Raw genomic sequence first — 72,089 nt, forward strand, 5'->3', positions numbered from 1 at the left:
GTGCCAGACATTGTCTAAACTAGAATGTTATAGACAGCAGTCTTTCTGGAAACACTAATACACACACACACACATGCACACACACAAACACACACACACACACACACACACACACACACACACACACACACACACACACACACACACACACACACATATGCGAGTGCACACAGACACACACACACACACACACACACACACACACACACAAACACACACATGTACACGCACACATGCGAGTGCACACACACACACACACACACACACACACACACACACACACACACACACACACACACACACACACACACACACACACACACACACACACACACACACAAACAGAATGCCTTTCTATCATTATTTACTTCGATTCTGTACATTTTATTCCAGTTCTTTTCAGCATACTGTTCATTTTATCTTATTACCATGATTTCCGGACTATACTCTCAATCTCATCATTGGACGTCTGCAGTGGTGCAGCGGTAACATTGTTGCCTCACAGCAAGAGGTTCTCCCATTCGATTCTCGGCTGGAGTGCAGGGAGTGCCTTCTGTGTGGAGTCTGCATGTCCTCCCAGCAGTTGGGTGGGCGTTCGAAAGACATGCGTAAATGGGAGTGCCTTCGTTGAAGGTTGAACGTCGAGCTGGCACCTCGGCGTTCGTCAAAATCTACTGCCAGTCATTAGTGGACAGGAGTTCCGCTGTGGCGACCTCTAACCGGGAAAAGCCGAAAGACAACAACAACTCTCAATCTCATCATTGATACATATTTCCATGTTGACCTATTATAATTATCATTTCCAATGTTATAAATTCACATTCAGCCTTTAACATTCTGCACCAAACCATCCATGAACCTCAAATTCCATCTTTTTCTTCCTGTCCATTACACATTGTTTCCTAGTCTCCTGACTCTTGATTTAATAACTATACTACACATTGTACATTAACTCCATCATTCTCCTTGATGCTGTCTATACTAATTGTTCCAGATATCTACTTCTAGAATCTTTCTTTCTCTTCTCTTATATTTTAATTCCAGAGGCATGTCTCGATGATCACTTTATTTTCTTGTAGTATGTCCAGGATGACCATGTCATTTGAAATTCTTCGATGTTATAAAACTGATTGCAGAGCCCACTATACTTATAACATATGTGCAACGGAAATTGCCTGTTTTCATCTCATGTCTATTTTGGATCACTATCAGTATTTAATATATGGTTATACAAAACTCTCCCAGCAACCAACATAGGATTTTTTCAAAATGTCTCCATAATTTTTAAAAGTACTTTTACCATGATCTATGCCTTATAAATCCATACTCTTCCTCAAGTCTTCTCCAAAAGATTCAACACATTCTTTATAATATACATGGCCACTAACAAAAAAATCTCTCATTTGTCATTCATATCAACATTAGAATATCATCCTTTAGGGCAATTTGCTCCTCTTTCAACCTTTGTTTACTTTCTACAGCATCTACAGTCCTTCTAAAGTCTCGCTTGACTTCTCTCTCTCTCTTTCATTCATTTGAAAACATATAGTACCATATTCTTTCACATATTTCCTGAAATCTTAATCTCCCTTATTGTTTGCTAGCTAATAAATTGTTTAAAGTATCATTCTTAATCTCTCACCATCCTTTTCCTGATTTTGTTGCAAGTCTTTTCTTTTTCATCCTCATCCCATTCATTTCCTTAAGTGTCAAACATACCTAATTTCTTAGATAGCTTCTTCAAGCTATTACACAGTACTTTTGACCATCAAATATTTATCTTTGTAATATACATATTTCCCTGTCAATCCATATGGATTCTTTATTGGTAATTTCACTGCCTGTAATTACTCAAAGCAATGCTTTTAAAAATCATTTCAGCATTATAGATGTTTCATATGTCATCACTGGCACCATCCTCATCAAAATAACCTATTGGAAAAGGTGAACTGGCATTGTATTATAGCTTTGCCAAAAGAGTGATACTGACATTTTTTTAAAGTCATTCTTTCATTTAGAAATGGCTATTTTTTTAATTAAAGGATTATTTTTTAGTGGTGTTGGCAAGGTGTTCTTGCTTTTGTGCTTCTGTTGTTTGTCTGCCGAATTTAACTTGGCAGGTTAGTTGATACCATTTGATACAGATCTGGTATCATGGGAAGACCTGGCTGCTTTATGCATTCACTAAATGTTTAGAGAAGATCTTCAAATCAGTTCAAACAGTTCTCCGGGAAGGGATCTGTTTGCATAAGTGATATAATGGCTTCCATTGGTATCTTTTGGCTCAAACACAGGATTCAAAATTGTTATAGTTATCTGTAAAGTTACAGAAGATGGTCTTCCATTTGTACATGGACAGGGATTTAGTGTAGGTGACACAACTGATTGTGTTTCACCTCCAGTGTTGTGTACATGTTTAATATATATATATATATATATATATATATATATATATATATATATATATATATATATATATATATATATATATCTATATATATATATATTGTACATGCACTTCAGTTGCATATACTGCATTTGCGCACAGAGCAGAGTAGATATGGTAGTGTGGATGATACTTGGAGGTCATGAAGGGGACAGGAAACATGGATATGTATCATGAAGTCTTTTGAGTTGCCAGAGTTGACTTCATGTAGTAGACTTGTTTTAAAGATAGCTCATATATTAAATTGCACTGCAACCAGGTATGTAGCATTTAACAATCAAATGCCCACCTGACTCAGTTGCATATGTTAAGACTCCCATATGCCTGTATGTATGTAATTAAGTACAGTTTTTTAGTTAGCCCAATTTTACAACAAAATACTTAATGTATATTCATGTCTGTCATATAGATAGTTGATTGTAGACAGGGCTGCCTTCTGACCATCACAGCCACCTGTTAACAAATAAATACATAAGGACTACTCTGGTAGTGAAATGTTGTAAGAAAAGAGATTGAGGCAAGCTGATTACATAAAAAGTATCCTAAAGCTGACAAATTTCTAAATAACAGTCATAAAATGATAAGCTTTACTGGCATGGGGAGTATAAAGTGATCTTATATGGAGGTGAAAAAGATCCAAATTAGGGCACTTGACTGTTCACCCAAATCATTCATCTAGAAGGGACACATATCTCTAATCAGTATATCAAAGGACATGGTTGAGTCAAGACTTTGTAGCAGATTCCTCTAATAAGTTTAAAAGGTGTCCATTGTACTTATGCACATGAGCTGTCATGTTTCTACTTAAATGGAAATGGCATTCAAAGAAAAAAACATATATTATTTTGCTTTAAAAGATCTAAAGATCTTATAAGTTTTACTGAGTAAAATGTGCAATCTCAACTTATCTGCTGTAGTCAATCATAGTCCAGGCAGAGACAAGCCATAACTTTGGCTTGATATTGGAGGACTAGAATACTAGATGTGAACTTTATCTATTTATTAATTTTGTTTTATTTTATTTTATTTATTGCTTTTGTTTATGAAGATAGTCTGACTGGGCACAAGCCCTTTTTCAGCAGACTTCTGTGGGAAAAACTCCAAAAGAAATCAATTTTATAGTCCACAATGTGAAAAATAGCATAATAAATGTAAAAACAAATCAATACACTAAAGAAGCAAAAGCAATAACGATACATAGTAAAATAGTGGAGTTGAATTCAATAGTAAATTACAGCATCGGCAAGATGCAGCAAGACCTGAATTTACATTTGTACAGCTATGAGAGATAAACAACAGAAAATAAACATTATTTGCTACTGAGGAGAAGAAGAGTAGAATAAGATTTTAGGAGGTTTTATATATATATATATATATATATATATATATATATATATATATTTTTTTTTTTTTTGGAGGAAGCTTTTGTGGATATTTTCTCTTTGAGTTAGTGGTAAGTTGCTCCATATTTTGTAACATAGGTGGAGAACAGGGAGTCTACTGTTCTTTCATTAGATTTTTCTAGTTGTAATAAGAGTTTGTTGTTTGAGCAGACAGGCCTATTTGGGATTGAACATCTACCAAGCTGGAGTGAGATGAAAGTAACTGGGTATATGGATGAGGTTGTGGGTGGTAATTAGTTGAGAATGTGTTATATGGTGTGGCAGTTCAAGTCAGTGCAGTTAAAATGTAGCAATGGTGGGTTTTTTTGGGGAGGTTTACTGCAGATGTTGCTATTTTGTTGTAGCTCATTTGTAGTTTGTTTGGTTGGATAGGTTTATGAACTTGGGTGCTGAGTAGACAAGAGTATGCAGGAGGATGTATTTTGGATATGATAATCAAATTTCAAATTGTCATTTATACTGACTCCTGATAACTGAGTATGTTGGATAAGTTCTATGTTAGTTTTGTCAGAGGAGGAAGGGATAGACAAAAATGATTTTTGATAGTTGATTCTCTGAAGGTGAAGAGGAGAATCTTAGATTTTTTAGGGTTGAGGAATTCTTATGCATTAAGCAGCAAGGTTTCAGTTGATGTAAAGGATTTCTGAGTTATTGTCTGTAGTTCTTTAACATTTTGGGGTAGTAGATAAGAATGGAGTTGTTGACTTATTGAATGATGGTGGCCATTTTGGTTAATGCGGTGAAAGAGTTTATGAATATATTAAGTATGACTGGACCAAGAACAGATCTTTGGAGAATACCAGCTGATACAGGTAAGAAGGAGGAATAAGTGTTCTGCCATTTGACAGCTTCGTGTATGTGGGAGAGTTAGTTGTGTAACCAGGACAGTGATAGACTGTGGAGGTTTTAGAGTTTTTGTAATAGTTGTGTGAAACTGTGTCAAAAGCCATTGAGAAGACAAGGAAGACTTTTGGTACATGGTTACCTGCATTTCTGTTCATGCTGACAGTGTTAAAAAAATTTGGAATAGTAGTGGTGGTGCTGTGATGTGGGCAAAATCCATGTTAGGATGGGGTGAAAAGCAATTTTGAGATAGATATGATACTAGCTGGAATTTTATGCATTACTCTAGAATTTTGGATAGTGGAGATAGAATAGAGATACAATGATAGTTACTAAACTCAGTTGTGCTATTACCTTTGTGGAATGGAAAATTGTAGCTCTTTTTGAAAGAAGAGGGACACAAGATTCTGACAAAGTGGTTTGTAAGAATCAAAACAGAGCAGCACCAGTCATCATTAACTAGTTTAAATGTATTCAGCAGCCAGATTGTCAGGAGATAGAGAGGTATTATTTAGTTTAAGTGAGTATTTTTTATATTAGTGGTATAGATGGGTTGCACAGAGAGCATGAGTATGGCATAGCCTGAAGGTGAGGTGGGGTGGTCATTGGCTGATTGTGAACTTGTTACTGGGTAAGAATTGGATAGATTGTATGAAGTGTAAGTTAAAGAGACAGGCAATGATTTCAGATTTTTCAGAAAGGGGTAGTGAAGGAGGTGGTTTGGAGTTATAGTCAGGGTTCAGAAGTTGAGGTATATAGGACCAGAAGGATTTAGGGTTACTAAAATTTTAAGATTGATTGCTGGTAAAGTGTGATTTTTTTTTTGTCAGATAGACTGTGGTATTTGCCATGGTGCCTGAGGTGTTTGCATTTTTGATAATTTGATGTGGTTTTACCAGTGGTCCATGTTTTCCATACTTTATCCCTTTGTTTCATAATGTACCAAAATTGGTACTTCTAGACAACTGGGGAGAAGCATTAGTTTTAACACATTTTGTTCTGAGTGTAGCTAAGCTTAAGACATTAAGGAAGATGGATTAAACAGTGACAAATCTTACTTAAGTGACAGTGATTTTATGAAGGCAGTTGCTTTTTTTTGGTTGGAGATTAGTGAATCAGTATCAATGTTAGTGAGGTTATGAACCTGTTTCAGGAGGTGGTGCTTTAAAGTGTTTGCTTGTTGTCTGAAGATCTAGATGCTTAGTTGGTCACTTATTGAACAAGCTAAGTACCAAAGGCAGAGATTTTCTTTGAGGAACTGGTTCAAATCTGGTCAGTAATGGTGCCTTTGCCTGGGTTTTTCTTGACCTGTGTGGGGGAGATAATTAATTGAATTGCATAACACTAAATAGATTTAAGGATTTAGCTGAGGTTTCTGAAGAAATGGAGAGCCATTCAATATTTTAGTCACCCAAGATCATTTTTCTTATTTAATATTAGTAGAGATCCAACAGAAGAATTCTTCTGCTGTACTGATACTACCAGCTGATGCAATATAAATGCCAGTAATGCAAAGGGATTTGTTTTAGTTAAGTCTGAGGAAGGAGAGGAGGATTTCAGCATCAGTAATTTGTGTGTGTGTGTGTGTGTGTGTGTGTGTGTGTGTGTGTGTGTGTGTGTGTGTGTGTGTGTGTGTGTGTGTGTGTGTGTGTGTGTGTGTGTGTGTGTGTGTGTGTGTGTGTGTGTGTGTGTGCGTGTGCATGGGAGGGGGATCCTGAGGATATCACTGTAGTTGTGGGATGTTTTTATAAATAATAGCCACTCCTTTGACCTGGTGATAGTATTTATATCTTTAACCACAGATTTTAGCCTGTGTTCTGTCAGAACAGCAATGTCTGAGGAGCACCAGGTAAGTAAATTATGTGCTTCAGATATTTTATTTTGTACCCTTCTGATATTTAGGTGGATAATATGGATGGATGGATGGATGGATGGATGGGGATTTTGATGGTGCCTGAATATGTGACTATGTAGATAGGGAAGGGGTGCTGGAGATGGGATGTTTTGTTTTATTAGCCTTGATATTGTTGATATCTCCACACTGTCTTAAGTTAGATGACTTGTGAATCTAGAGGAGATACCACATTAGATTTTGTTTACATTTTATTGTCAGTTCCTGTGTTATGACGTTTATTTGGACTATATTATGCTTGTGGAGGAGAAATGAGGAGGTGAGCTTCAGGGAAACTGCAAATTGTAAGAAATAATGGTTACGACTAGGAATCACCACTTCTACTCCAGATAAATCTTATAAAATGCGCAAAAACTAGGACCTTGTTATGTCATCTAAATATTTCAGTTTGTTGAATCACTCACTGCCATTTATGCTACAACTTTCTAAAATTATCTGTTAAGTCTAGATTTATTTTAAATAAGGTGCCTTCAATTTCCAAATCTTATCCAGGTAACCCATAGTAATCAACACTGGAGTGTATAGACCACCAAAGTCAAATACAGATGACCTAGAGGAATTCATACATTTCTTGCATGAAACACAGGAGGGAAAAATAGTATTAGCTGGGGACTTAAATTTACCAGAAACAGACTAGAATAATATTGATTCTACAATGTTAATAAGGAAATTATTCACAGCATACATTCAGGAACAACAGTTGCTTCAGATTGTAAAAAAAAACTACCAGGGGACGGAACATACTAGATATTGTTTGTGTTCCCAAAGAAATTGATGTAACTTCAAGTCAAGTTTCACTACCAACAATGTGCAAAGGTTAATTTGTTCCTAGATAATTCTGCCAAACTGAAATCTAAGCCATTGCACAGAAGGTTAATTACAGATTATATAGAAGTAAAACAGTTACTATGTAAAACTAATTGGAGTGAGATGTTCAGTGGAAAAACTGAAGATGGAATGTAGAATATTTTGAAAGCAAAATTGTGTGAGTGCAAAAAATCAAAAAAATATTTAACATCAGTATCTAGGCATACAGCATCAGGCAGATATATTTCCATAAGAACAAGATATCTGATTAAGGTAAGAGACAAAAAATATAAGAAATGGAAGAGAGGTCGAACTACAACTTTGAAAATTGAAATAAACATGCTGGACAAACAGATTAAGCATAGTGTGAGGCAAGGCCAAGAAAAATTAGAAGACAAATTATATAAATATATTGAGCATAATAGGAAACCTTTTTATAGATACATAAGTTGTGGAAGGAGTAAAGACTCACAAACTGATAAACTGTGTGCAGATTCTAAAATTTCTTCTCAGACACAACAGATTATAGATATATTTACAAATTCTTATGCAAAACAGTAATGTCCACAAAAGGGGTGGAAAGTTGCCCAAGCAACATCCAGGTAACCCCAGATACTGGAATCAAATTAGATTATATTGAAAAAGGACTATGCAAACTGGATCCAAACAAAGCACAGGGAGGAGATGGAATTAGTAACAATGACCTGAGAACATTTCAGCAAGAACTTACAGTACCATTATATCTATTATTCACTAGGTCATATAAATATGAAGAGATTCCTCAAGACTGGAGACATGTGCTTATTAAACCTGTTTTTAAGGGAAAGTGGAGTAGGACAAACCCAGAGTCATATAGACCCTTAAGACTACTTCATGTTGTGGAAAAATAATGGAGAAGGTAATACTGGATAAGTTATTGTCAGAACTGGATAGGTTGGGACTTTAAACCATATATCAGCATGCATATGTTTAAAACAGATCTATTACCACCTGTAACATGATGTTCTATAACAATATAATAGCTATGAATGAAAAATTGTGCTGTGATGTAATTTATATATATTAAACTGGACAAGCAAAATCCTTGGTTACAGTCAGGGTGTCCCACAGGGCTCTGTCCTAGGCCCTTACTTGTTCAGATTGCATACTTCAGACCTAACTTTTTCATCTGAAGTGTTCTACAGTCTATATGCAGATGACCTGAAATTGGATAAGCTAATTTCATGTGTTACAGATAAGGAATGTCTGCAAAATAACTTGACTAAATTAACCATTTGGGCACAGGAGAATAAGATGCTGATAAATACATCAAAAACTAAGCTTATGCAGTTTGGTTGGCATAAATTGAGAGGCAAATATTTAATACAGCACACAGTGATTGAAACTGTAGACTCATTTAAGGACCTGGGTATATGGGTAAATTCAGCTATGAGTCATTGTTTGTTAGTTACATTAGACCCAAACTTAAGTATGGAATAACAATATGGAAACCCTATAAGAAAACAAGCATGAGTAAACTGGAAAGAATACAATGGAAATATACCAATGGATGTGAAAATTTAAGTTATTATGAAATATTAAAATATCTGAACTTGTACAGTGTCTCTTACAGATATCCAAGAGGAGATCTTGTTCAGGTATATAGGACATTTAGTGACAACTACCTCTGGGAATGTCTGGGGTTAGCAAAAAGTACTAGAGAATCGTCAGACAACCTATGTAGAAGATTCTATAGAAAAGAGAAGTGTACTAATTGCTTCTCTGACAGAGTAGCTGATGCATGGAACAGTCTACCAAATTACATTGAATCAAATACTAGTTTAGATATTTTTAAGAACAGCCTGGATACTTATTATGGGAACAAGTGTTTTGTTATATTGGCAAGCTAGAAGGTCATTAATGCCCAAGCATGAAATATTTGTACGTATGTATGTATGTATGTATGTATGTATGTATGTATGTATGTATGTATGTATGTATATATGTGCTATTGAAGGCATTCCCTTGTCATCCTCCCTTATTGTTGCAAATACCTTTTTCCTAATCCAGGCAGCAAAGTCGAAGACCAAAATATATGCATGTACTTCTACCAACAAATAGTTTGTTAAACTTGAGATAACTTAAGATAATATTTAAAACACCAATTAAGATTATTACACAAAGAAATCTTAAAAGATGCCATATTAAAATAAATATTAAAATAAAACTAGAAAACTGTTCAGACTCAGCCTCTCTACAGGCTATGTACCCATAGAGTGGTGCACAGCAACAGTTATCCTGCTCCACAAAGGTGGAGCCACAACAGACCCCAGGAACTATTGCCCTATAAGCCTGACTAACCTGGTCTGCAAGGCTATGGAGCACATTGTCATGGAATTCATTAACAGAGACATTGAGAACCTTCAAACATTGGACCCTACCCAGTTTGGCCTTGTTAAGGGCAGATCATGCGTCCTAATCCTAGTTGACTTCTTTGAGACAGTTACCAAGGCTTTAGATGAGGGAAAGGTGGTCCACACAGCCAACCTAGACCTCGCAAAGGCTTTCAACACCATTCCCCATTCTGGTATTATAGACAAGCTCACCAGCCTGAACATAAACCCTTACGTCATGAAATGGGTTCCTAATTGGCTCACTGATAAAACCCACATGGTGAGAGTTGCAGGCTCTAGGTCTGACTCTAAACCAGTTACAAGCGGCGTCCCCCAGGGCTCAGTCCTGGGACCCCTTCTGTTTGGTATATACTTCTCAGAGGTACAGGCAAGCACAGGAGGACTATGGCTGACCAAATTCACAGATGACTGCAAACTGGGGGCCATAATTGACTCTCCAGCTGTTACAGACATCCTCCAGAAGGGTCTCACTGAGATGGATACCTGGTGTCAAAATCATGACCTCAAGCTAAATGCCAAAAAGTGCATAGTCATCCCCTTTGGAAAAAACAAAGTATACACAAACTACCACATGCATGGTAGTCCCCTAAACAGAGAAAATATAATAAGGGATCTGGGGACCCAAGTAGATAGTAATCTCTCCTTTGATAATCATATTGCCAAGGTGGTTAGAAAATCCTTCTATGTGGCCCACCTAATCACAAAATGGTTCGCATCTAGAACAAAAGAGGTTATTGTGCCCCCAATTGGGATGTACCTTATAAGACACCTGCAGCAGCTGGAAAGACCACAGAAGTACCTCACCAAGAGGATTACTGGCCTCAAACATATGCCCTATGCAGACCAACTGAAGAAACTCCAGCTGTACTCGGTTGCATACCGCTTACTCAGAGGTGATCTCTGCCTGAAATACAAGGCCATGTCCAACCCAGAATTGATGGGCATGCTCCACCTAAAAAAATAAATAAATAAATAAATCCCCAAGAGCCACAAGCTCTAGGGATCTAAACTTCACCACAATGATAAATAGGACGTGCTGGAGGGATAGATTCCTGTCCCAGAGATTCCCCATGCTTTGGAACAGGATTCCAATCTACACTCTTCAAGAGAAACCTTGACAAGAGGATGGGAAACAGAAAATTTACCCCAGGGATCACTGCAGTGGCTCTGCTGGACAGAGGTACAGGGAACTAATGGCTCTGCTGGACCGAGGCACAGGGAACTAATCTAAGGGGACAGTGAAAGCCAACATGTTCTGGCTAGGCTTATAGATGCCCTCGGGCAGATAGCCTAGTACTTACCTATTAACCTAGAAAATGTAGATGTGACAAGTCTTGTTTTCATGACAGAAGTTACATTTTTTTTACAAGAATTATTCTCCTGCACAATAGATCCCACCCCTCCTGACTCCTCTGCTTATACATATCCTACCTATCTCTCTTCTCTAATTTCTCATAACTCTGATCCCTCACTTCTACTTCACCACATCCTACCTACCTCCCTTTTTCAATTTTGACAACTCTGATCCCCACTGTCTATAGTTTCCTACCTAATGTTCCACCTATATCTATGCCCCTTACTTCTTCCTTCTATACCTAAATTTTCACCCTACCTATTAGTTGTTAATTTCCCTCTTCTCTGTTTCTTTAGTAATCTGACTTGAAAAGTTCACTTGTGTAGACTATGTAAATATATATATATATATATATATATATATATATATATATATAGAGAGAGAGAGAGAGAGAGAGAGTGCACTGTTGATTGCCCTGTAAAATTATTTTATACTATTATTTCTTTTGTTAGTACATCTCTTATTTCATTGTATATTACAAATTTTATATACTTTGTAACAGCAGTCCAGAGTAGGAAGAAGGCATCTCTGTAGTCTGATGCCTAGAATTCTATGCGATGACTGCATAGAATGGAAGAAATCTGGACTGCAACATCTGCAGGCTGGAGCCTACTCTCACTGGGAAGAATGTTTTTTAAAAAGCTTACACGGGATGACTGGGGATTGAAGCTGCTACAGATGAATGGGGAAACTAAATACTGTGTGTGTGTGTGTGTGTGTGTGTGTGTGTGTGTGTGTGTGTGTGTGTGTGTGTGTGTGTGTGTGTGTGTGTGGTTAGAGAATACTTCAGGCTTAAACCTTGTACCTCTGGTGCAAGTAGCAAGACCCTGAATTCCATACCCACCAGCATCTGTGAAAACTTTGCAGATTTTTCCCTCATATTTTTGTTCTGTTCCTCATAAAATTTGTGGTTTCTAGAGTTTTTTTAATAAATAGTTGATGGTGTAGTGGTAGCATTGTTGCCTTCTAGCTAGAGGCTCTCTGGTTTAATTCTTGGCTGGGGTGCCTTCTGTGTGGAGTCTGCATGTCTTCCCTGTGTTTGTGTGTGTTTCCTTTGGGTACTCATGTGTCCTCCCATGTTACAAAGACGTGTGTCTGGAGTGTTTCTCCCTGTGCCTCTGCTGAAAATTGGCTTTTGTTCCAAGTCTGGTTAACAAATGTTAAATAAATAAAAATGACAGGCATTTGAATTTCAGACTTCATATTCTTCAGAAAGTACATGGTATCACAAAACCTTTTATTGTAGAAATTTTCTAAGTTTATAAGATGAATATTTGAAAATTTTCCCTATTTTTGGGACTGTATTCCCCCATTATTGGCTTCGTCCAGGTTTTTTGTGCTAAGGTTGAGAGCTATGGTGAGAAATGAATTCACTGAATATGTTTGGGGGCTCTATTCTCCCATTACTGGCTTTGTCCAGGTGTTTTGTGCTAAGAGGTTGACAGCTATGGTGAGAACTGAAGTCACTAAATGGAATCCATTTAAGTTTCAGTCTTCCTCGCTGTCACAATACAGCTGATTTGGCATAGTGGTATGTTGCTCTGACTGTTTTGCACAGGGTCCTGGGGTCAAGCCTTGGCAGTGAAATGTATGGTGGTAGCACAGCTTTTTATTCTAGCAACTTTCCAGGATTATACAGGCAATGTTTAAAGTGTGTCCCTGTTTTTTGGGCTTTTGTCTCCCCTCCAATAAATTTTGGCTTTTTCCAGATTTCATGTGCTGCAAAGTTGAGAGATACAGCAGATGGTCTAGTAGATTTTACAAAGAGCTGAGAGCTGCAGGGGAAGACAAGTTTAGTGCTGCTTATGCTGAGTCTGCTTGCATTGTTAATAGCACAACAGGTAGTATACTTTCTTTTAAAATAGATGGCTGTGGGTTCTACTCCCATAGTATGTAGATGCATTGCTAATACTATAGTGTGTTGTAAAGGGGGTGGATGCTGCAGTCCTTTTTGGTGAAGATACCTAGTAACTAGGAACCTGTTATCAGTTTGCCATCCATTGTCTATTGCAATATTACTAGCTTATCATTGTTTTAATGTATGTTAGGCAATTTATTCCTCAAGAGCAACAGGCACTTTATTTGTAGGTGAAACAATGAAATATAAAGTTGTTTGCTAGCAGCAACCTTTTCATCAGTTACAGATCTCTTTAATGTGGAATTATTTAGATTACTTTTACTTCTTTAGAGATTGTGCATATTTACTGATACTGGTGGATTGTTGAAGTTTGAGTAGACTTTTATGATGGAAATGTTCTGAATTGGGCAGCTTTGTCATTATTGGTGCATGCATTTTATTTATTTGTTTACTGGAAAATGTTTGCAACAATAAATTTAAAATGCCCACTAACAACTGTACTGTATTAGACAAGAAATATTATTTAATAAAATCAGGAAGTTGTATCAAAGAACACATGTATGTTTCATGTGCAAGATTTGAAAACAGCCCAAAGTTAATCTTTATGTGCAACTGGCAAAATGTATTTTCTTTGAATGTGGGTTTCAATGGCTGTTTCAATGAATGTGAGTTTCAAGGGTAGAGAAGTTTTAATACTAAGTCTATTTTCATTGCGAAACTGCATTGCTTTGTTTAGCAGATGTATATTAGTGTTTGTGCTGTAAAATGCAAAATAATACTCTAATGAAATCCAAATCATCACAGAAGTAAAGCAGTATGCACATTACAGTGTTTATGGTAAATGGGGTGAAATAGCCAAGTAATAGGACATTGGAATGTCTGCAGGGGTGAGGCTCCATTCGATCATGAATATGTGAGGGGGAAGGGCAGCCAACTCAAAGACAGCCCCAGCTGAACTATACCTCTCAACTCTCCAGATTTTTGCAGAATTAATATATTTTTGCTTCTTATTTTTGGTTTGTTTTTCATAAAATTTGTGGTTTTCTGGCAAATCATTTAGGAATGAAGTCAGTAAATAATGACAGACATTGAGTTTCAGACTTCATAACCTTCAGAAAAATGCATGCTAAAGCAAGATCTGTTATTATATCAACTAAGTTTATACAAGAGAAATTTTAGTACTGTTTGTATATTCCCCCAATATATTTGGCCTTGTCCAGATTTCCTGTATTAAGAGGTTGAGAGGTATGTGCAAATAAATCATTTTATCGAATTAGGAATATCCAATCCTCTCAACTGTCCCTGATTTGGGCTCAAAATGTTGGTCTCCCCCTAATAATCCCTCCCCAAAATGGCAATTTTGGAAGAAAATGTGGAGGGTTTACAATTATAAAAAACTGTAATGATCAAAGTTATCATTTACTTTTATTTTGGAAATGTATGTCGATTCTCTTATTTTGTCAGCTGCTCAAGTTAACAGTACTAATATTGAAAACGTGTCCCTTCTTTGGCAGGTTCCCAGCTGTATTGTGTGGCAATTTTATATTTTTGCATCACATTTTTGGTCTGTTTTTCATAAAATTGTGGTTTTCTGGCAAATTAGTGGCAAATCATTAAAGATTAAAATTAGAAAATAATGACAGATATTTGAGTTTTAGATTTCATACCCTTCAGAAAATTTATACTAATGCAAGACCTGCTACTATTCTATTATCTTTTTAAGTTTATAAGAGCAATATTTAAAAATTGTCTTTATTTTTGGGCCTTTGTCCCACTTCTGTGGATGGCTTTGTCCAGATTTCTTGCTCTGAGGTTGAGAGGTATGACAAATGTGTCAGAGCCATCACCATCAGCCAGAGACATTTCAAATTGTGACATACTTGTTGCACCCCACTCCCCCATGTAGTGACTCTGGATGTGTCCGAGCAAGGCAAGGAGCAGTTATGCAGTATAAGTGTGCAGAGTATCCCCCCATCCAAGGTAGACACAAGTACGACAGTGGCTTTTCATCTGTCCTTGCTTTTGCAGAATGCTCTGGTTTTCTGTCATATTTTTATACTGTTGATTTATGCTTCTTATTATTCAGAAAATGCATGCTGTTGCAGTGCCCTGTTTCTCTGTGTTTAAGTAGCAATGCTTTAATGACCATCAGATAAGCTTGTCTGAGATTGTTAGATGCAAGTAAGCCTTAATAAGCATACTGTTAAAGAATTACTAACATAGAAAGCCTTTTTATCATTGCCATGCAGAGAATATTTACATAACTAGATAACTTATAAGCCTTAGGTATTGAAATGCATATGACAAGTATTTGTAATAAAGGACAGTCTTACAGTATTTTCGGAAGCTTATTACATTTGTTGGAGACTTGCAATCATCTTTGCAGGCTTTACCCGTAAACTAAACAGAATGACAATATATCATGCTTGGTCCATAACCTGTGCAGTAATCCTTTAAGCAATTTATCTTGAGCTTATTTCTTGTTTGCTGTTCATTTTTTTTAGTTTGATCATGTTGTCCCCATGAAAGAAGTAGATAGTTGTCAGGTAGCAGGTCTTTTTTGGATAAGAAACAGTTTTACAAGTGGGGGTATCACAGAGATTGCTACTTTCAGCATGTTACTTGGTACTTTTATAAAGCTGAATATAAATTATAATTAGAACTGCAGTGCAAGGAGAAGTCGTTTGAGCTGAGTGCTGCTTGTTTTTTTTATACTTGATTTTGACTGGCATTCCGGTAATATATTTAAAAAGTAATTTTTTTCATGCCTCACAACCTTTTTATTTATGTCCAGATATTAAGTAAGCTGTCATGTATCCAATGCACTGATTTTTTTTCTTGTGCACTTTATTTTGTCTTGATTGGACTCTCATAATGACGGTTTGGCACTCAGGGCAGCGTATATAATTAAAGTTCCAGTTGTTGTGATTTTGAGTATAGCCCTGCCCCTTTCCAGTTGGCCACACCCCTTCCCATTGACCTCACCCATTCAGCTGTCTCCTGCAGCCCCCCCTTTGATTTAAAGTCACCAGCCGCCACTGGACCCAATGGACTATCCTGGTAAGCAAACTGTAAAATAAAAATAATAAATAAATAAAAAATAAAATAGAATACCTTCAAGATATTTCAGAATTGCAGTCATGCCACTATTTAGAGACAGGGCTTCATTTTAAAGCTACTCACCAGTAAATAGGGATTGAACATTCACCTTGTATATTGTACTGTAAAATACTAGGGTCATATGAGAGAACACAACACTCACATGACCTTTGGAAAGGCAAAATGAATGTTTTCGTAAAAAAAAGGGCCAACTTTTTTCATTCCTATTAGATGCCATTAGCCTGTCTTACTCTATTTTTTAAGATCAATCACTTGAATTGTTCTTTGCAAGATGCCCTGTGTCATATATTCCTTTCCTGTATATTAGACTCCACTATGTTTTACTTTGTGCATTTTCTCACTATGTGACTTGTTTGAGTTGATAATTTAATTTGCAAAAGAAAAAAAACTCTTCAAGAAGTAGTTATGGTGTCAGAAATTTGATATTAATTTTCAGTTATCTATCTCCTTACTTCCAAGATACTTTTTTATCTTTTTTAGCATATTTTAAATAAAAATTGTACTTGACACACAGGGTTATGGTTGTGAACTATAGTTCCTGTGGTAGAGGGTTTGATTTTCTCAGCCTTTATTTGCTTATTGTATGACCTTGAGCAAACCCCTTAACCAGAATTTGCTCCCAGGTTGTCCTTAAAAAGGATGGTGCATGTCTATTAGGTATATGGTTAACAAATATGTATATTTTATGTAGAAAGCTTCAAAGCTAAGTTCAGAAAATACTTTAGTGCCATCATATAAATAAACAGACTTCTCATCAAAAGCAACAAAATCTGTATACTCTGCCATTGTATCTGTTTGTGCACGCGCACGTGTGTGTGTGTGTGTGTGTGTGTGTGTGTGTGTGTGTGTGTGTGTATGTGTGTGTGTGTATGTGTGTGTATGCACATTTATGTGCTTGTAAAATTAAACACTCCATTTTTTACATATGTAAGGAATGTGAAAAACTGACATGGGAAGCTGTTTAAAAAGTGGACAGCAGACTTTTATAAATAAAAAAAATACAATCTGGTATTATTAACAAATATGTAATCTTAAAATGCATAGAGACCAATGTCATAAATTGTATAATGAAAAATGCTTAAGGTGCAGGTTTACATTTAAGAGATAAGCACTGAGTATAATTTTTTTCTACATATCATAAACTATTACAAAACATTAATTGATGTTTAAATAAGAGAGTAATATAAATTTTCACACAAACACTTAGTAAATAGCTAAATCACATTTTTAGTAGTCACAGGTGTCTTATGTGACTGACTCACTAATTTAGCTTCCGAGCTTTCTCAGGCAAAGTACAATAGATATAACCTTTAATATAACAGCTTATAAAAGTGCACTCACGAATGCATTACAGAACTGTCAAAGATATTTATGGCAACATGTAAATGTCTGTGAAATAACTATAACTGTGTCCCATTTCTAATAGCAGTCCAATTCATATGCTTACCTTTGCCAAAAGAAATGATCCACTGACATATGAGAAGTGTTTCCATTTTCCAATTTTATAGAAAGACATATTCATCACAAAGTCTAGAACATGAGTCTTCCATTTATTCATTTCTCTTTTACAAAAGTGCTTAGGGAGTTATTTTTTTTCTTTGTCAGTATAATAGTTTTTCAAGTTAAGTCCATGCACTTTTATATTACAATTGTATAATTTAACTTTCTTCGCATGGGCATAGAAATATTTCTGTTAAATCTTTAATATAAATATTTTTTTCAAAGCCTGTAAGATAAATGAACATTTCCTATATAAGTTTAAGGTGACTGTGTACTGACGACATAGGTTTAACAATAGGTTATTCTGATCTTATACCTGATTTTTGCATAAGAGTACGATGTGGAATCAATACCAAAAATATTTCTCAAAAAACAAACTAAAGGTTTAAGATTTGGAACTAAAAATCACGGCTTCTGATCTCCATGACAGGAATAAAGACATGTTATGAACAGGAGTAGGACTAGTAAAGGAAGGCAAGCAAAATAATCAAATGCTAAACAAGGAAATCAGCCAAATTTAAGAGGCAAAACATAGTGATGACCAAAGCAGTCATAACACAATATGTCATCCAGAGGACAGCTATACTGAAAGATGCTAAAGGTTATTATAATGATTCCAAAAGAGCACTGTGGAAAATTCTACAGAAAAAGTGTCACTATAAAATTATGGTGGCAGTCCATCTGTTACACATCTGCTGTTAAACTATTAATAGTTAATGATACTTGCTAGTAGGAAGGAAGGTATTAGAATAGAATGAAAAGGTTAATACTTTATAATAAATAAGCAATGGTCAAGATATTCATTTTTTAGACACAAGGTACAGAGTTTTATTTCTGCTATCAGGTTATTGGCTAAGCTTAAAATGGCCCTTCAGGGTGGTTAGCTCAGTATTCACCATAAACTTATGAAGCATCTGTACTGTAGTGTTTAACCATATTAAAGACATAATTGGAGATCTGCATGATACATTTATAAGAGAATGCATTTTTATAATAGCAATATATGAGTATATTAAATTATCTAGTCTAAAATTGTTGCCCAAATAGGAAATAAAAAGTATAGGCTGCAAGTAATGTGACTAAGAGACAGAGTCATTAATATAGTATTTCCTTGACTTTGACTGTCAAAATGTTAATGCATGTTTACTGTTTATGTTTGCAAGGACACCTATGCTACATTTTACAGACTTTTCTAAAGATGCTACTTCTTATTGTTTATGCATCTTATGATACAATATAAAAATAGGTAATAGAACATGAAAAGGTTGAGGACTTTAACTCAGAGTGCATCGAGGCAGATGCCATCACTGGTAGCATATACAGGCGTGTTGCTTAGAGGAACAGGGCTATTCTATTGGTTACAACTTTAGTCTGTACAAGCATTTCCAAGGACAACTGCACCATCCAGACAACCCAGCAGTTGAGTGCAGTCACTGACTTACACTCATGGCTACTTGGGAGGCATTCTCATGCTTGTATATTATACCACACATCTGTACTTAACAAAGAATGTATATATGGACAGACAAACTTTTATTAATGTGTCATTTCTCACCATCATTCCTAACTTTGCCATAACTTTTTATTTGCAGCGATGGCTTCAATATTACTAATGCATTTTTGCTCCTTCTGTTCTCATGCATGCCCAACTAACATGTTATAACACAGCAAAAGTGTTGATTTCAATGATATTGAACAAATAAATAATTTAATGCAAATATGTATGTCATGCACGAATACATAAGCATCATTTTAAATGGCTGGATGGGTTTTAGCATCTGTGACAATAAAGTACTTGGTGTAGCATGGCATCATATCTTGGTGTAATGTCATTCCATGGATTTGAGAAAGCATAGCTGTGTAAGTGCATTTAGCATAACAGTAGATGTTTGAATGATCACTGCTACAGTAGCCTTGGGTATATGGATTATATCCTACGAAGCATATATCAGCTTCCATAGCTTAAGGCTACCTGTGCCAGAATGTTGGCAGCTTGACCAGAGCTGGGACAAATCAGCATTCTGGGTACCAAGTCTTTCAGAACTTCCATTCCAAATGAAAGAGGGAAGTTTTATCCCTGAAATTAGTCAGTGTTAGGTAAATAACAATGTCCTCACCATGGCAAACGAAAATCATACATAAATAAGGTGAGAGTGATTAGCTGCAGATATGGTGGGTTTGCTTACACACCTGTTCATTGTTTATCATTTGATCACCCCTACAGCAGCCTTATCTATATGTATAGAATACCACAGCTTATAGGAAATGAGAGGAGGGGGGAAGAGGGTCCTAGAGTAACAGAGAGTGATCCTATAGAAGCTTTCTGTAGAGCTTGCAAAGGTATCTAGTTTGTAATATTTTTTTCAGGTATGTACATAAGACCATGTTGCTGCTTCTGCAATACTTCTAGAACTTACCCCATTGCAAAAAGCCATTGATGAAGCCAAGGCCCTAGCAGAATGTGCCTTGACCCTGTATGGAATTGACATTATGATGGGAATAATAAAAGAAAAAAACATTTGGAAATATACCACATTGACACAGATGCTTCTTTATTCTTACCTTCAAATGAAATAAAAAAAAAAACTGATCAAAATAACTAAAGGTTTTAGTCCTGGCAAATTAATATCTGAGTTGTCTGTGGACAACCAGAATAAGAATAATTCTTTCTTCCTTATTTTATAGGTTCTGGAAAGAAGGCTGTGAGATGGATAGCTTGGTTAAAAGTAAACATGGATATATTTTTTAGGCATAAAATGAAGGATTAATTCTAAATGAAAATCTATCTTTGGGAAAAATGAGATAATGTTGAACTGCCCTGGGAGCTTGCAACTCAGACATTATTCACTAAAGAAACCAGAGCAATCAAAAAAAAATATTTTTCATGTTACAAATCAGCCTAACAAGCTTGTTCAAATTGAGCAAATGTTATTTTTTGTAAAACAAATTTAAGATCCCAAGGAGGAGCCACTTGTTTTCTAGGTGAACAAATATGCAGAACCCTTTCAAAAGCATTTTGTCCTGGGAATCTATTGAAAGAGGGGAATTCATAGGTTCCAGCATTTAGCATCTATTTCTGCATTATGGAATTCATGGGCAAACATGATGAAATGTCTAATGCATGAAGCTTGATAGAAGAGTAAGAAAGGCTAGAGGATAATAACTTATACAAATATTGTATAACAGGATAAGCAGTAGCTTTAATAGGGTTTTGATATATAGTATGGAACCAGCAAGAACATATTTTCCATTTGCCAATATTTGATTTCCTAGTAGCATGTTCCTTAGCTTCCTTTAATATCTTCTGCTTGTCTTCAGAAAATAGGTGACTAAAAGATAGTAGGCTCTATTATCCAGGCAGTTGGTTAAATTTGTTTCAAGTTGGGGTGTATTAAACAATTCCTGTATTGTGTAAACAGGTACAGTCTGTGAATATATTTGTGGTAATTGTACTTGGCCATTTTCAAAATAAAGGAGTCACCACAATGACCTTGCAGAGTCCTTCTGAATCTTCTCCATAACCCTGAATTTTAGAAGAAAGGGGAAAAAGGCACATATGAACATGCCCAATCCAAGGAAATGAGATTATATCTGTTTTCCAGGCAGGTTTGCAAGGAGTCTTAGACATGAATTTTGTGAGTTGTTTGTTGCAAATGAAGGAGAATAGATCTAACTAAGGTGCTCCCCACAGCTAGAATAAATCCCGAAGACCTCCAGAGTGAAATTCCATTTGTGAATATCTGATCTGTTCCTGCTAAGCTTGTCTCACACAAAGTTTTGATCTGATGTAATGTAAGATCCTGTTGAGTGAGATTGTGTTGAATAGCTCTATGCCAGGTTACCGTGTCTAATATGCACAGAGGCGAAGACTGGCGATCCCACCCTTTGTTAGTTTATGTACCACATCACTGTTGTGCTGTCTGTTATCACTTGCAGTGTTACAAGGGGAAACAGATTACTGAGCACATTTATAACTGCCAATTTATATTTTATGTTTATGTGTCATGGTCTGTCTATTCTATTTCAAAGACTCTCCAGCTTTATCCCCAAAGGCACAGTTCCCCAAGCAAAGTCTGAGGCATCTGTTTTTACAGACAGTACTATTGCTGGAAGAGAGAATGTATGATCTAGATTCACATAAAAATGGTCTCTCCACCAAAGCAGTTCCCTTTTTACAAATTCAAAATCTGATATTTGCAACATCAGGTTGTGCTAATGTTAAGGCCAAAAGATTTTATGTATTATTGAAACTTTCTCATGTGGAGTCCGGTTAGAGGAATCATGACAATGATAGATGTCATGAAATCTAGTATCCTGAGAAATTTCCTTGGTGAAATCCTGAAATGAATGGAAAAACACAGGAACAGATCAAGATATGCATGTGGAAGAAAACCTCTTTGAATTGAAGTATCTAGGAGATACCTGGAGTACAACCTGTGGGAAGGAGTCAAACAAGATTTCTGAATATTCTCCTGAAAACTCAAGTCAACAAATGAGATCTCTTACCCAAAGTGAGACATCCTTGATACATTAAAAAAGATTATGCAAAGGGAAGCAAGTCATATAAATAAGTACCTTATATTCTGCAATAGTTAAACACTTTGTGAGCACCCTTGGAGGAGTAGTTAATTCAAGGGTAATTCAGATATAGAAGACATTAAACATTTTGAAATCTGAGTCTGTAAGAATATGATAAGCATGCTTTAAATTTAGTTATGAAAAAACCTCAAGGGGAATAAGTGGCATGGAGTTGTGAAATGACAGCATGGTTAACACTGGAACTTTCACAAACTGATTGCGAAAAGAAAGTTCTAGGACTGGTCTCCATGAAGCTAATCTCTTTAGTACCAGAAACATTCTTTAATACAAACCTTTCCCTGACAATGAAAGAGGAACAGGTTCTTTTAATCCCTGAATCAGCAAATGATGAATGGCAGAAGGAAAAAAGAAGTCTGATCTGTTGGATGAGAAGGAATTCCCTGAAAAGGAGGAGGGGAGGTACTACCACTACCATTTGTACCTCAGATGGGCACACTCAAAACTCATTTGTCTGAGATTATCTATTGCTAAAGAGAACAACGAGCCAGAACTGGGGGAGGTCTAAACACTTGCCAGGATGGGAATGGAGATTTCCATTAGAAATGAGTCATTTTGACATGTTGAACTGTCCTAGTTTCTTGTTTTTTTCTATTAGCAGTAAATGTATAATGAAAGGGTTAGGAGACTGAATGAACTCTTAGTTAAGCTCAATAAATCATACCTGTCTAAAGTAACAAAGTAACAGAAACAGAAGTAGATACATTTCGGTTTCTTTTTAACAGTAATCTCCATAAAGGCAAACTGACTTCTGTCAGGGACATCACACTGGGAAACGGACATCCCAGTCCAGCTAGGCATTGAGCATTCCCAACACCTTGCTTCAAGACCAACAAGAGTCGTTATCCCACTGCCCTCTAAGGGCACTCCAACAGCTGTGGAGAACTCATCTAACCACTGGTCCATGATGGCTAAAAGGATTACACCAGAAGAAACCAATCAAGAAGATGAATGCTCTGAGGAACCAGGAATGCCCACTGCAGTGTCACCAATCTTCAGCTGAGGCAAAGCAGTAGCCCCTGCTGAAAAGGTAAATCCTATTTGAACAGTTTCATTTTTTTTGTAGCCAGAGGAAGGAAGAGCTGAGGAACTGATAATATGTAACATGGTAAACAGACAGCAGTTTGCAAAAAGTTGGGTATCAGCAAGGTAGTGTTTTCACCTTAAAAACACTGTGATAAAACACATATAACATTTGCCACAGCCCCTGAAAACAATTATAAAGTTTTTCTCACAAAAGTTGAGGAATAAACATTAAAATAACAGTTTACCCTAAAAGTAAAATAAGAACCATAGTCTACTACCTGGCAGAAAAGTCATATGACAGTCCAACAAAAATTAAATTCCTAGCACAAATGGGTTTTTCACAAACAAAAAGAAAATATACTGGTTTAGTCATAAAATAAACTGGGAAATGTTTTCCCTTGAAAGTAATTTATATGCCCATAATCTAGAAAAGCTAGCCAAACATAAATCCTGAAAAGCTTGCAAGTAGGGTGCATTTTAGTGGCAGGAAAGCTCTGAGAGTTTGATGTCCAAACAGTTGATTTTCACCAGCTGTGCTTGAGCACTCAGTAGCCTGGGCAGATGGAAGGTGACCTTTTAGGTTTAGCAGATGTTATATCCTATGCAGGACATAATCCATATAGCTAAGGCTACTGCTGCAGTGATGAAATGAAAAAAAAATCTAGTTGGGGGACTCACTTTAGCAAGGAGCGTAATATTTTTAACATAAAGGATGCAGATTAAATCCTTAAGATCACTATTAATGTTGCTGATGTATAGGGATAAGAAGTCCAAGGAGGTTCTTTTGGGAAAAGGTTTACAATAACATTTAGTTTTAAGAACTATCTAGATCCACTTTGGCTCATCTTTTTCCACTGGGGTTAATTGAAAATCCAATCTGTTTAGGTTCATTGGTTTTATTGTCAAACTTAAGTACTTCATATCTTCAGAATTTGGTTGTTGTTATTCCATGTTAATAGTTTCTCTCTCTTTCACTTTCTGTCTGTACTATCCCACATAAATGCACATGTGTAACTAGTCTAGTCAAGATACAGATTTGCTGTATCCAGGACTATATGTAAGCTTCAGAGCCCCCAAGCCTTTCTGTGTTGGAGAGAAGCCTTCTAGATTAGCAGTGGGAGTGGTAAGCAGTAGGTAGCCTACCTACCACAAGAGGAGTGGTTTCTGGTCCAGAAACTGTAGTTTATTGGCTGCTTGGGCAGTTTTTCCATCTCTTTCAACTTTCTGATTTAAAAGGCCATGTTTGAGCTTGTTTCCCACCTTTCCTGAAACTAGTCTAGTCCAGATACAGATTTGCTGTATCCAGGAGTGTTTGTAAGCTTCTGAGCAGTGCCAAAGTCTGCTGTTCAATTTTTCCCTTAGAGTTGCTAGTTCTCTCCTCTCCTACACTTTTACTAGCTTATAAGTCTAGCACTTTACCAGACTTCTTGTAGCAATTATTGTAGCACATAAAAGTTCTACCAGCACAATCTACAAGGAAACAGTTCCAGTACTTATCATTAATGCCCACCCCTCCAAGCATGTCTAAAGGTCAGTTGCCTGTGCTTTCTCCTATTAACCTGGTGAACTTGGGCATCCTGAGGCAATGTAGCAACTGCCTCATGTACACTGACAACCCTCTCCTCTTACCTCCCAACACTCAGACTTGTGAGAGATGCACTTATATATCCAAACTGGAAGCCATGCACTCTCCAGCCAAGACTGAAATAGTTAGTCAAGAGGAGAAGGCCAATGCTTGCACCATACCACATGGAACACATAGCCCTCCAGAACACACACCAGCACTGCCTTCACATAAAAACACAAACAACACACCCACCTTCGTGGAGGCTCTCACTAAAAATCTACCCAAACAGCAGAGACCTTCAAGGCAAAAATGCACTCGACCACCACAGCACAACACTAATCATGAGACACATAACTCTTCTAAATTATACCACTCAACTAAAGCCCCTAAAGCAAAACAACATGCCCAACACATTAGTCATAGGTGACTCGATAGTAAGGCACGCTGACGTCCCACTCATTAGACTGAATAAGGGGAAAGTAACAGTCAGCTGCCTGTCAGGTGCCAGGATCCACCACATAACCCATGCACTCAGGTCCCCCAACAACAGCTACAAATATAACTCTGTCACTGTACATGTGGATGTGAATGACCTGAGATGTACCTCCCTGGACTACATGAAAAGAGACATAGAGGAGCTTTTGGAATATGTAGCACAGGCAGGTATGACCTAAGCCATGGGCAGCATCCTACCATCACCCAGAATGATACCACAGTACAAGCAGAAAACGACTGATTTTAACAATTGGCTAAGTTTCTGGTGTCACTCTAAGGGGATCCAGTATCTGTCTGCCTGGGATGACATGATTGACAGACCTCGATGCTTTGCCAGAGATGGCCTGCATCTGTCACTGCTGGACTTCTGGATACTGGGCAAGGCTCTTGCCACCCCTATAGTGCCTTTATTAGGTGGTGTTCCAAAGACCAAATTACCACTGTAACAGCTACAAACAAATGCAATCTGAGAGTCATGCTGCGCAAAGCTAGACATCTAAATCTCAAAATGCACTCGCTCAAAGCCCTCCTTTAAAAGGAGAACATTGACATTTGTGCTGTAACAGAGACCTGGTTCAAGGCAGCAGAAAGCACCCCTGCACTACCAGGCTATAATACATTCCACACCTTTTGGCCCCAGAACTTAGACTGAGGCTCCAAAGGAGGTGGTGTTTCTATATTCATAAAGGATGCGCACACCTCCAGACTGGTAGCCCAACATAATGCATCAAAGATACTTTAGGTGCAGCTAACATTGGAAAAGACAGCGATTCAGGTCATAGCCTGCTATAGGTCCCCAACCATGTCCCAAGACTCATATTCCACATTCATAAGCACCCTGGAGATTATTAGGGTTCAGCCTAACACTCTCATACTGGGCGACTTCAACTACCCCTCCATTAACTTGTAAAACTACTCATGTATCAATACACTTGCCCAACGTTTCCTGGAATTCATTAATTCCAATGACCTGGACCAACTCAATCTTAACCCCACTAGAGGTAGCAACATCCTTGACCTGCTCAGTACTAACATTGTTCTACACCAATAGTCAACTCCTCCCTGGTTAGATCCAACTACAAACTAATCACCTTAGAAATCCACATCTCTCCCACCCACCCACACCCCCACAAAGGTAACTACCATGAAAAACTTCTCCAAAGCCAACTTTGGGCTCCTAAAAACAGAGGTGGCTAACTTCATGACACCAGTGCAAATGGAGAATACTTGCATGACCTCCAATCATACACCAATCCACTGTACGAACACGTACACAAATGCATGGATCTCACCACACCCAATAGAACCAAGACACTCTCCTCCAAAAAAGAAAGCCAATCTGGTGGTCCCCTGCCATAAACAATAAGTTGAAGTCCCAAGACTGGAAAAACTCCCTTATCAGCCTCAACAAAAGTTGAGATCCCTCAGCAAATCCTGTAAAGCTAGCTATGAAGACAGAATTGCAGCAGATAGTAAAGGCAACCACAAGGCTTTCTATAGTTATGTAAACAATCTTTACGGCAATACCCAGATTTGCTCTGAGCTACTGCACAATGGTACCTCCTATACCGAAACTCAAGCCAGCAAGAGTTGAACACTTCCAATAAAATCACCACACTTTATTCACAGTTGTTTAGCACTTTCTTCTCCACTACAGAGACTTTCTCTGAGCCAACAAATATTGCCTATATACTGGCCGATAGATTCAGTGCCAACTTTACCCCTCTCTCCCACCCCTAAGGACCAATCACAATACCAGTAGATTGCCAGGCACCCAGTATTACTGTTGCACAGGTTAAAACAGCACTGTCCAAGGCCAAGAATACAGCTTCTATGGGACCTGACAATATGCCTGGCTGTGCTCTACATGAACTACAGAGTGAACTGGCACCTCACCTGTGTGCTCTGTTCAATCACAGCCTCACCTCAGGCTTTGCCCCTACCGAATGGTGCACTGCTACAGTCATCCATCTCCACAAAGGAGGAGCAACTACAGACCCTGCGAACTATTGCCCCATTATGAGTCTGATATGCAAAGCTATGGAATGCATCATCATGGACCTAATAAACAAGGATATAAGGAATCTCCAAACTCTAGATCCCACACAGCTTGGTTTTGTGAAGGGTAGATCATGCCTGCTCAACCTGGTCAACTTCTTTGAGCCAGTCACCAGAGCTGTGGATGAAGGCAAGGTGGTTCATACAGCCTACCTTGATCTGGCCAAGGCTTTAGATATCATTCCCTAGGAATAATAGAAAAACCCACTAAACTAGACATCAACCCCTATATCATTAGGTGGGTTGCAAACTGGCTCCCAGATAGAATCCACAGTGTGAAGTAGCTGATTCCAAGTCAGACTGCCAACAAGTCATGAGTGGAGTCCCACAGGGTTTGGTCTTGAGTCATCTCCTGTTTGGTATCTACTTGTCTGAAGTCCAGGCCAACACGAAGGGACTCTGGCTGACAATGTTCACAGAAGATTGCAAGTTGGAAGCTATTATTAACTCCCCCAGTGATGTTGACATAGTACAGAAAGGCCTCACTGAGACCAACGGCTGGTGTCAGAACCATGGCCTTAATCTTAATGCCAAAATATGTGTCATCATCCCCTTTGGGAAAAACTGAGTTCCCATGAATTACCACATTAATGGTAGCCCACTGAACACAGAAGGCGTTATAAGAGATCTCGGAACACAGGTTGACCGCAACCTCTCTTTGACTACCACATTGCCACTGTGGTCAGAAAGTCCTTCTATGTGGCACATCTCATTACTAAGGGTTTTGAATACAGGAAGAAACAGGTCATTGTCTCCCTCTACTCTTCCCTCATTAGGCCAATCATCGAGTACAATGCCCCATTTGGCATGTACCTCACTAGACACCTGTAACAAGTGGAGAGGCTGCAAAAGTACCTCTCAAAGAGGATCCTAGGCCTTAAGCACTTGCCCTATACTGACAGAATAAAAAAACTCCAACTATTGTCTGTCTCATGTCGTCTGCTTAGAGGTGATCTCTGCTTGACTTACAAAGCCATGTATGACCCAGCTCTGTTTGAAATGCTACATCTAAAAAAGTCCCAATCCCGCCGCACCACACGCTCAATAGAGCTCAACCTCATTACCACAATCAGCAGAATATGCTTGAGGGACAGTTTCATAACCCAGAGACTGCCCATGCTATGGAATAAACTTCCCATACATGCCAAACACAACATTTCACTGGCCCTCTTCAAGAGAAATCTTGATGTGTGGATGGGAAATAGAAAATTCATCCCAGGGATCACTCCAGTGGCTCTGCTCAACAGAGGCACTGGGAACTAAGGTTGGGTGGCATGATGCCAGGGTAATCCTATGGGCTAGGCTTGTAAAGGCTTCAGGGCCATTAGCCTAGTACACATCTATAAACCTATGAGCATGCTCTCTCTCTCTCTCTCTCTCTCTCTCTCTCTCTCTCACACACACACACACACACACACACACACACACACACACACACACACACACCACACACACACAGTATGAGGATTATTTTTGAAGAAACTGATGACTTTTTCTAATAATAAGTGAAAGACTTGAATCTTGGATGGCATTATGTGACATTTTCTTGATTTATTTCCTTTAGCAGTACAATGCATTCCAGACAGTCTTTCAGATAGAACTTGATCAAACATCCCCATATAGACCAACCAGAGGTTCCTTATAAGTAACCTTTTAGAAACATAACATGCTAACAGTTTGAGAAGCCTTTCTGAAATAGTTTTGTTTTTTTAATGGTATAATTGTTCTAGTGAAAAAAAAAAAAACATTGAAACTTTACAAGTTATTTTGGATGGCTTGTTCAAAGTCTGTAAAATGGAGTATTGTATTTAACAATGGCTTGGACTGGTGAAGCATGAAGCGGTACAATGAAACTTCTGAAGGAAAAGTGCCATGTTTCTTAGAAACCCATAGTCTAATGAACATGATATCATAACTTTGGTAGAAATAATCTGGTCATACATTAAATCATTGCACTATATTATTCTTAGATCTTAAATGCTAGTATCAGCTGTTATGACCTTTATTTTGTAATCATATCATATGTCCCTTTTTTTCCAGTTGTCATGGTGTGCATTTACTGAATTTAAAGGTAAAGTCATCATTACTGCATGGTGTGTATACATTTTTGCAGACCACTTTGAAGAAATCCAGCATCTTTTAATTAAGTAATTCATAGGGTCATAGGTTGGTACTAGGCTATCGGCCCTAGGGCCTATACAAGCCTAGCCATAACAATTCGCTGGCTATTTCTTCCCACACTATTTACTTCCTGGACCTCTGTCTAGCAGGGCAACTGACGTGATCCCTGGTGTGAATTTCCTTTCTCCCATCCAATCGTCAAGGTTCCTTTTGAAGAGGGCCAAAGAGCTGCTCTTCTTGACATGTGTAGGCAGTCTTTTCCAGAGTCTGGGGAGTCTCTGGGTCAGGAACCTATCCCTCCAGCATGTTTTGTTTATTGTGATGACAAGGTTTATATCCCTGGAGCGTGTGGCTCTGAGGGATTAGGATTTCTTTAAGTGTAGCATGTCCAACAGCTCTGGGTTTGACATGGCCTTGTGTGTTAAGCAGAGATCGCCTCTGAGTAGACAATATGCGACAGAGTATAGCTGGAGTTTTTTAAGGCGGTCAACATAGGGCATCTGCTTTAGGTCTGTGATTCTTTTAGTGAGGTATTTCTGCAGCCTTTCCAGTTGTTGCAGGTGTCTTGAGAGGTACATATCAAATGGGGTGTTGTGTTCTATAATGGGTCTAATGAGGGATGAGTACAGTGGGACAATGACCTAATTTTTTCTGGATGAAAAGCCCTTAGTGATGAGGTGTGCCACATATAAGGATTTCCTGACTGTTGCGGCAATGTGGTTATCGAAGGTGAGACCACTGTCCACCTGTGTCCCTAAGTCTCTTATCACACTTTCTGTGTTTAGTGTACTGCCACCTATGTGGTAATTCATGGGTACATGTTTTTTCCCAAAGGGGATAACTACACATTTCTTGGCAATGAGCTTGAGCCCATGGCTCTGGCACCAAGCATCTGTTTCTGTAAGGCCCTTTTGTAGAGTATCCACATCATTTGGAGATTCAATAATGGCTCCCAGTTTGCAGTCATCTGCAAACCTTGTTAGCCAGAGTCCCTTAGTAATGGCCTGTACTTCAAAGAAGTAGATGCCAAACAAGAATGGTCCCAGGACTGAACCCTGAGGTACTCCACTTGTTACTTGTCTGGAGCTGGATTTGGAGTCAGCTACTTTTACAGTGTGGGTTCTGTCAGTAAACCAGTTGGCAACCCATCGAGTGACATAGGGATCAATGCCCAGCTTAGTAAGTTTATCTATGATTCCAGAGTGGGGGATAGTGTCAAAGACCTTGGCAAGGTGTGGACCACCTTACCCTTGCCCATGGCTCTGGAGACTGATTCGAAGAAGTCAGTCAGGTTCAGGAGACAAGATTGGCCCTTCATGAACCCAAACTGGGTGGGGTCCAATGTTTGAAGTTTCCCAATGTCTTTGTTTATAAGTTCCATGATAATAAATTCCAAATAATTGTGTTATTTAATTTGAAACCATCAGTATATTTGTTAATACTGAACACATTTCTCACTTTTGTGTTTGAGAAGGATAGTCACAAAAGAATTAGAACCAATGCACAGTGCTATGAGACCAACTAGCAAACCTTGTGGAGGTAAACAGTTAATCACTGGCTTCACTTGTGTTATGTTTCTGAACTAGAATTTTGCACAGTTAGTTATGTATGATTTGATATTTAATTATGCTTATTTGTTGATTTTTCCCTCAGGAATGATAGTGAGAAAGGTCAAGATAAGTAATATGCACTATTAGGCCTTCATCAACAGCTTATGCTATCTTTCCAAAGTATGCCAATGAAATTCTACTTGTCTTGTAAAAGAGATAGGAACTATGGTGAGGCAGAGTACCTGATTATGTTATCCTTGGAGCAAACTCCCTTCAAACTGAATAATTAGCAGCCTGCTTGAAAATGGGAGTCATTTCACCAGTTTCCACAAAAAAGTGTGTTTATGAGTAGAAATCCACAAACATCCACCAGCATGAACACATTCATGAAACCATTATTTCCCAGCTTGGTGTTGAGCTTTTCCAGTGACCAAATAGCTAATGAAATGTGGGTTTCTTAAGTTATAATCAGGGGTCCATTATTTTACAACACAGATCCAGTCCACTTTCATCCACTTTTACATCCTTGATGGATTCCTATAATATTATACCCCATATCCCAATTACTAATTATCTCTATTTATAATTTGTAGCACTCAGTTAATTTCTTGGGCTTTGACTGTGAAGTGCTGACTAAAGACTATGAGATGCAGTAGACATATAATGTCTAACCAAAAAAACTATTTTCCTGTCTAAAGCTATATTATATTACTTGACTCAAAACATTCTCACGGCTACAATAGCTACATAATACTCTAAACAGGATGTATATATTTTAAGGAAATGAGAGAAACTAAAGGTTCTGACTGGGAGCAATAATTTGTTCCAGGGCATCACTTTGGATTGCAAGTAGTAGAACTTTCCTGATTGCATTTTTTTAAAGAGACCTTATTTATGAATCCTATTCCCTGTGAGTTTCCTATAACTGCTATATCTCTACAAAAGTCAGAAGTACATAGCTAGACTGATTACAATACAGCTTAAGCTAGTGGTAATAATGGTATCAGAAAGAAAACTGTATTTTTTTATTTTCAGATATCTGCTCAAACACTTTGATTTATGTTTTTCTGTGTATATGTATATATATATATATATATATATATATATATATATATATGAGCATTGCCTAATTTCAAATATTTTGAGTAAAGAATTTTATTATGTAATAACTGGTTATTTTATATATATATATATATATATATATATATATATATATATATATATATATAAATTTATATTCAGACACTTATAGTGCATGCACACTTCTGCTTGTTAAAATATATATAGTAAAATTTAGACATTTAAATGCATGTACATTTCTGTTTGGTAGCATACATGCACAAAAGGGTTAAACTTTTCTTAGAAATATGCACAGTTTGGCTTTTTACTCTGTAATACAGAATATTCTATGCCTGGTACAAGCTTAAGAAGAATTATAGATAAAAAGGTTTCTCACATAATTTACCTTGAAACAGAACACACATTAACTTATCAGCATATTGCATGACATCAAATGAATTCCAATAGTATTAACATCAACAGACTGTTTCATGGACAAGATTCAAATGGCACAAAAAAGATTATATAAAGGGCATTGAAAGTGTATGATGTTAGAGCTGATTTTTGCTAGATCTGGTACATGTAGGAACATGTTTGTTCTGAGGTAAATGGAGAATGGAAAGTTATCCTCTGTACTTGCACTGAAAAACTAAACCTGGCACTTTAAAAGTTGTAAACTGTAACCGCATTGTACTTGCTGTCTTTTACATAAACAAGTTATGTCATTAGTAATTGTGCATAAGTTATTATAGTACTAAAAAAGTTGGCAGCCTACAAGGCTCAGTGTATTAACCAGACTTTTAGTACATTAATCAGACTTTGGTTTTAACAAGCAGCAAGCATCATCTTCATAAATAACTTTACAGTGGCAAGCCTAGCCTGTCTTCAAACAGGGTGAGTGGTACCTGCATAGGGTCACTCCAGTGAACAGTAAAGGTGCAGTAACTGACAGTTTTATATATATATATATATATATATATATATATATATATATATATAGGAGCACTTCAGTTTTCTACAGTTTCCAGCAGTACAGTTCCCCGAAGTTTGGATCTGGATTCAGACTGCCATGCAGGAAGGTCACAGTGCCATAAATTCTCCACGTCTATGAATTCCCAGGTTTCAAATCTGCAATGGCCAGCTTCATTTCACCAGTTTTTCAAGTAACTACAGAAGTTTTCCAACCATCTACAGTAACCAGACTAGCCACCTGTGTCCCTGTTGAACTGGTAAGAAAATCTTTTTGTGTTACATGACAGTATGGATGCCATTAGAGAGGCTAGTAAGAAGTATAAACAGAGTTTTACTCTTTATGTGTCAGAATGACCAGATAAAATTTGAGAGAAATTACAGAATTGGCATAGGCAACATACTGGTAAATGTAAAACCTTATTAGGGCAAGTTGATGTACATGCACTGAGTAAATAGATAGTAACATTTGACTGGTATCTTCAACAGAAAAACTTGTATCATGACAGTAAATGTTTATTGGCTGAATCATTTGAAACTGCTTTCTGTGTGCAATGCCATAAAAATACAGTGCAGAGCATTGTTAACAAGTTAAGTTGTGAAGAAACATCATCTTATGACAAAGAACTAGAAAAAGGTAGCAATCTTACATTATATCAAAATGTTAAACAGCTATGTCCTGTTAATATGTTAATTTCAGAGCTAGAACAACTGTCAAATCACTTACTGACAGAATCTTCTGTAGATCTTATTACACCAAAAAATTGGCCAAACGAAGACTGGCAGGCTGTTAGGCTTGAACAAATATAAACCAGATAGCCGTTGGTTAAAAGCTGAATCAAATAGCCGTTTATTAGAAACTGAGTGAGCTTTGGTGAAACCTTCCCCACCTTCTTCAGACAACTGTTTTACAAGTCTGATAAAATCTGATGCCATTAAATAGTATACAAAAAGTGACATCACAATCAGGCTGTTCCAAATTAAACAATTATCTTAAAATCTAAAAAACTTTAAAATTCTCATCACTAACATAAAATATATCCACAGTAAATGCAAAAAAATGATAATAATAATACATACAAATGTTATTGATATTATTAACAGCAGCTAGCAGTCTAAAATCTTAGAGAATAATTGTTTGAAATAATAAATTCCACCAATGTCATTTAACTAATGAATACAATTCTAAAAGCCCCTTAGAAGTAAACTCTCTATACCATTCTATATGATGACCTGTCAATTACACTGGGCTGTTAGTTCTACTTATATATCTATCTTACTAACACCCAATGTTATATTATGTGGCTAGAAATAATCATGTATAAAATTATTAAATTATCAAATACTACAAATACTTTAACAACCTCTCATCACTTGCCGCAACTTCTATATTTATACCCATATAAATTTATAAAAAGTATTTAAATGTATTTAAATGAATTTAAATGTATTCAAATAAATTCAAATAAATAAATAAATAAATGAAGGTTCTTTATGATTTTATGAAATATTTGTAATATTTGTAATATTTGGCAAATTGTTCTAGAACAACAGGAAGCATTCTGGCAGATTCCTACTGCCTCGTATATGGTGCCAGGTTTGAATGAGATATTGTCCATAAAATGCTTTCTTAGATTATTGGCTTTAGGTAGATAATTGAGATAATTTTAGAAATATTTTACAAATATTTCATAAAATCATAAAGAACCTTTATTTATTTATTTATTTATTTGAATTTATTTGAATACATTTAAATTCATTTAAATACATTTAAATACTTTTTATAAATTTATATGGGTATAAATATAGTAGTTGCGGCAAGTGATGAGAGGTTGTTAAAGTATTTGTAGTATTTGATAATTTAATAATTTTATACATGATTATTTCTAGCCACATAATATAACATTGGGTGTTAGTAAGATAGATATATAAGTAGAACTAACAGCCCAGTGTAATTGACAGGTCATCATATAGAATGGTATAGAGAGTTTACTTCTAAGGGGCTTTTAGAATTGTATTCATTAGTTAAATGACATTGGTGGAATTTATTATTTCAAACAATTATTCTCTAAGATTTTAGACTGCTAGCTGCTGTTAATAATATCAATAACATTTGTATGTATTATTATTATCATTTTTTTGCATTTACTGTGGATATATTTTATGTTAGTGATGAGAATTTTAAAGTTTTTTAGATTTTAAGATAATTGTTTAATTTGGAACAGCCTGATTGTGATGTCACTTTTTGTATACTATTTAATGGCATCAGATTTTATCAGACTTGTAAAACAGTTGTCTGAAGAAGGTGGGGAAGGTTTCCCTACTGAAAGCGCTCACTCAGTTTCTAATAAACGGCTATTTGATTCAGCTTTTAACCAACGGCTATCTGGTTTATATTTGTTCAAGCCTAACAGCCTGCCAGTCTTTGTTTGGCCAATTTTTTGGTTTAGTTTTGCTTTAGATCTTATTACACCCTTTAATGATTATGTACAACAGTGGAATGAAGCTACTATGCAAGAAAAAACAGGTACGGACACGAACAAGGTTCATAATAAATTGACAGAAGAGTTTAATAAAGTCCTGAGAGTGACACTGAGTGAGTTCAGAGATGCTATGCAGAAACTTTGTCAAAAGTGCATAGCAATCAAAAGAAGAGTCTCTTGAAAAGTATCATAAAGCCCGAAAAGAATAAGAAAAAGAAATTTCAGATCTTAAGCAACAGTTACAGAGCAAACGGGATTTGGCCAGTGAGGTTCAGGATAAACTAATACGAGCTAATGCCGAAATACAAAAATTAAAAGAAGAACTGTAAAAAATAAAGACAGTTCAAATCATAGAAGAGGGAGCTACAGCTGATTTGTATACACAGTCCAGATTGTTAAAAAGTTTACTGCAGTGGAATGCTAAAAAAGGCATATTTTATAACATCCTTGCATTTGAAGAATGGGTAGCATATACAGCAAGATGGGATGTATGGACTGATGCATTACTCAGATGTTTCTGGATTTTTATTCCCAAATGTTTTAAAACTCTCATTCAGTTAAAGAAAGACACTTTATCAGTTAAACAGTAAAGCAGGATGTATGACAGCCATTCTCATGGCTTATACACAAGGGCAGTCGCTCACAGCTAAGCTGTTAGATAATCTCAAAATCACCATCTCAGACAAATTAATGGAACAAGCTGAGCACTTTAGACTTGAATTTCAGATAATATATCAAAGGTCAGACAGGGACATGCAGCAACAAGAAATACAAAAGTAGTTATTATATTGCATTTTAAAACAAGTAAAAGGGGTCCCAGGGGTTATTAAATGTATTTATGAAGAAAATTCAAATACTCTCACCGAATTGGTACAAAAACTAATGAGGGCATGAACTATGGCCATTAATGGTGCATTATACTCATACTGTATGTTTGCACTAGGAGAAGAGGGTGAGCCATTTGAGGTAATCAGTGAAATAAAAAGCCTTGGAAGGCAATGGTGATGTGACCAGCCACAGGCAGAAAGAGCTGCATCAGCACCGCCAGCTCCTGTGTCTGTATCCCTAGCACCAGGATCAAATACAGGTAATGAACAAAAGGTACCAACATGTATTTTCTGTAAAAAAATAGAGCATGTTAAGAAAGATTGTGATCTTTACAAGACTTCACTTAAAAAGAAGGAAGAACAATGTGTTTTTCCAAAAACAGAGCCAAAAGATACACAAGACAAGTCAGAAAAACAACTCAATGCACAGAGACCTTACAATATCGGTAAAGACAGCTATAAGAGTCATCAATACACAGGAAAAGGGGATGTATGTCCCGTAGATTTTCAGGCAGCTTCATCTGTAAATCCAAAATACTTGGAAGAGCAGGCAGAGGAAATACCTTTATGTCAGTTATGTAAGGAAATTGAAAAATCTAAATATATACAGTAAATTATTCAGATACAGAGGAAGATGACAAACAAAAGCATGCAGTGTGCCACATTGCAGCTGACAATAAAAGTGAAGATGAGTGGATTCTCTTACAATAGGGGTGTGCTCCCCTACCTTGGTATCTTTCCTGACTACCTTTAAAAAGGGCTGAAATGAACATCCACTGATTGATATCTGGGTAGAGGGATCACTATGGCAAAATGTCTTATCAGACACATGACCAGGAGTATCCATTACAGACAGATAGCTAACTGTAAATTCTACAAAAAGGTTTGCATTTGTGCATTTAATGGCACAGTTTGCTGTGCAGTAAGTAGCCAAGATGTAAACATAAAATTTTACCAAGAAGGACAGACATGAAAAGGTGCATTTTTAATGCATCCATCTTGTTCAACTACTATTATTGGTATGGATATTTTAGGACCTTTGGGCATAGTAATTAATTTACCTAACAATATTTTGTGAATGGGAGACATGGAAATAGGAGATGGAGAGGTATGTGCAGTTTGATGTGTAATCTGTCTACCTGAAAAACCTGACAAGCCTATAGGACATGTAAATACAGACAGTGAGGATGTGAGGCAGCATTTACAACAACAATTTCCAAACCTGTGGTCCAAGGGACCCAGTGACTGTGGAAAGCTAGAAACACCAGTGGGAGTGGGCAGTAATCAGGATTACATACCTCCATTTCAAAAACAGTATCCGATTCCTTGAGAGGCAGAAAAACACATGGAAAAAATGTATTGCAGATTGGGATAGGGAGAGAATCATACAAAAAGGCAACAGTCCCACAAATTCACCTATCTGACCAGTTAAAAAGAAGAATGGTATTTACCATCTTGTAATTAATCTAAGGAAAGTAAATCAGTACACAACTCCTAGAGCACATTTGATTCCAGGAGTTCCAGAGCTGGCTGTACGTATTAAGCCACAACATAAGTGGTTTACAGTAATACATTTTGCAGTACCACTCAGAAAAGAGACTGACCATTATTTGCCTTTACATTTAAAAATCAGCAGTATGTCTTGGCAAGATTAACTCATGGCTTTCAAAACAGTCCAGTTATTTTTTACCAGATGGTAGGTTCCATTCTGCAACAGTTGGAAAAAGATGACTCAGTGTTACCTTACATTGATGACATACTGATTCAGTCTGAAACACTGGAAGACCATGTATGGTTCTTCTTTAAAACAGTTTTTCATACTCTGCAGCAGGCAGGGTTTAAGATCAAAAATGAAAAAAAAATTCAGTTCATGACACAACAGGCTAAGTTTCTAGGTACTATCATAAATTCATCAGGTAGGTCTCCTTGCCCAATTCGTGTGCAAGGGATCTTACAAATGGAAAAGCCACCAACAATAGCAAATTTGCATAAATTCATGGGAATCATGCAATTACAACAGGAAATTTATAGAGGATTAAGCAGCTGTGGCAGCTTCTCTATACAATATGTTGTAGGAAGAAAATAACTCCACCCTTTTAGAGCGGGGAACACATGAGGAAGAGGCATTTTCACAAATAAAGGTAAAGTTAGCACAAGCTACAGAATTAATAGCATCGACACCAAAGTTGTGATTTGTGTTACAAGCAGCAGCCAGAAAGAAACCAGTATCTGTTGTACTATTACAGGAATGGCCACATGGTAGTGACAACAGGATGGAAAAAAACATTATGTCCAATCACTTTATGTAACTGTAAAATGACCCCAGTGGAACTGGGCTACCATCCATGTATGCAACAATTATTAGCTATTTACTGGGATATTAAGCAAACTGAGTATTTGACCATATTTTCCAACATTATAGTACAAACACCACACCAAGCAGTAAAAGCTCTGATAAACAATTATGAAATGAATAAAATCACAGATGGTGTTAGCCAAGCAGACTTTGCAAAAGAAATGGTACTTTTTGGAATGAAAATTGTCCCCATACAGACAGGAGACAAATATTTGTCAAATCACATATAATATGAAGGCAAACAGCATAATTGCTTAGAAATAATAATGACACCTGATGTACAATTTCTGGCATCTGACTTTGACCATTTTAAGCCATCCATCTTTGTAGATGGAGCACAGTTTTGGGACAAAGGTAAATACTGGACAGGATTTGCAGTAGTTCCAGAACATCCCAAATTGGGGTGTACTGAACAAATCATATTACCATGACACGTCAGCCCAGAGAGCTGAATAAGAGGTAGTACTGTTTGTGCTTAAATATTACAATCCTGTTAATATTTTCTCAGACGTTGCCTATGTAATAAATTCTTTAAGAATGCACATGGACACTTGGATAAGGCGAGGATTTGTAGACAGTGCAGGCAAACCACTGCAACATGCTGAAGTATTGAAAGACATGTATAAAGTAATAACAATGTCAAACCAGCAAGGGCAATACAGTATCTTAAAGGTAAAAGCACATCAGAAACCGACAACTGAAACTTTCAGGTTAAATGCATTAGTTGACACATTGGCAAAACAGGCAGCACAGACTGGAAAAAAAACTTTCAGAATATGTATACACTGATACAGAAGTCAGTGTCTTAAAAGAAATAGACAAAGAGTCAATTGAGGAAGACCTTATAAAAATTCAAAAACCACAGGGCATAAAAGAAGAAACTGATCAGTGGATGCTAGGAGGAACACCACCAAAGAAATATTATGCATACACTACTTCTAAAGGATTGCAGTTGCCATATGTGCCATTTCAGTTGGCATGACAATTGGTCAAGTTAAATCACTAAATACTGGGACATCTAAGAGCTGATTAATTATGGGCAGTTGTAAAAGAAAAATACTGGAACCCAAGTTTAAAAAAGATATGTAGGCTAATTGTAAAAGAATGTCTCATCTGTTTGCAAGTAAATGCTAAAAGTAAAAACCTCAGTTACATTGAATACAGCCAGCAGATGGGCCATGGTATGCAGTTCAAATAGATTGTGCAGGTCCCTTGCCAACAACAAAGGGAGATTACAAATACCTTCTAGTAGCAGTGAATGTCTTTTCAAAATGGGTAGAGGCAATTCTTACTAAAACTATGACAGCAAAGGCAACAACAGTAGCTTTATGGAAAAATATTTTCTGTCCTGGGGATGGCCAAAAATTATAGAATCGGACAATGGTCCACAGTTTGTTAGTGACCTAATAAAGCAAATGTGTAATCTGTCAGGAATCCAGCAAAGATTTCATGTGCCTTATCACCCAAAGTCAAACAAATTGCAAATGGATTGTATGCTCAAGGAGCATTTTAAAAAAGCATGGGCCGGATTCACGATGGCTTGCACGGAGTCTAAGAGTAGAGTAAGACTCCATGCAACCATCATGTCCAATGAGAAATCCAGGAGCAGCCTGCAGGGGCGTGCAAGAGAGCTCCTAAAACGGCTCTTACACGGACAGGGCCGGGTTATGCAAATTACCTTAACTGTAGGCGAAAGGCATGCAAATGAGGTAGATTTGCGATTCAGGAAACCCAAACCTGTCCGAGTAAGAGCAGTGTTATCTGCAGAAATGCACTCAGTTGACAACTGAGTACCATTCTGCAAATAGCAAAACGGAGCCGTGACAGCTCCAAATAAAGGTTGCATCCAGTGCAGGAAGCATGCCAATGGCCAAATATACGGCCAATGGCAATGTTTCCCGATGCAATAAGAAAAAAATATTTTTTTTCCTCCGATTTCCGATGTTTAAGCATAGCGCAGCGCCGCGCAAACGAGCTGCGCTCTAAAAACCAGAAAAATAAAAATTAAAACCCACAAATATGGATTTCATGTAAATTGTTAATTTACAATGCAAGGGAATGGCAGGCTGAAGACAACATGTCCACCGAGTAGAGGTTGCCAAGGGGGGAAGCACAGTCTAAGAGATGTAACCAAGCATTAGTAGGCAATCCTATGCAAAGTAGGGTTAGGATAGTGAATCGCAGGTTTACATAGCAAATGAGCACAGTCAGTGGAGTGTAGGAGTAGGACAAGGGGAGTAACAGAGTAGACAATAAGTGAAATCACGAGTGAGGTATGTATGAAAGAAGGGAAGCTCATTGGAGCAGAGTGGCATGTGTCAGCTGTCATTTACACATCATTGAAAGAGGTGTGTCAACAGGTAGGCTAGGTAAAGTCAAGAAATGGAAGGTGTATGCCATGAATAACACCAAAGTTTCTTGCTGAGTGGGTATGCGCACGTGTGCGCACCTGTAAACCCGAGTAAGACTGTGTGCATGCATGTAAGCATGAGTGCGCATGTTTAAGCTGGAGTAAGCATGTATAAGGCAGTTTAAAGTGTTGTAAGCGTGTTAGCACTGGTGTGTGCGCGTTTAAACCTGAATAAGCAAGTTGCAGTCCATGTAAGCAAGTGTGCGCACGTGTGAGCTACTGTGAGAGTGTTTGCGCTTGTGTCTGCGGCACTGCCCCCCCCGAGGAAACTGAAAGGAAATAGGAAGCACAACAAATAGTAGGAAGCTACCAGGGAGTACTAGCAGAGCTAGCAGGTGAAAACAATCAGAATCAGGCAATTGCACAGGCAGTACACTAGCCCAGCGCAGCCTAGCACTTAAAACTCTGCAAACAACAGTCCATAATGTTTCTCACAAGAGACACTGCAGTAAGCTAATAGAAGTGAAAACTGAAAAAGCTTTACTGAGACAAAGAAATGTTAGGGGCTGCCATTGCTGTTATAAGGCGACATATGCAACATGCTGAGGGTGTTGACAATGGAAATGCTGCTGGACAACCCACAGTGAGGAGACGGAGAAGAGTGTACAGGCCCAGGGTAACCTACCAGGGGCTACATGAGCAAGAGATAGTAGAGCGCTATAGAGTGGACAGAGACCTCCTGCAGCAAATTGTTCAGCTGTGCAGGCCACGCCTCACACACACAACCAACAGAGGGGTACTCATCCCAGTGGAAACCAAGGTATGTGTTGGCCTAAGAATATTAGCAACAGGTACCTTCCAGAGACCAACTGGTAATATGATGGGGATATCACAGGCATCAGCATCCAGGGTACTGCACCAGTTCCTGGATGCCATGTCAGCACATGTCAGTGATCATGTATATTTCCCCAATTCCTGTGAGGTATTGGCCAGCAATATGCATCTCTTCCAGCAAATAGCGGAATACCCTGAGGTAGAGGGTGCAATAGACTGCACGCACATATGCATCAAAGCACCAGCCGGTGAGCGGGGTCGGGTCTACTTCAACCGCAAGGGCTTCCCCTCCATCAACTGCCAGGTTGTGTGTGATGCCCAGGGCATAATACTGAATGTGTGTGCTGGCTGCCCTGGAAGCTACCATGATTCCCATATCTGGCATATGACGCAGCTGTACCAGACATTTGCCAATGGGGACATCCCACATGGTCACCTAGTGGGGGATGCTGGCTATGCACTGGAGCCGTGGCTGATGACACCCATCAGAAATGCACACACACACCTGAACAGGAACGCCATAATGAGGCACACGCACAAACACGGAATGTAATCAAGTGTGTGTTTGGGCTGCTCAAGTCACGGTTCCAGTGCCTGGACACATCTGGTGGAGCCTTGCAGTACTCACCAACTACATGTACCCAAATTGTCATGGTATGTGCTATGCTACATAACATGATCCTGCAAAAACAGCTGCAGCAGGACCAGCATGGGGCAGGGCCAAACAGCCCCCCACCATTGCCAAGGCCTGCACAGCACAGGGTGACTCGGAGGAGGAACAACCTGAGCCTGCCCCAGTAGGCAGAAGGAGGCGTGCCCAGTATGCTTTGGCCTTGGCAAAGAGGCAACGCATAGCACATACACTGGCTCAGTAGGAACTCTGGAAATGATACCTCTCTCTGACTCGCACATATAGTAAAAGGGATGCCTAAGTTGACACTACCTGCTTTCAAACATGTACAGGGAGTGTAGTATGTGCATCCGACATAGGCAGCCCTGCAGCACCACCTGAGGCATGATTGCCATGTGTTAAGCAATGTAAAGCAGTGCTAAACAGCATTTACTACCATGTCGTTTCTGCAAACAGAATCACACACACCAACTAGTGCAACTGTTGTCAATGTTGAGTAATATTGGGCAACGTCCAGCAAAGTAGGTGAATATTCAGCAATGTTGGACAAACCTGGTCTTAGTAGGGCATAGCTGAACAAAAGCCAACATGCTCATATTTGCTTAACTGGCCCTTAAGCAGTCTGGTCTGCTCAGTATGAAAATATAAAGCAGTGATGGGCCTCGAACCCAAGATACTGTGCACTATAGTTAAAGTACTGAACCACTAAACCATGACAGTATTGCTGTGGTCAGCTAGTATGAAGGAATGTTGATAGGTCTATGCAAAGTATCTCATGGAAACCCTGCAGTCACAGCATAATCCCTGTTGAGTTATGACACAAAGGTGAGTCCTGCAGTAAGAACAGAACTTGACTTCCAACACACACACACACACAGTATAAATGTTAATATTGGTCATATTCACACACATCCACAAATGTAGTGGACCTCAGATCGCAACATATTGAAAGGTCACACTGGGCATGCTCACACACTTGAATATATGAGACAAATGTCAGGCAACAGAACATGGAAAGCCTGAACTGGACATGCTCACACACTTATGCCATGTCTGAGTACAGTAGTGGGCCATACATATCAGGCAGTTGCATGTGTAAACCCAGGAACCTCTCACTATCCAACAGTCCGCACTGTGCACACAGTTACATGACAACAGACACATATATAATATAGTGGAACTCTGTCATAATCAAATATGTTCAGCAGATGCCTAAGTTGTTCAGAGAAACTGGGAAAGCAAAGTCGATAAAGACCTGCAAACAGTATCAGCAATAACTATTGTGCATTCCAAACATAAGTATAGGTTCAGAGGTCGATACTAGGCTATCTGCCCTAGGGCATGTACAAGCCTAGCCAGAGTGTGTTTGGCTTTTGCAACCCTGTCAGATTACTACACTGTAGAGCAAACCAAAGGTCACGCACGGCAGATCCAGTGCACGGCTCAAACCAAAGCATCAGAAACCACAAAACGAGCCAGCACAGAGGTTAGGGCAAGCAGAAAACTTCTTTTATTGTGGCATATTTAACCAAATAACTGCAAACCGGTTTTGGCCAACACAATGGCCTTCTTCAGTGCAAGAAGAAAAAAATTAGAATAGTGCATCCTGGTGTTCCATATATACTAGAAAATTTAAAGATATATACACATATAAAATCCTATGAAAATAAATCATAGAAAAAATAATGAAAATAAAACAAATAAAAAATAATAATGTAATAGTGAATAACCAGTAGATTGGGAAAAAAAGCTAGTTCAAACCATGAAAGCCACCAATTTAAATCCATGTATAAATACATAATCAGCAAAATGCTTTATCCATATTCATTCAGCCCAGGTTTGAACAAAGCACCCAATCTGGTAATCCATAATGCTTCCGATATTATGATGACATACACTGTAGCCATATCACAAAGGATCAGCAGGGTGTCAAGTGTGTAAAAGAGTATAACAGAGATTAGTGCTCAGGTTCGTTGGTGTTCTTTAAAGAGTAGCTGAGAAGGAGTCCAGACTGAATCATGACACCTCCGACAGCTATGTCATATATAGCAATGTACACCCATATATGTCATGAGTCAGGGCTAACTGTACCTGACTGACAATGCCGACATCTCGACAGACAGGCCCATATATACAGACTCACCTCCCACTGACAATAGTCCATATCAACATATCAGGAGATATCACATGTAGAATGGATGAACAGCTACCCCCAATGCCAAAAGCATGGCAGCAAGTGGAATACATTGATTCACAATATGTATCATGCATAAACTATAGAACAAACAGATCCTGCACCTGAACAGTCAGCTGATCCTCCCCCCTACACATGATGTGGAACCGTTGAATGTATTACAGCAACATATGGCACTACACACAAGTGTTGGTGCACAACACACCATGGTAACTACAGTCCAGTACGCCTATGAAGTCTGATCTGCAAGGCCATGTAGTCCATCATGGTTGAAGTCATAAACAGAGCTATTGGAAGCTGACATACACACAACCCCACTAACTGTGGTATGTTCATGTGTGGATCATGGTTCCCAAACATTCTAGACTGTTTGCAAGGCAGCCACCCAGGACATACATCACTGAACACAGCTACACATGTCTCACATAGACATTGAATAGCCTGTTATCAACATCCCAGACACATGTAGTACCCACAAAACCAACAAGCTGTGCATAAATATGTGTTGACATATGAAGGAATGTCAATGTGTCCACAGATAGATCACACAAGGTAAGGATTATGAGTTCCTGTTCAAGCTGTTGACACCCGACGACCCACATGGACCATTCCTGGAATGGCATAAAACAAAGTGTACACACATGACCATGTCCAGTCTGATGATGTTGCCATCCTATAAACACAGCAGGAGAAGTAAAACCACCCAGTAAAGCAAATAGTGCACCATGTTAATGCATCTCTCTTTAGTATCATAACGTAGTTAGGTAGGGGTTTGAATCCTGCAAATGCTGACTGTGTGTGTGTGGGTGGGGTGTGTGTATGTGTGCAATTGTCTTTGAAAGCAGTGCCCTTTTTGGAGACTGTGAAAACACACTGAAAGAAGTACATTCCTCTTTGGAAAGACTGATGATGTCACCATCCTATAAATACAGCAGGAGAAGTGAAACCACCCAGTAAAGCAAATAGCGAGCCATGTTAATGCATCTCTCTCTCTAGCATCATAACATAGTTAGGTAGGGGTTTTAATCCTGCAAATGCTGTCTGTGTGTGTGTCACTGTTGGTCAATGCAGTGTGGGTTTTGCTTTTACTATGGTATGGCATATTATGATTGCAACAGTAACTGCATTGCACACATCAGGTATCTGCAGTGCAAAAATATATGTGTACATGTCCCCTCAATCAGTACATAGGTGTGGAGTCTGCATACTACATGAATACATTTGTTTGCATTGACAGGTTGTGCCGCTGCTTCTCAGATCGTAGGTCACATATGTATGTATGTTACAAGGCCGTCCACTCTTGTGATCTGTGGCCAAGGTCATCTGTGCCACACACACCCATGACAGTTACCTAAGAGTAGTGTGAGTGAGGGTATATGCCTGGGGTATATGTCAGACATGTTCATACACAACAACGACTGCCAATAATGGACAGTCTTTATAGGTGTACAATTGCCTTGTGGATATGCATTCAGGCCTCTAATGTCTTAAGTGAGACACCTTGTGACTCCACAATACCTATGGATATGTGGATACCAAGGGACACATGACATAACATGTGGCCGTATGTACACATTGGTACCCAACATACATGTTGAGGGCTACCACCTGTGTGGCACTGATGGGATAGTATGTATAGTACATGTGGATGACTATGCCATAGTCGGCTTACTGCTATATAGCATGTATCAGACAACAGGTATCTGTCTGTATTATACCCTTGCGTAGGATATGCGTCCCATCCAAGGAATGCATTGTAGGCCAATGCATGCATTTCCAGATATGGATGGACACATCCCTAGTGTGTTTGCATGTACCTAAGGGGGCTATATGCCAAACAGGTGTGGTCACAGGAATGGGTGGCGGTCATTACCACTGGTTAGTGTTATAGTGTAGCACCGGAAGGATCCAACTGTTACTGAGTTCCCTACGACTGTGTGTCATTTGTCAGGATATCATCCAATGATTGCTTATAGTCATGCTGTTGAGGTTGTGTATACTACCAGACCACAAATCATTGACAGATATTAACAGTATCACCCACAGCATGGTGTCAACCCATGTCATACACACATGTCTACCCATGTTGGTACATAACTGTAGTAGAATGCATACTGTCCATTGAAAGATAATATGAGATGTTAACAATGTGTACAACAGGGTATGCCACACATCCCATGTGTCCACTATGCATGTACATGCAGACAGTGCGCACCCACCATGTTCACAGATGTACACTTGCTAATCTGTACTGCACACATCACACACATACTGTCCACTCACTAACACATGCTGGCAACACATTACACTTCAGCCAAGTGGTACATGGGTGGACAATACATACTCAGACCTAACAGTGGTGTAAACAATGCTACATTGACAATCAGAGCTTTGATGCATAATGTCTGCTTAGATATACCTACAAGGATGTCATTACACTTTCCTGGTGACAACTTGCTAATATTGCTACACTGCTATAGTGTCACCCTGTGCATCAGCAAAATGTTAGCCTGTTCCTCTGTCAATGTTACAGATGACAGGAGGTGACACAGGTATCATCATATGCACAGTGCGTTTTGTTTGTCAGAGCCTGACATTGACCCATCCAATCGACATGTCTGTGTGTGTGTGCGTGTGTGTGTGAGGGACAACAGTACAGCATGGGCCAATGTTGATGTAATGTGTGTGTGTATGTGTGAGCCCTAGTTGTTTGGTTAATGTGTGTGTGTGTCTGCATGCACACAGCTCCACCATGTGGCTGCCATATACGGTAGTTTGTGGGACAGCCCCAGACTGTACCTGCTAGGCTGTACAGATCACTGTCTCCAGCCACGGACACAGTACCTGTGCCTGTCAGGGGTGCTATGAACAGTATCGGGTACCAACCCTGATTGGGTACTGTCATCAGAGGCAGAGGTATGATGACTGGACCCATGTCCCTGCTGGGACTGGCCAGAGCCACATGCACGTGGTCTACTGGGATGGTCAATGGACAGGCCTGGGGCTGGTACTGCCACTACGGGGGCGGCTGTGAACTGTGGGCCGTCCGCGACCACTGCCAGCTGTTGCTGTTGCTGGCATGCGTCAGCGTCGACGTCGCAACCGTCCCGCATGTTCCTGTTTCATGGAAGACATATTGTGGAGGGCATCTACTGTCTCCCCCCAACGTCTATCAATGACCTCGGTGTAAGTCTGGATGGCACCGGCAAGGTCACGGATGCTGTCATTGATAGCGGTGTAATGTGCCCTCTGCACCCTAAGTCTCTCCCTGGTGTACCGTTCCATACGTGCCTGAGCCAGCATTACAGCCCGGAACATACTGGACATCATAAGACCTGTGAGGGCATGCCTGCCAGGGGCAATACGACCAGCAGTGCTCCCCCGAGAACCCCTAGACCTCTGCCTATGTGGTATCATTCCAGGAATACGGCTATGGCTGCTGTGAGGGGATGCAAGTGCCATGGGTACCACACTCTCCTGGTCAATGCCAACTGTATGCTGTCCCTCGCCTATGGGCATTGGTGGTGAGGGATGTATTGACAGTATGTGTGTGCGCATAGATGGGGTTGAACGCTGTGTACTGTCGATTGGCAGACCAACAACAGACCCTGTCAAACCTTACTGTGCCAAATTACATGTCTCATCATCACCACTATTCATGGCAGTGGCTTCAGGTTCCCTGCTGCTTGCAGCCAGCTCTAACTCAGCACCTGTGAGAGGAAGACAGGAAACACACTTTGCAGTCTGCACATGCACACATGCACACATGTACACATGAACACGTGCACACAGGAACACGTGCACACATGAACACGTGCACACAGGAACACGTGCACACATGTACATGTGCAAACATGCACACATACACATGCACACATGAACACGTGCAAACATGAACACGTGCACACATGAACACTAATACACTCCTCACTACAGCACATACACACAGACACCAGCAATCCAAACCATACTCTATAGTGGGTGAAGGTGGGTGTCAGTATCACAAGGTAAACAGCCACCACACACGTGTCAGCATGCAGAATATGTGTTGCACAAGACCATGCAGTGCAAGTGTAGACGCCCCTATTTAATGGCAGTATACATGGCTTTGATGCAACTGTGTAGTTGTTCAGTGATTGGCTACACCCTGAAACACAATGTGTACATGGACACAACATTGCTGTGCAGGTATTATCAGCTCTGCAATGCCCTGTGCACCATCACTCACAAGTATACATGCCATGGCTGCATGTATTATCTGAGTGACACATAGATATCCATGTCTGAGTACAGTGTCTGTGTCCATAGCAGATAATAGTCGGCACGGGTGTAGCTCATGCATGCTATGTACACACACGGGATGTGTGGTGCATGTTGACATGAAGGAACCCCAATGGCCAGTGTACAGTGGTTATGGTGAGTGTGGGACATATTGCAGATATGTCGGTGCCAGACGTGGCATGGCATGCTACACGACTGCAACATTAAACACCACAAATACCTAAAATATAGCTATATATATCTCTCTATATATATATCCATATATATCGATATATATATATATATTTATCCATATATATCGATATATATCTATATATATCCATACATATATCTCGATATATCTACATATATCTATATCTATCTATCTTTATATGTATATATATATATATATATATATATATAGATATATAGATCTATATATATATATATATATATATATATATATATATATATATATACATATATATATACACACACACACACACACATATATATATATATATATATATACACACACACACACACATATATATATATATATATATATATATACATGTATATATACACATACATCTAAACATCCATTGCTGTACATATAGCTGCACATATTGGCACATATACTGCCCACCTTTCATGGTGGGGATGTCAATTATGCAACAGTTATGAGACATACGGTTTTGCACAATGTTGTGCAGAATGCATTCTGCTGTCCTTAGGCCATATAGCTGCAGCAGGCCTCACTGCCTGTAGCTAAGTCCCACATCATTTAATCACCACATGACATATACCAGCACTGCTTGCTGTCTGCAATGCCACACACTACAACCTACATACATATGTGCACATAGCAGCCTTCAACAACATACATATGTCCAGCCTTCACTAACAGTTGCAGTATGTCCCTTGCCCTATGCAAATGTGCATGTACATATAGATACAGACTGCTGCCACATATGGATGATTCACAGTATGTAGAGTACCCTTCAGACACATCTTCTGGATGTCAGCAAATACATATCTGTTACATACCTTACCTTTGTATTCCTCACCTCCGTCCATTGTAGGTGTTTTATTTTATTTTTTATTTTTTTATTTTTTTGATTTTGGTTTCCATTGTGTGTTGCTGTTTGTTTTCAGTGTCTGTCTCCTACTGCCTATTTGTATCCGTCTGTCTGTCTGTTTCTGTCTGTCTCTCTCGCTCGTGCTCTCTCTCTCTCCCAGTTGTTGGAATGATATTATTGCATGTGTGGACAGCAGATACAGGCTGCTTTTCTAGGTATCTGCACATGTGCATGAGATGGCCTCTGCACCAGTTGGTGCCCACCATTTAGTAATTGCATGCAGACTGCTCTGTGGTAATTGCAGTTCTCACTGTGATTTCAGGACACTGCTATAAAATGATAGGTTAGGTAGGCGTAGCCCTTTCAGTTTTGCAAAGTGGGGACCATGCTTGTTTGCTGTGGACACTGTTGTCTCAGTCAGAAGGTTGGTACATGTCTCATATCTGCAGCTGGGTTGTAGCCAGTGAAATGCATGTTGTACTGAAACCTGACTGTTGCTTCTTCCAGTACACTCTTCTGAGTGTGTAGGTTTACTCACATCTCCTAATGCTAACACTGGATACATGGGAGTATGTACTTTCTTTTCGAATTAGAGAATTAACTGCCATACAACAGTAGTTATTGCAATGTATTCCTATGGCTTTCCTATTTTCCCTTTACATTCACTCATTGTAATGCATGTTATATTTCTTTCAGCACCAAGTTATTGTATATCTGCTGTGGCTTAGTGGTATGTCATGCAGACTGGTGATTACAAGGTGTGGGGTTTGAGACTGACAAGGGTATTTTATTTTGCTGCTGAGCAGTACAAGGGCCCTATCATACAGAGTGACTAAGGCACTTTTAAGCAGTTGTAAATGGGTTTGCGCAGGTTGGCGCGACGCTTAGAGATGCTAAGCTAAACTTAGCTTAGCTTATTTTATTTTAGCAATACTAAGCTAAGCTTGGCTTAGCTTATCATATCTTAGCAATGCTAAGCTAAGCGCACACATGCGCACACTGGTGCAAACCCTCTTACTACTGTTTACATGTGCTCACTCCCGCTAACCCCTGCGCTCATTTCTTTGACAGAAAAGTAATTGGGGAGATAGGAATGTGGTGATAAAGGGTGCACAAAGAGGGGAAGACAGTAGGGAAACCAGCTCAGGATGTACAGGATGGGTGTGAAGACGGTCCATAACTGTCCATTTCTTTACCAGCAACAGCTGTGCATATGCAATATATTAGGAGGGATATTTGAAACCTTCCACCCCTGAGAGAGGGGTGAGGACAACTAAGTATGTTGTACTACCAATTATGAATATCAGGCACATGCACTGTTTGTGAACTGCTATACTGTCATTAGTACATTACTCACTTCTGAACAGTTTGTGGTTTGTTTGTGTTGACATTAGCACAGTCTGCTCAGGACAACTGGACATATTTCACTACTGTGTCTGCCTATCTACACCCTTGGTTGTGCCTGACTACACGGGTATATAGTACCTTTGGGTAGGGGTGCAGAACCGCAGACTGCATTATTTAATATTGTGTGATGTTTATCTTGCTGAACATGCAGAGTTGCTGTGTACCTGTAAGTCTATAAAGGCTAGTAATCTGTCTGAGTAGCTCCCACCTGTGGACATATCCAGATGGTAGACAGAGGTTAGCCTAGTATTCATTGACTGTGCACCTCACCAGTCTTTTCAGCACCTGAACAATGGCATTGTCACAGGTGGTTGCTTTCAGTACATGGTTACATCCATTGATATTTCTGTGTTGTACTCCTACATAAGGGCATGCTTGTGGAATTCATTCTACAGCTATTCACAGAGTGTGAAACAGCAGACAGGCTGATATGCCTGTGTGTTTCTGACTCTTCCAGGCCTCAGATACTCTCAGGTATATATTTGAACAGCCTCAGGGAAAGGTACATATCAGTGAGATACACCTGTGATATACTTCAGATATTTTGCAGTTGCGACTTTGGGGGATTCTGAGCATATGTATTACTACACCTTTTCTGACGTGCAAGCAGTGTCTACTCTCACTTATTGACATTTATCATTAAGTGGGATTCCCCACCTTTCTGCCTACTGTTACTACATTTCACAGGGAGTCTGAGGGGCACAGCTAACATTTGTTTGCAAATCGGGGACATCCCTGTAAACCAGTCACAGTTGGGAGGTCTGGCCTCTGACCTATTCAAATATGCCAGTGTTTATCCTGCTCTGATACTGTGTAGTGTTTATAAGGTGCCACTGTAACATTATTCCCTACTAGCATGGCTGGTTCTCTTTTCACAGTCATGTCATGCAATTCCACAACACTTGCTGGTTAAGGGCCACAGAACATGATTTGTGTTATGCCATTCCTATTCTCCCTTTACATTCACTCATTGTAATGCATGATATATTTATTTCAGTACCAAGTTATTGTATACCTGCTGTGGTGTAGTGGTACTACATGCAGACTGGTGAGCCCAAGGTCTGGGGTTCGAGACTGACAGGTGTGTTTTATTTTGCTGCTGAGCAATACAAGGGCCCTGTCCATACAGAGTGACTAAGGCACTTTTAAGCAGTTGTAAACGGGCTTGCGCGGGTTTGTGCGACGCTTAGCGATACTTAGCTAATCGCACACAAGCTCACACTCGCGCACCACTGCTAACTACTGCTTAAAAGTGCTTACTCCCGCTAATCCCCGCTCTAATTCCTTTGAAAGAAAAGAAAATGGGGAGATAGAAAAGTGGTGAAAAAGGCGGCACAAAGAGGGAAAGACAGTAGGGAAACCAGCTGGGATGTGCAGGAAGGGTGTAGGGAAGGCCCATAGCTGCCCATTTCTTTACCAGCAACAGCTGTGCATATGTTCGTAATTTGGTATAAAATTTGCAACCTTACACCCTTGAGAGAGGGGTGAGGACAACAGAGTATGTTGTACTGCCAATTATAATTATCAATTTACATGTCCAGCGGACATGTGTGTGAAATGGGCAGCTATGTATGGGTCGTAATTTATTTGTGGGAACAGATTGCCCTTTTTTTTTATTTATTTTTTCAGGTGAGAGTGGAATGTGAGCTAGGGGATGTAGGTATATTTGGGGAGGTAGGTTGGGGTGGTAAACAGACAAGACAAACAAAACACATACAGGGGCAGAATTTGACACATAGGGTGGGTGAACACAATTGACAGGGAAGGTTGTTTGGAAATCGCAAGCCCATGAGCCCACAGATGGTAACAGTGGAACTGAGATCCCCACCCATGGGCAGTCACCACTGCACCTTCACAGCCCCGAGGGTGGCTGTGCTGGGGGCTGAGTAGGACGGGCAGGCTCACCCGAGAGATGCGCCACTCTCACCTCAAGCTGGCGTAGGGGATCAGTGACTGAACGTTGGATCTCCCTACGCACCACAGCCCGGACCCTTCGAAGGGTGACAGGTGGCCCTTCTCCGCCCATGCTTGCACGGGGGGGGATGAGCCCCATCCCCTGCAGTGCTTCTACCTGAAGGTGGCACAGGACCAATGGAGGAGGGGAGCCCGGGCTGGGCACCAGACCTGCTGGTGCCAGGTGCACTCGCCGGCTGAGGAGGGACAGGTGGGTCCGCTGGGACCAGCCTTCCCATACGTTCTGTGATTAGGTGTGTTTAATTACAACATAAGCAAAACAGCATTCCAGATTAGTTATAACAGCATACAATAATATTCCCATTAACCCAACACACCAAGGGTACAACAGTTGAACAGCAAGCATAACTCATGCATATATTGAACCACAGTGGTTATTCCAACAGCATGCAGAGATGTTTGGTAGCAACAGGCCACCATGATTGTGGTGTTTAAACAGGGCACATGCATCAACGTGAATGCAAATATTTATAGAACAATAGGACATATGTCCCAACAAATATTTAAGATTACACATACCCATTGAGGTGTGGAATTGCATGGTTTATGCACATACAGTAGGGTGTAGAAAAAACCTTGGTTAACATCTTATAATGACCTTTTAGTCTACACTACATTCCTAGTGACTGCAAGTGTATATCCTCTACCTGTATTATTACACTTGCCACCATACATTAGTTTGTGTCATGGGTCTGGCTAGTTCAATATATGCCTGACGTATATCTGACATACTAACTGTCCAGGATGCAGATGTTACTGCTACATATTTCTTGATTGCACTTATATTTCTTTATCTACATATCTGGGATATTTTCACATGACATTTTCACTTTGATTTGTACAGAACCCTGCATTTCTTGACACACACTCACATTTCTGGGGAAAAATTACATGCTACACGTGTGCCAGGTTTACTTATTCATGTCAGCCAGTAACTGACTATTGTGGACTGTATATATGTTTCACAGCTACTAGCACTTCCATCACCCACTTTATATGGGACTGCATAACTCTGGGTTGCCAGCACCTTTTCAAACAGTACTGTTTGTATAATGCAAGGGTACAACAACATTTCAGACTCTGTGACACAGACACACTCTGGGTTTTAGACCTTTATTAATGACATTACACACTTTTCCACAGGCTCACTCTTTTATTTGTTTTAATAGTGTATATGGCAGACATGTTCAAGACATAATATACCTTTATTAATAGGTTAGAACAATCTTTTTTCAGGCTCACTCACTTATGTTATATGACAGTGCCTGCAGAGATATTATTCCAGACATATGTTACCTTTCTTAATGGGTTACTATACTCTTTTTCTGCCTCTCTGATGTTTTTATCTGACAGTACATGCAGAGGACTTATTCAGGCAATTTTATGGCTGTTTTATTGGACTACAACACTTTCTTTCATGCTCTCTCCCATATTTTATATAACAATACATGCAGAATAATCACTAACCTGCCTGGTGGTGCAGCCTTAGCAGCCTATCAGCATAGGAGTGCTGATTCGTAGCACGGTCACCTGCAGCTGTAAAGTAAATGAAGGGATATTGAGACATACCTATCCATTATACATACTCCATTATCAGTTCTTACATACTGCATTCCATGGCTACATATTCAGTTGTGGGGCATCCCACATCCCACGGGCCTCCTGTATCCACTGGTTCAGGTGGTCCTGCTTTCGTCTCTTCAGGTCTGCATGGTGGTGACGGACCTGCTCACCAGTCCGAGGAACGCCTGTGGCACTGGTAAGGTCACAAGCTAACCGGTTCCAAGCCTCTGCCTTGTATTCCATCCCTTGGAACTCACCCTGTAGGAGTCTTGTCTCGTGATGGTGGACAAGAAGCCAAACCATGTATTTAGACTCCTCGATGCCCCAACATTGCGCTCGAAAGCATGTTCCCTCTCCGACACCAGACATTCTAACTGCAGATGTGAGCTACAATCAGTTATGGCGTGTATTCCCGCCTGTGGGGCTTAAATATGCCGCATTTTCCTCACTTTTTTTGTAATGGCCATTTTGTAAAATTCTCAGCTGACTGCATACCTGCTTAGTAATGGTTAAACTATCATTCTTAAGTATATGAATGTTAACAGTGGATGTTTCCCCTATATTGTCATGGCTTATTGGTTCTGTAATTTGCTTCTGATGCACAGAGTCCTGGGTTCGAACCTTGTCATTCTTTTATTTTAATACTGTCTAGACAGGCTAGTTTAAGCAACTTAGCTCTACGTTGCTCCCCAGTGCCCTACGGTGGCCAGGTTGGAGCGGTGCGCACATCCGCACAAACACATTGCGCGGGGTAAAGCGCTATTAAACTATGGGCAACTCTGTTTAGCTGGGTAAAGCACTATTAAACTATGGACACCTCTGTTTAGCTGGGTAAAGCGCTATTAAACTATGGGCACCTCTGTTTAGCTGGGTAAAGCGCTATTAAACTATGGGCACCACTGTTTAACTGGGTAAAGCGTTGCTTAACGGCAGGCTATTATATATCTGGATCCTTTAAAAATATATATTTTGTTCACTGATACATTGGCCATTTCACTGCTTTTAATAATATTTTCATCATATATATGCCTGGTATTATTTCAAATACTGCTTTAAAACATAAATAAGAAGGGGAGTGGTGGGACTCGAACCGTGAATGCCTCCTCTTTGTGCATACGCTTTACCATTACGCTATTGCAATTTGGTGTGATTTGCATAAACATTCTTTCTTATGCTCTTCCATGCCGGAATTGCTAACTATAGCTAAGCAATGGGCACACCCGTGCACACACGCACAAATACGGGCAGCTATATCGTGGATTTAAAAAAAAAAAATAATAAATATTTTACTTTTTATAACTGTGATGGGGGTTTACAGTGTCAGGGAGTGTGGTGTTGGGTGCAAGTACATCTGAGCGAACTCGCTTTTGTGTGTTGACATTTTGCTTTTACTACACTTGCAGGGGCGTGGACATTTAGACTGCACAGCAGTCGGACATGCCCCCTGCTTTCATACTCGGTCCGTGTAAAAGTTACGGTTGAGTCAGCGTGCCCTCATGAATATTCATGGCATGCTGACGTCATACCGTTCAACTGCAGCCTCCGAGTAAGACTTATTAAGTCTTACACGGAGGATTCATGAATCCGGGGGCATGTCTTGAAAAGGGAAATATATGGGTGCAACATTTGCCAGGCATACTTATGGGTATAAGGGCAACAGCAATTGCTGTAAGACAGGAATATCTCCTTATGAAATCATGACAGGGAAAAATGCCATTACAGTTATCTTTTGATCCTAACACACCAGACGGTAGACCTATGTTAGAAATCAGTAAGCATCAGCAATGGTTAAAACAACTTACAGAAATATGTGATTACAATGCCAGAGAGCAAGCTTTCCATCTATGGAAAAAGGTCTCAATATTACCACCTGAAGAAAACCTTCCCTGTGGAACAAAGGTATTAGTAAAAATGTTTCAGAAGGAAAGACCATGGGTAGCAATTAGCAAGGACCTTTTGAAGTAGTAGAACAAATAGATCCATTGGTGTACAAAATAAAAGCTAAAAAGAAAAACAGAACAGTTTTAGTGCACAGAAATCAAATGAGAGTAATCAAAAGCTGTAAAGAGACAGAGTCACAAAAGTGATATTGATGTATTTTATTTTCAAAAAAATGAAAATTAAGCTATCTAAAGTTCACCTGTTTGGAATACAGAAGAGCAAAATGCAGACAACAGAAATTTAAATAATGTAAATATCTTTGGTTTTAAATGTGTGTTAGTTAAGCCAATATCTCTTGTTTTCTACAATATTTTGTAATTGTGTAATAGCACCTGGGGTAGCAGATGCCTCAGTAGAAAAAGCATACAAGACTAATGTTACTATTATAAAGTAGTATTGGGCAAATTATACTACAAACAGAACTGAAGGTAATTTCTCGTGTCCAGGTGGACAAATATGTCATGTTGGAAACCTTTCCTTAGACCAAAGTGCGACAGTCTAGAAAACAGCCAGAGGGCAAACATACATTCAGTCTTCACAGCAGGAAGCAAATATACCTTTACAAAACAATAATGCAATGAAATGCTGCATAATACAACTGGAAAGGGCACTCTTTCAATTTTACACTGACTGTGTAAACAGTACTGCAGAAGGGGACTGCAATAAAGGTACTAGAGGGAAATATACTGGTCTGTATTAATGATTCAGTAATTATTGGAAAAGGACAACCTTGCCTGTTTGCTATCAGAGCTTTTAATAATAATCCCACAACCAAGTTTGAGCAGGTACTCATGGTGCCATCAATGTGTACGGTAGTGGGGTAAAACTTCCAAAAACAGTAGTACATTTTAATATCTCATTCCCTATTGACACTACTGGCTTTAGAAGACAAAGATCCTGGTATGATACTCCTTTAGGGGGTATGGATACAGGCTTAGTGGTATTAACCTCAATTGACATAGAAACATTGGCAAACAGATTAAAACTGACAGGACAGGCTATCTCACAAATAGTACATTTACAGGCAAAATGGTTACCTACTGTATGGGCATCACAAAATGAGCATGTTCATTTTCAGAAGGAATTTCTGTAACGTTTTAATGATTCTTTAATTAGCAGATTAGGGTTTGTTGTTAATGTTACAAAAATTGTAGATTGGACTAAATGTGCTTTACTTTACTACTTTAAATGTAGTCTTTGTATGTACAAATACAAAAAAAATTTAGCTCAGATGAAATTAATGTCCAGTAATGAATATGTGTGGAGAACCATGTTTGAAAAATGGATCCCAAGTGCTAACTGGATTGAAATGCATGAGCAGCAAACAGTCTGCATGAATACATATTGTACAGGAAAAATTACATATTATAATGTAATAATTTCAAAAGTAATGTGTCAAGTTGTAGTTTTACCACTAGTTTTTGGATCACCATTCTATCCGTACCAGTACTGGTTACACCAGCTAGAGGGAAATTACAACATTCCATAAATCTGTGTAAATGGACAAGTTTACCTTCTAGTTTCGAAATGTTCACAGAGATAGGCCCACCATTTTTATGTACTGTGACAAATCAAAGTTTACCATTTACTAAACAACATCCCTTTGTAGGTTGTCTTAAGAACATGACCCATTTAACCTGGCATAATAACACATATGTGTTTATTCCAGAAAGCATGACTGCAATGCCTTTACAATGGAATCCAAAGACATTGTCAATGATTAATGTAGGATTTTCATTAGAATCATAACTTAAAGTCATAAATGAAATCAAACAGCTAATTCATCAAATGCAAAAGGGTAATAAAACAATCCTAAGTCAAGTAAGTTAATCAAGTTAGCAGAAAAAAAAACTGAAGCAGATACAGCTCATAATTGGTGGGGCATTTTTACAAGATGGTCTTCGAAAGGAAAAAAGTTGGTAGACTGGATTATACATCCAATTCTGGTAGTAATGTTTGTTATTATTGTACTTACTATATGGAACTGTATTTTAATTTGCTGTATCAAAAGAAAACTAAAGGTTTTGTTTTCTAATGTGTTTTCTGTAAATCATGATGAAAACTATGGTCTGACAAAGAATACATATAAATGTTAAATGTTTGTTAAATGTTAGCATATATGCACAAAAGGGTTAAACTTTTCTTAGTTAGAAATACACAGTTTGGCATCTTATTCTATAGTACAGAATATTCTTTGCCTGGTACAAGCTTCAAGAAGAATTACAGATAAAAAAGATTGTCACATAATTCACCTTGAAACAGAACACAAATTAACTTATAAACAGACTGCATAACATCAAACAAATTTCAGTAGTATTAACATCAACAGACTGTTTCATGGACAAGATCCAAATGGCACAAAAAAGAGTATATAAAGGACACTGAAAGTGTATGATGTTAGATCTGATTTTTTTTAGATCTGGTACATGTAGGAACACATTTGTTTTGAGGTAAATGGAGAATGGAAATTTATCATCCGTACTTGCACTGATAAAGTAAACCTGGCACATTAAAAGTTGTAAACTGTAACAGTATTGCACATGTCGTCTGTTACATAGACAAGTTATTTTATTAGAAACTGCGCATAAGTTAATACAGTACTGAAAAAGTTGACAGCCTACAAGGCTTAGTGTACTAACCAGACTTTCAGTGCATTAATCAGACTTTGGTTTCAACAAGCAGCAAGCAGCAGCATCAAAATAACTTTTCACTGGTAACTATTGACTTATTTATTGCAATAAGTGTATGTGGCGAGGTCTGGTCACCTAACTATTGTCTTCCATATTACAAACAGTGATACCATTAGCCATAGATAACCGACAATTATATTTCAGTTGGTTTATGTTTAAGAGTGGATTGTCACTGTGTTCTTGGTGTGTTAGATCAGTCTAACTGCTGGCAATGAATTGCAGTACTGATAAAATGGGTACTGACACAGGAAAAGTGTCACTGACCCAGCATTGCTAACATCCCTTGTTTGGCATTTATGTCTGTAATGGACACAGGAAGTCTGTAAATGGTTCATCATCCAGGCCCCTACTTACAAATGTTCCATTTCTCAAGCCCCTGCTTACACTTATCAAGGGTACCAAAACTTGTCAGACATTTGGGATGAATGGCTTGCCTTAAAAAGGCTCTTGTGGTCATTAGCCTGGTACATATCTGAGAACCTATTAACCTATGAATCTATGTCTGGTCGCATAGGCCACTCTAGGCTGACAAGTATTGAATCCTCAGTCTGTGACACAATTTCCTTAGCCAATGACTTAATATGAATATTCTATCATAACATTTATGTTCCTTTCAAGGAAATCACAGGATTTTGCTAACCAGGAAATCACAGGATTATGCTAACCAGATGTTTTTTCCATACTTGCAAAGAAACTTAATAATCATGCAATATTATGCTGCATGTTCATGAGGGATGCACTTCTTAAACTGTTTACTTCAAAATGAAGGCATGACACTCTCACATGACAATATTCCACTTTTCCAGCACTAATTCCTTGATGTCAGTTTTGCTCAATTCACCAAACAGTGGAAATAATTTCACTGAAGAAAAAAAAAGAAGCCCTTGCAATGAGAAATATCTGCTCATTCTTCCCTTAAATAATGATTAACATCAACTGCTACATTTTTGCTGCTGAGTTTACAGAAAGATTGAAAATTATCTGTCTGAACCATATTACTGTGTTTGTATTTATGCATTTATTTATTTAAGGCAGGGAAGCTGATCCAACATGCTTGTCTTCAGCCTTGTTAAATATTAAAAATGCATTACAGTAAGAAATTTAGATGAAAACATTGCCTAAGATATTATAAGAATATTACACATGCATTTCATAGAAGGATGGACTGGACAACAATAATTGCCCATTATTGCATTTGTACAGTTGTAACTTAGTCATAAAAAAGGTCTATGTTTTGTACAAGGTGTGCTGTCTATAATTAGACATGAAATATACTGCACAAATTCTTTAACTACAGGTTCATAGGCATGCACATGTTGTAGTATTAATAAGAAGGATTAATTAGGGATGTTTCTGATGGCCAGTGTACGGATGCTCATTATTAGTGCCACAGAAGGACGAGTCTTTGTGAAATGTTCTAATGAGCATGGTGTTGGCGGCAAGAATTTTATGCTGTAGATGCTATGAACTGAACAAGTTAAGAATCAAACTAAATAATTTAACAATAAGTAGAGATTTGATGGTATAGAAATTCCAGGAAAAGGGTTTATTTTGAAAATCAGAAAATTTGAGAAGATTTTTTGCAGGAATCTGGTAAAAGCTAAATGTTTTTGTGTGGTATGCAGTTTAGTTCAGATCTAATTGCTTGAGCCATAAATCTCACATCATTTAACAATACCAGTAGTCAGTAACAACTGAATAAAGAACCCTCTCTACCTGTGAGGGTCTATGTTAAATGTTCGAACATTCAAAATATGGAACATTACATGGTCGAGACCAAATGTTCAACATTTGGATGTTCAAACATAAAAAAAAAAAAAAAAAAAAAGAAAAAAAAGAAAACACAAAATAAAACACTTTAACAGTGTAGGCAGAGGGGAAAGCCCCCCTGCACCCCCCACACCCTCCCTACTTAAATATACCAACTCCGAGACCGCATTTCAGTGCAGAAAAGGGAAATTCTCCCTATCTGCACCATACGGTGCTGTTGAAATTCTATCTTCGAGCACTCAAAATTTCAAACGTTTGGTCTCAACCATGTAACGCTCGAAATTTTTAAGCGTTCGAAGATTTGACAGGTACCCCCCCTGTGATTACTGCTTGGCTATATTCCATAGTGGGAAGCAAGATCTTTTTGTTTAAAATATCTTTAGCTTCAGGGAACAAGGAATAATAATTCTGCTGCAAGCTGCTAGTTTGGCCTTTATTTGATGTGATAACTTATCAAGGTAAATACCAAAAGTTACTTGAGAATGAAGCTAGAGTGCCAAGTATTTGAACTGCTTAACAAATTACAGGAATCCTCCTTGGGATGAAGATGCAAGATTGTTATGGAGGATGAGGGAGAGACAACGGAGTTTGCCAAATGGCATGCCCTCAGTTTCTGAAAATTTACAGGATAGTCTCAGGTCATGGAAGCAGTTGTGCATTTTGCCAGTGATTGGAGAATGTATCTGATCATTGTGCTGGGTCTGCTACTGTGCATAATTATATTGCCACCTGGTAGACCATTGGAGTATAATTAAGAGATAGTAAATGTAATTCTGATGTTTTTGTGGGGGAGTACTCCAAACCTCTAAAATACACATCCAAGCTTCCACCACCTTAATAAAAAGATGTTATTTTCCTTTTTCTGAGCTGCTGCAATGTTTTAGCATATTTAAAAATTTGTTATGTGAAGAGAAACCCCCACAAACACTGGGCGATATGGGAGAATCAAAGAAATTAAAAAATATATATCATAAATAGTAGAGGTTCAGGACTGAGCTGCATACAATGCAAGTAGCTGCTTTTTAAGAAGTAAGACAGAGTGAGTTGTTGATTTTCTCATTGAAAGTTATGTTAATTATCTTGACTATATCAGTAAAGATGGCACCAATAAGGTTCCCTTTGTCTGTGCTTTTTTAAGATAACATTAGTAAGTGTGAGATGTATGCGGTGGGGGTAGATCAATCCTAAAAGTGTATTGTGGTTTGCTTTGGATTGTCTTTAAAGTTTGTAAAAGTTTAGACAGCAAGAGAGTCATGAGACTTTTATCAATAAAAGTATTAATGGGTGAAACAGAATGGAGAATGAGACACATACATTTAGAAAGAGAATGGATACCTGCTTTGGTAGGGAATAACTAGGAAATATTTCCATAGGTTAGACAATAGGTATAAGGACAGAAAATAATTAATGGCTTCTTGAAGTGGTAAAATAGAAATGAGTTTTGGCTTTAAGACCTTGTGATAAAGGCTATGTGACCAAACTGAATCACAGCTGAGCAGTTTGTATAGACATCTGCTAACATCAATAATGGGTACAGGGTTAATGTGAAAAGAAGTAATTTTCTTTTGGGTACAGTTCTAATTAAATAGGTTTAGGATATGACAGGAGGTTTAGTTGTTATTAATTTCAATAAAGATGGTTAAATGAAACATGAAAAGAAAGAAATATTTTTAAGTATACTTTGGTCCAAGTAAATTTAGTACTATAACAGGAGGTACAGTGGTTACTAGTTAAGGTAAATATTTGTAAATGGCTTAATGATGCTGGTTAAATAATTACCTCAATGACCCTTGTGGTCAACTCTGAATTTATGTCTTGAATTTGATTTTACAAGAAGGTTGTTCCTCTGTTTTCAAAAAGTCTTAGAACATCCTAACAGTATACATTGAGTGATTAAGGATAGTCAAATCTGGCTTTTATCAGATTTTACAGTTTTATGTGTATACAAAATGCTTGCTAAATGCAATGTGAATTCAAAATCTCAAATGTTTTCCAGATAATACATTTGACTGATAATTTCATTGGCATCAGCAATTTGTACTCGTTACCTTTGGAAGAATTTGTTTTCAATTACTGTTAAGTGAATATCTGTGTTACAGTCGTGGCTAGTAACCTCACTTCATTGAAAGTTGTCAGCCTAATTATCAACAGTAGGCCAGTACTGTCCCATAAAGAGCTAAAGTGCTAGTGGAACATGTGCCTCATGCTGTTTTTTTCTGAGAGGGTTGTAATTATAGCGAAGTGGTCTGTCATATAATAGGGATGTGGATAGAAGGCCGGAATAATAAAATTCTTCTCCCACCAATGCTTCCTTCAGCAGAAAGTAATATGGATGGAACTCAGTTACTGAAAGATCCACTTACTTACTTAGTTCATTAATGTTCAACATTTTAAATAAAGGTAACTGCTTTCCCATTAAACAACTTCTTCCCATCAGATAACCTCCCTATGTGACTATGGCGCATGTGGTTAATAAACAATTTGTTAGCTTGGGGCCTACATCAGCAGCTGTTTAGTTCCAACAAATGATACCTTTTGAAGGCTTTGGGGACTGGTGTAATGGTTAAGATGTTTATTTCAGAGACACAAGGTACAAGGATTGCTGCTAACCTTTGAAAAATAAAGTGACTACACTTATGATAGTCCAAAAGGACAGTTTGTCTAGTATTACATCTGGACCTATAAGAAACTCCCAGCATGAACACATCTCCCATCAAAGTTCAATTTTTAAAACTGTTATAACAGTATGAGACTTTTCACAACTTGGACCTGACATGTGGAATAACTTCCATCCTGATTTAATAGGTAAAAAAAGACTCAAGTATTTCAAAATGGCTGTCTATGAACAACAGCATAATGATTCTGTATGTAAATGCCTTATAGACAGTGGCTAGCATTTCTGCTATTTCCTGCTTCTTGCCCAACCTCCTTAACAAAATCTTGTCATCACCCTGTGCAATTTGGGTTCACCACCAAAATTTCATTAATATTATTATGCATTCAGCAACTCATGTTAAGTACCACCTATCTTTCCTTCAAACCATTATGTATTCTAACAACTCAATGTAAATGTTTGCTTATACTGTAACTAAATCTTTTAACTGAGATATATATTTCTGTTATAGAAATGTATGTATATATATATATATATATATATATATATATATATATATATATATATATATATATATATATATATGTGCAGCATTCTAATTTGCTATGCTCCTTTTTTGCCCATCTGGGCCCAGGTCATGTTTTAGCAGGGTCTTTAGACTAGTATAACTTGCAACTTCTCAAATAAAACAATAAATAAATAATAAATACTCAAAAACATCCATGTGGAAGGCAAAGCCAAGGGCAGAATAAAAATAAAAACTAGAAATCAGCTGCACAGTAACATACAACTGCAAGAATAGCAAATAAATCTCATAAAACTTAAAAATGTCATTAACTCAAACAAACTGCTAGTACTTGCTTTTTGACAGAATCTTTGAGCATCAAGAATCAAATGTAGTAAGAATCAATTTAAACAAAAACTTACCCACATGATCATTGCACTTTGAATCAAAACGTCAGATAAAAATCTTGATATCTATTGGTTGCAAACATATTTTGTATAAAGCTTAGATATAAATAAGCATTTTGGGCTATTTTGATTTGCAAGTAAAATTAAGAATTAAAACAAAATAAAATAAAACTGAATATTTAGCTTAATAAACCAGACTCCAGTGCAACTAACTTTGCCCTTATGGGTATAATGCAATAGAAACAGATTAGCATTTTTATGATCTGTCCAATGTTTTCCATTTTATATCACTTCAGACACCATTATAAAGTGCAATTTGACTTTTGGAAGACAACCAGATGGACTACAGAATAAAGTCTATTAGCAGCTTACTCCTTAATACTTTGTGTAACAGTACCAGACTCGTTCTTTCTTCTCTTTCTGATTATTTCTGAAAATCAAGCAAGTGCTTTCTTCTTTTTCTTTTCTTAAATTAACACGACTTTACTTAAAAGAAGACCAGAGTCAGTGTTTTCAAATCACTGAATACATGAGGTTTGGAACAGACCAATTCTTCCAGGGACATCTTCAAGTGGGTTTAGATAAATGGAGTAGCAGGAATTAGGAGGATAAGGGGGAGGATAGGGTTAAATAGGGATGAGGGATAATTGTGAGGAAATGAGGTAAGGGTAGGGAGGGGCTTGACGAGTTTTAGGTACGTTTTACTGGAGTAGGAGTCACATTTTGGTGTGAACCTGCTAGTGTGAGTAATATCCATTATGACCTATAGGTACAACTGGTGCAAGTAGACCTTGGAGTAACAATGGTGGTTATGGAAGATTAAGTCACAGTATATAAGCAATATTATTATATATGTAGTAAGGGTGTGGTAGGGATACTTACTAACTTCATCATGTTTTTTTTTTTTTTATCTCGGTGTATGGGGCTTTGGTTAATTGGTAAGGCTGGTCTAAAAGCCATGAGGCTTGCAGCACAGGTATGGATAGCTTGGCATTAGAGGAAGGGGGGGAGAGGTAAAATTTTAAGGTACATGTGGAGTGTTTCTTCAGCGTTCGTTTCCAGTAAGTGCTACATTCAAAACTTAAGTATTATGCATACTAATGCTCTGTAGCAAGTTTTAATTTGACTGCCGAGCCCATAATACAGGGAACAAAGGCATAGCAGTAATCAGGACAATAAAAGTTAGAAATATAACAGCTGAATAATGTATCAGTGACATGTCTGTTTACCTTTGCATAGTGCTGATCACCAAATAGGAAGATGGAAAAGTATCAGGTCTCCCTGAGATGTATGAGATTTTCTGTGGAGGGGGTGTGGTGGCGACCTCTTTTCTGAAAGGTTGAGCTTGGCTTCGGTAAACGAGTGACTGTCATTGCCCTGTATGCAGTGAGGTGCGGTATCTCCAAATATTCACTGAGGTCATTTGTTTTCACACGGGCCCAGAGAGAAGTAAAGTGTTTTTGCCTCGGCACAGGTGCGGTTTGGCTATTACCAAAGTTGTCACTTCAGAGCTAAGAAGCATGGTGGAATGGGAAACTAAGTCAATATAGAGCAAAAAGCAAGATTTTTTTTTAAGTTGCACATCTGTTTGAAAAATACAAAAAAAAAAAAAAAAATGTAATATTGCTGATATATGCAGACATAACAAGCTATTTCAAGATTGTAGCACTTCCAACAAAAAAAAAATAATAATAATATGCAGTGAATGATCAGTAGAGATAAAGGGGCAATAACTTCGTCTTTCCTAATGTTGTACATTGTACACATTGCCTGCCCTTCCATCATTTCAAAGAACATACATATAAAAGAGAAAGTACGTTAATAACCTATATAAATAAGTTGGTACATAAATATCCTGATTATGAAGGGGTGGTAAATTCATAAGAGCATTCAAGTAATAACTTGGTGTATTTTCATAATTATGACTGCCCTCTCAGTTGTCCTAATTTTATGTGAAGTGGATCGGGGCAAACCTACATGGGGGGTTGTTTTACTGCTTCTTGCTTTTTGTCTGGCTATATTTGTGTGCACGTTTGTGGGTTGGTTTGTGATCACACTTATTAAAAGATAAAAAGGTATTGCCACGGGAATATGGAAATAAGGACTTCTGCATTTATTTAGTGCCAAGCCAATGTCTGTCAAGCTTGGGAGGCCTCTGGCATGCCATTTCCTGTATGACAGCTGTTCTTAGTATCACAGTGTTATATTAGTTTGGCTGCATTCATGATTCATTGATGATGGGGACTATGGGAGTCATTATTTATGTGTTAAGCTTCACTTCACGTTTGTAACTGGCTGCGGGGGGAGGCAAAGAGGGCTTGTCACTGCTCTGTGGTTACTTGATATGTTTTGACACATCTTCACTTTACACTTCTAAAGGTTAAAATTGTTAATCTGAACTTCCAGATTATCTTAATGGTATACTTTACAATTAATAATGTTTATTAGCCCATGGATGTGAATGGGTAGAGAAAGTGCTAACAATATGGGGGGGGGGGGGCATTCCAGATCTCCCTCTGTAGATGAAGAACAAAATACTTAGACTTGGGTGAGCACTTGATGGTGGTGTTTTCAGTGGGATTGAATCTTTGTCACAGTGGTGGTTTGTTGGGGGAGGGTTGAGAGACTGTGTAGGTTTCGCGGGTTGAGCATCGCCCGTGAATAATGAATATCTCATGTTCATTGAACTAATATTTTAAGTGTCCCTGCTGTTGATAATTGGTTGAGAGCTATGACCAGGACAAAAATTATTTGAATTAATTAGGACTCAGAGTCTAAGGAAAGGTAATGTAAACAGTTGTTGCCAGGGGAGGAATTGGCAGCGAGCATGTCTGATCATTTAGTTACAGTGGGGTATGTCAGCCATTTGCAGTGCAGTGTCTGTTTAAATATTTGAGATAGGTATGTTAAACCCATAACCAATTAACTATCAACTCTACAGATGTTTGCAGAATATACAGCATTTTCCTTCATATGTTGGTCCATTTTGGTAAAGTGTGGTTTCCTGGCAAATTATTGGCAAATCAGTAAGATGTAGGTTAGGAACTGCAGTCTGCATACCCTTCAGAAATCCATACCGATACAACTCTGCTATGAGCCATTGTCTAGCTATGTTTTCCTTTCAGTTTACATAGGTTTACACACACGTATATATATATAGTGGTCTTTAGCAGTGGCTTGGGTTTTGTTGAGTTACAAGCGTGGATAGGACGGAGGCTGTTATCAGATACAGCAGGTTTATAGGGTAATAATGATGACAACCGGGTTTTGGTTTGGTGAAGATTTGCATTGAATTGGACACTTCTCTTCTTGTGCACTAGGGTTTAAGGGCTTCTCCATGATATGCTGTGCCGTATAATCATTCTGTAAGTGCAATTTTTTTTTCCATTGGTGGTACACCTTTTCTTTGGTTGAAGGTGTGTTGGTAGTTAAAGCCTGATTTTGCTAAGTGACTGGTCTATGATCGACAAAGGGGGGCAGCATGTTTGTGAACTTGAGAGACTTCATTGCTGTTATGACTGTGTTATACATATGTGCTGGGCAGATAGCTGATTTTTGAAGAGGGTGGGGATTAGCAGGACCATGCTCATGGTTGAGTGCTTCATTGATGAGATTACAGCAGTGCTAGGAATTGTGATGTAATTTTCAGGTAGGTAAGTGTCCTTCATTGACACGCATTTTAAAGGTATTGTGAGTAACAAGATAGTCAGGGGATTTTGTAGTACTTTTACATGGGCATACTGTGGAATGCCAAGTTGTATGCAGTATTTATTTAGTTAGCATTGGATAATCAAGAGGTACACATTGGCAGCATACTGGGAATGCTTGTCTACGATCGTCAGGATTATTAAATGTTAGAGAAGTTGTTGGTTGGAGAAACCGGGTTTTTCTTTCCCTAGTTGTGTATTTAACATGATTTCTAAGTTTGTGATTAGGACATATTGGTGTTTTAAGTAGGTGGCTTCTGTATGCCCAGGTTGCTGTATTTATTAAAGCATGCTATCATTAAGTATATTTCTCTTATGCAGTAGGCAATGGTCATAGTTTCTGAATTATCAAGAAAACATGCTCAGTATATGTTAAATAGACACATAAAATGGACTGTGTTTTATGAGTTTGATGCAGTTATGAAGAAGGGTTCTGCTAGTGTGAACACAATCAGGAGGTTACTCTGGATGGTTTCTTGGAGTCATGAAGCCCTCCTAAACCCTGACATATCAGGTCACTGCATGCACGCTAAGGTAAGATCTGTTATTTGATCTACTTTCTAAGTTTGTAAGGGCAATATCTAAATTGTCTCTAGTTTGGACCTTTGTCCAACTTTTATTCAGGGCTGTGTCCAGACTTCTTGCTCTAAGAGTCTGAGAGTTATAATAATAAAAAAAGGAAGTAGAAGTCAATCATTACAGTTCAGACTTTCTGTCTTTCCATGGGCTACTGTCACATCTGTGCTGTCAGCTTGCAGGGGGAGTTTGGTTGTGGGCAGGTGTAGTGACTGGGCAGTTGGTCAACAGGGTAGGTCTCTGATAGTGCTTAACGTTGTCTTTGAGATGTGCTGATTTCATGTATTGTGATAATTTGCTGTTTTTTTTTTCTTTTTAGGTGGGGAGGCACACAGAGGACCTAAGTTGATGACCTGAATGAAGGAGACCCGAAAGGTGATGGGGCGGTTGCAGTGGAAGTCCTGGTCACCAGAGTAGTGCACAACAAGGTCACAAAGGGTAAGGTGCAGAGTGAGCAATGGTCGGTTGCCTGAATGATGTGTGGTGGCGAAGTAATTAATCCTGGTGTGGTGGAGGTTATGGTGGCTGGAACGGAATGCAATGTGGTCACAGGTAGTACTATTTCGGGTTCATTAAGGCATGCCAGAGTTACTGCAGTTTGGGTAGTGTGGGGGCAAGTGAGAAGGTACATTGGGGGCAGGGGATTGTTTATGGGGAGTGTACAATTCCCACAGGTGGGGTAGAGTCACAGCAGTCATAGGAGGGATGGATGGGAGGTTGGATGTAACATGGGTGCTTTAAAACAGTAGGTGAGGTGCGAGGGGCATTGTAGGTATGTGAGGGTTGGGGGTATGTAAGAACATGGTATTTCTGTGCTTAGGCTAAAGTTATAGGGAAAGAACAGGACATGGTGTCAGAAGGGTGGGTTATCTGGAGTAGGGATGTGGGATTGTGAAGTTGGTTCAATTTAGCAGGCATCAGTTTCACACAGGAAGCTGGGGGTATTGGGGGGCTCATCTTCTCTTGATATGGCAGTGGTAGGGTTGTTGGTGCTGTCAGCCAAAGTATGTCAGATGGGGGAATAGAAGGATTAGATGCTTGTGGCAGGATCATGGGGCTGGTTTATAGGTTGAGTGGGTAGATGGATAGATATTGACTATTGTAAAGATGAGCTTTGTGTGGGGATTGGTCTTGGGATATTGAGTTCAACGGTTTATAGTTTCTGGGGCATTTGTTATGGCTGTAGTTAGTTATTCCAGAAATGTTTGGAGGGTAAGCTAAGGTGAAGTTGGTCTTTAGGTGGTACATGGGTATTGGTTAGTTGGAGGCATGGTAGGATGGCTTTTGGTTGTTATTATATAGGATTGCTGTTGGGAATAGTTGACAATTGCCCTTGGGTGGCTTCAAGTGACATGTTTGAGGGATCAGGGTTTTACTCTCAGCCGTGTGGCCTATTGACTATTTTGGTTATGTATGTGATAGGGTTTATAACTTGGGGGTTGGGTTGGTGGCTTGCACATTGTTGTTGTTGTGTCTTTCGTTTTTCCCAGTTAGGGGTCACCACAGTGGAACTCCAGTCCGCTAATGATTGGCAGTAGATTTTTACATGCCGAGTCACCAGCCCTGACGGAAACCTTCAACAAAGGTACGCCCATTCACGCATGTCTCCACACTGAAGACGCTCTAGCTGAGAATTGAACAGGACAACGTCTTATTATGAGGTGACAACGCTACCACAGCACCACCACCGCAGTTGGCTTGCACGATGGTATGCAATTGGCTCTGCATGGTTTTCAGTGGCAGTGGGCTTAGTGTTTGGTTGTTCAGTCGGCTAGTAATGCTCTTGGAATCATTGTGAGGCTTCCATTGGTTGTGAGGTAAGGATATTTAGTTCATACGCAGTGTTTATGCTAGGTTTATGAAGTTATGGATTGCTGCCTTAGCATAGGAAAGGGATCAGTGTTTTGTTTTCAGCTGTTTACGTAACTGTTGATTTTCATTAATTATGTGATAGGGTTTTAGGAGGTGATGACTCTGATACAACTTGGTTAGAGGATGGAGTACACCGAATGATGTTTGGCCTAATGCCTTAATCATGTCTAGGTTGCTGGAAGTTCTGTTGGACAGAGGGGGAAAAGCCTGGTCAGCCTGGTGGATGGAGAAGAGGGGCAGGCTTGCCCTCTTCTGTTCCCCTCTGGTGTTGGATGTTAAATTCCATAAGTTGTGAAAGGAAAGTGAGCAGATCTGTTACTTGACAAGTAAATAAACAAGCAGAGGTAAGCTGCTTATTTGGTTGGAGGTGTAATTCAATAAATGGTAACTGATGTGAGTAGTGGTACGCTACTTCATAAGTAAGTGAGTGGAGGTATGGACGCTTCTTGCTGATAAGGATGAGTGAGGATGCTCTTTTATGTTAATGTTACATGGATATTATCTTCACCTACATCATGTTTGGTTGAAATTAATAAATATTGGTTAACAATCATGTTTATGGAAGTTTTAGTAAAAGTAGTCAAATGTCATTCGGTGTGATGTGTTTATTGAAGGGGACCTGGACAAAAGCTTTGCTTTACTAGAAATAAAATAAATCAGTATAGCAGTTTCAGTGCTGATGTACATCCTTTACCACATCTGCTGTCCAGTTACATTTGACAACTATTGCTTTAAAGAAGTAATTTATACAAGCAATAATGCCTGAGAATGGGAGCATTATTGGGAAAATGATGTGCCACCAGGGGACATGGAATGTTTGACTCCACAGGAGCTGAACATTAACATACACACATAATCGATAGTTCTCAAATAATGTCCAGCCTGTTGGACATTATTGTTTTGAAAATGAACTATGTGTTTGTATTTGTTCTTATTGTGTTGTATATTGTATTTATGTGCACTTGTTTA

Source organism: Protopterus annectens, chromosome 4.part0, assembly GCF_019279795.1.
Source record: "Protopterus annectens isolate FY-2018-M chromosome 4.part0, PAN1.0, whole genome shotgun sequence".
Classification (NCBI taxonomy): domain Eukaryota; kingdom Metazoa; phylum Chordata; order Ceratodontiformes; family Protopteridae; genus Protopterus; species Protopterus annectens.